Source organism: Lytechinus variegatus, chromosome 16, assembly GCF_018143015.1.
Source record: "Lytechinus variegatus isolate NC3 chromosome 16, Lvar_3.0, whole genome shotgun sequence".
NCBI classification, from domain to species: Eukaryota; Metazoa; Echinodermata; class Echinoidea; order Temnopleuroida; family Toxopneustidae; genus Lytechinus; species Lytechinus variegatus.
In genome coordinates, this window is record NC_054755.1 from 20,005,634 (window position 1) to 20,064,476 (window position 58,843).

A 58,843-nucleotide genomic window follows, 5' to 3' on the forward strand; every position below is an offset into this window, starting at 1 on the left:
AATCTATATTTGAGAAGTTACAACCAAATTTGCATAAATTTGATGACGTCATTTTGGAAAAAATGAAATTTTTAGTTTAGGCGCCATTTTGATGACGTCATGATATAATTGAGGGACATTGATGACATGAAATCAAATCTACAACTCATACTCTATCGATATATGAAAAAAAATTGGGGGTTAATGGACTATTTAAAGAGCTACAGTGAATTTGCAATAGGCATGTTTTTGCCCATATATGGCCTATAGTGAGAGCTCGCGCGCACACGTGCTGCAAAGTTTAACGGGTGTTAATTTCGTTATTAATGGTTGTAGAAGGTTGATCAAGGTATCAAATTGTTCAGAATTTTATTATTAATGCAATGATGTAAAAAAAACGGTGTTTCTGTGTTGCGTTAGGGCGTTACGCGCGGAAGCGCGCGCGCGTACGTGCGCGCGCGCAAATTTTTGAAATGCTTAAAATGACCTGAAACGTACCCAAAAAAATTTATAGGCCATTTAGAGAATTTTTTTACCTTTGACGCGCGCGTCATGACCTTTACATGACCTTTGATGACATTGACATTTGACCTTTAACCTGAAGTTAATGTCATGTAAATATTGTTGATTTTTGATAATTGATAATGAAGATATGATGAAATGAAGAATTTTACAAAATGGCGCGTAGATGACGTCATCATGACCATATGACCTTTAAAAGATTCGTATGCCGTCTCTATGATAGACTCTATAAATGACGAAAAAATCAGCAAAATTGATTCAGCCAATTCCGAGAAAAGTTGGCGACAAACATAGGGGCTAAGAATAAATAATAAATAATAAAGAAAATTCTGACGAAATCAATAGGTGATCTGTCATAGACAGACCACCTAATAACAATACCAAGACAGTTGGTCTACCAGAAGATTTTTTTTACCATGATATATATATATACTTCAACTGATTTTGCAAAAATAACCTGGGCTCCGTAACACAAACTTTGCGACGAATCGCAAATATGAAAGAACTTCACTGATTGGCTCCTGATCAGTATTTTAAATGGAGTGTGCATGCATGCAACGATGATCTTGATTGGTCATTGGTATTTAGCGATTGATCGCAAACCTTTGTGTTACGGAGCCCTAGTTGATATACGGATTACACATTACATATATCGAGGGGAATGGTTGCAAAGGGAAGTGGACGCATTAGAGCTGTGAAAAGGAACATTTTATAGCAGATGAGGTTGGCTCTAAAGGAAACGGGTTAGTTACCAGTGATATGTCTTTTTTTCACTATTATAGGCATTTTTTGGGGGGGGTGCTTGCCAGAAAATACGTTATCCATACATAGGGACCATTTTTCTTAAAGTAGTTAGAACGCAATGAGAGGTAAAGTCGCAAGAGGATTGTTTGTGTTTTAAGGACCAACATCTGAAGTAGATAGGACATATTTAAAGGATAACGAAATAACTGACAAATATATGGTTTTAATTGCTGTTGTTTTTTCAATTTTGTTTTAGGGATCATTTTTAAAAGTATAGATATAGGGCTCCCACCTTGAGAAATAAATAAATGAGACATTGTGCGATGAGTTATGAGGGATGGATCGATGGATGACAGCCTAGCTTGTACGTTTTCCACCAATCCCCATTTATGTCAGGGGGGCGGGGCAGCTAAGGGGAGCAACACCACGTCTAATCTGACCCAGTTGACAAACCGCGATAGCCACATCCACTTATACATATCAACTCCAACAGACGGTGTTTGACCGCGCTCTCAACTCTCTGTGTGTCGGCTGCTACGTATAAAGACGCTCCCTAAAGACTGGCAGTTAATGATGGCATAACGGTATCAAGTAGTTCTTAAGATACTGTCACCTCTATGTACCAACCATGTCTAGGCATCCAGAGAGGTATGAGTTGGATCACCTTCGGCGTGATGTGAAGACACGTTACCCACTTATGTTTGTGTTAATGTTGTGTTTAGGCGTACCTGTTTTTGGCAGCCATCAGCTCCTGCGCCAGGGAGGTAGCCGAATCACACCGGATGGGGAGCGGATGCCAGCCGGCGGGGTGCGGGGCGCAGATGACACGCAGATGGTCGGGACCGAGTTTGCTGCATCAGCACCTGTGCTTGCAGTGGCTCCGGGGATCGAGACATTCGAAACGGCGATGAAAGGCGGAATGGCCGCTAGGTCAGAGGACGAACTCTCGAAAGACGAGACAGAGGATCTCCGTCGTCTAGCTGAGGATGGCGACACTGTTTCGGGGCACACGAAATATAAGATGTCCTGCTTTGATGATGATGGTAAGTGCTCAAAGATATTTTAAGTGCTCCCAGAAATTTTGAGGTCCTTATAGCGTAACAAGATGTGTGGAATGTTACACGCACTGATCCAGTTTTGATTGTAATGCGTTTATGTTAAAAGAATAGATTTTTGTATTAATTGCATTGCCAACATCGATTTAATTATTATTTTGTTAGTATTTTCACTATCTTTTGTAGAAATATAATAACCATTATCATCGCCATCATGGCCGTCATCATCATCATCTATATCACCATCATTATAATCATCACCATCATCATCGATTATCATCATCGCCTTCATCATCATCATCATCATCGTCATCATCACCATTATCACCATCATCATCACCACCACCGCCATCATCTTCATTACCTCCTCCTCCTTATCTTCTTCCTCCTTCTTCTTCGTCTTCTTCTTCATCTTCTTCTTCATCTTCTTCTTCTTCATCATCTTCTTCTTCATCTTCTTTTTCTTATTTGCATCGTTTATCATGCATTCATGCGTCATCGATCCCAGACAACGCACGAATTCCCATGATCTTAACTATATACCCCGCCCGCCCCCAGTTTGTTTGAATTCCTCAACCCGCCCTGAGAATTATGATCACAGTGTTATTTGGGAACACATGAAATACAAACCTATAAGGGTTATGGTTTATATTCTACATATAAGTTTTAATCATACGCTGCATAGTTTGATGGAAAAACTCTTCGGGGGAAAGGGGGTCAAAAGTACACAAGAGAGGGCATCTGTTGATGCGATCAATGCGAAAGTCGGCTCGACAAAAGTCAAAATAAACCAAGTGCAAATGCAATATCCACTTTATCAATAAACTCATCTGTCAAGTTAAATCGCTCTTACGAACTGAGGCGTATCCAAACTTTTATCGAACGGAGGTTGTGAAAGGAACCACCTCATTATTCTCGCATTGTTAAAAGAAGATGTTACAAGTTGTATCATTTCACACAAATGGTTAGCATGTTTAATACAAGGCTCAAACTTGCTTCATATTTATGTTTCATTTGTCGTCTTCTTGACCCCCCCCCCCCGCACCCTTCTTCCCTTCCCTCTTCGGAATCAGAGCTATATAGTGCTCTCAACTTCATCGGCGGATGCCAGCCATGATTTTTCAAGTATTGAACCGTATAAGAGGGTGGGGGAGATTTAGGGGGCATGTCCTTTTTTTAAATAGTACCCCTGCAATTCAACTGAGGAAAATTGTGTTGTCAAACTTCCGTCAACTTACCTCGCCCCCTCTGTAAAAAAGATCCTGATGACGCCTCTGCTTAACCTGTCATCCTCTAAGTATAGACACTAATAACTTCATTATTGAGAAGGTTTGAGCTTTCACAGAAACCTTTATTTTCGATCTTTATTATTCATTCTTTTACTCCCTATTCTTTCTTTCGTTGCCCGAAGTTTGATTTTTATCTCCCAATTCCTTTGTAAAAAAATTCAAAAAGTTGTTCACACTCATCTCATACCAATGTGTGTTGGAAGTAAATTTAATTTATATCTGATTAACGACGACGTAGTTCCAGGGTACTAACCTAATCTAAAAGGTCACGTTTAAAGCGAAAGGTCATGATCATTCTAAAAAGAACTTATGAGCAGCTAGCTAGGTCGGAGCTGCTGCAGATCATCGGATTTGGGGTACATTGTCAAATCCTGGTTTGAACAAGAGTGATGATTAAAAAAATGAATTAAAGACTTCGAGACAGTGGCAGGACCAAGGGGGAGGCTTAAGGGCATGTAATCCCATCCTCCCTCGCCCCTTCCCCTTCGAAACTGTTTCCCGGTGTTTGGGCCCACTGCTCTGAGATGACTTTGCGCTATTTACCCAGGAGCTCATCGCATAAGATCGATTTTCAATCCACCTCTGTTATTTCATCTCCAACTAATGTATTTATTTATTCATTTATTTATCTATTTATTTATCTATTTATTTATTCATTTATTTACAATCAAACATAATGGTCGCACTTAGTTAAGTTCAAATTAAATGTTAGGGGGTTACGTTATAGATGTAGGTTCGTGCAACTAGCGCGAGCCCCTGGTAATTAAATATGGCAGCAGGAGTGAAAGTGAAAGACTTCATTGAACGATTCTGGAAAAGTCAAGTCGGAACAAATGAATAACATTAGCGAATCTCGAACTTATCTAGATCGACCAAGGCCAGCACGTGTAAAGCAACACCTGATAGACATGAACTTTAATAAAACCATTATGGGAGTACAAAGCCTATATATCCTCACGCCGGGCTGGAAAATTCTGATACTAAGTTTTATACATTAAAGGTCAAGTCCACCTCTGAAAAATGTTGATTTGAATCAATAGAGAAAAATCAGACAAGCTCCATGCTGAAAATTTCATCAAAATTGGATGTAAAATAAGAAAGTTATGACATTTCAAAGTTTCGCTTATTTTTAACAAAATAGTTATATGAACGAGCCAGTTACATCCAAATGAGAGAGTCGATGATGTCACTCACTCACTATTTCTTTTGTTTTTTATTGTTTGAATTATACAATATTTCAATTTTTACGAATTTGACGATTAGGACCTCCTTGCCTGAAGCACAAAATGTTAAAATAATGGAATTCCATGTGTTCAGTGAGGAATGAAACTTCATTTCACTTGACAATGACGAGAAAATCAAAATATTTCATATAATGAATTACAAAAGAAATAGTGAGTGAGTGATGTCATCAACTCTCTCATATAACGCTCGTTCATATAACTATTTTGTGAAAATAAGCGAAACTTTAAAATGCCATAACTTTCTTATTTTACATCCGATTTTGATGAAAGTTTCAGTGTTATGCTTGTTTAATTTTTCTCTTTTTATTCAAATCATTTTTTTTGTTGGGGTGGACTTGTCCTTTAAGTGCATGAGCCGGGAACGATATAGAAAATGGGGGGGGGGGGGAGGGGAGGGGGGGGGGGGGCTGAGCCAAATGTGTGAAGCTCGAGCTATTCGATAGTCTTCACCATGTATAGATATGGGTCTTGTCTTACAAAGAGTTACGATTGATCCGATCAACCTCATCTAGGCCTATATGTAAATCCATCCACATCATGTTTTTTTCTGTAGGAAATGTACACAATGTCCTTTGTAAACAAATAGAAGCACACCGAATTGTCAGGATATCAATGGCTGTATCAGTGTACATCATATCTAGAAAACATCATGAGCAAACATGCATTTAATATGTTGACTTTGCTGGCTTTCCATAGTTGCGATTGCTCGGATCATCGCAACGCTTTGTAAGACGGGCCCCGGCCTGGTGTCCCTTTCTCTGCGTCAATTCATTCTTTCACAGACAGAATCTACAAAAGAGACAACTTCATTCTTTTCCACAATCACCCTGAGCGAAAACGATTTTTAGCGTGGCCCGTTATGCAGATAATGCAACTATTGCAGATTTGCAGTCATTACAAAGATAAGTGAAAAGCGATTATTATTGTTTCTGACATCTCACATAAGATTCACATACCCTTTATTGAAAATCATCACGCAAACCCGGTTTATAATGATAATAATAAACTCTTGTTTTATTTACCCAGGGTAGCCACTTCAGCGATAAGCAGTTCTTCCAAAAATATTAAAAATAAGGATAGAATTTTAAAAAAGTGACTTTTCTTTAATATTTGTGTATGTGTTTCACATAATCTGAAACCCTGAAGACTGTGCAGTTTATTTTTTGGTAATTTGATATTTTCGTAAGCACGCTATTAAGTGCAGACTGAGGGGTATAAAGGTTAAAGATTTTAAAACGTGTACTCGTGAGAAATATTGAAATTTGGGGCAGGTGCATAACCCTCTCCCCACAAATAATTGATTAGAAATACAATGTGTATACAAACGAATAAATAAATAAGCAAATAAATAAATAGATGTTAAAGAAAATAATAATAAGTGATATGTTTAAATAAATAAACAAATAAAAATGTGAAAGAAACAAGAATACGCAATTTAATTTAGATGAATGCAAGGCGAAAGAGAGTGTGTAAGAGAGAGAAAGAGATAGAGAGGGGGAGATGTTGATAGGAAAAGCCCCCGGGGCGATGATAACACATGTGGACATGGTGGAGAAAGAGCGCAAATGATGATATGGGTCAGCAAGAAGCAAGGTAATTAATCATGAAAATTATTCCTATCAGTTTTGATAAGGTCCAGTAGGACGTCTGCTTAGTCTTTTCTTGTTTAAATCATTCAACATTATGAAATGTCAAAGCTACTGCGCTTCGCGTTAGAGAAAAATAGCCCCTTTCTCGCCCCCTCGATTTCCATGCTATATGTGATACACATTGCGCCCAATTAACACTTATTCCAATCATACCAAATGGTATATGAACCAAATGGCTATTGGACCAATTTGTTAGTAGTCGAAATGGTGAGTGGACGAAATGGCAATTAGACCATGTGGGTAGTGGACGAACTGATGGGAGACCAAATGATAGTAGACGAGTTGGTTATTGGATGAATTGGCATTGGACCAATTGATAATGAACCTCTCCATCACCTTAATTCGCTGTGCATTTACCCCCAGAAAGACGAATGCTCAGCATCAGGTATATACCTATATACCTCCTTTCTCCGATCTAAGTCTCTGGATTCTTAATCTGATCCTCCCGTATTGGCATGACTGGTATATGAGGTTAACGAGAGGACACCCATTACTCCAGGCACGTTCAAGGGTTAACTATGTAAAAATAGTTCGATGTTTGAAAGTCCTCAGTCACACCGATGGCTCTGGGTCCCGTCTCACTGAGATTTACGATTGATCCGATCAAACAAGTTTTCATCAAGAAAATTGGCACAACCTGCCTTCAAGTTCGTAAACAAAGAAGAACACACTGGATTGTCTAGAAAATGATGCACCCATATGCATATCATATTTATTTTAGGCCTATATATTTGAAGCATCGTGGTCTAGCGGTTCGGACTCCCGCCTTGTAATCAGAGGGTCGTGTGTTCGAATCCCACCGCGCCCTGGCATCCTTTGGCAAGGCGTCAATCAACGCTTTGCCACTCTCCACCCAGGGATAATAAATGGGTACCCAGTAGTATGCCTAGCAAATGCGTCTTGGAACTCTTGTCGGAATGCTCCCCAGGGAGTGGAGAAAGTGCATACATTGTTTGCGGGTATTATACCAGGATCCGATGACCGGGGTGGTAATAAATGGAATGTAAAGCGCTTAGAAACCAGCAAAGTGTAATAAGCGCTATATATATGTGACAATTATCATTTTTGGACAGGCACAAGTTATATTCCTAGTCCTCCTCTTCGTTCGTCTTCTTACCCTTTGTCTAAATTTGCCTGACTATCCCATATACCATTTTGTCGAGTGTCCAGTTGGGTATACCCATTTCGTCTAATATCCACTCTAGCACCATTTATTCCAATTTGATTAAATGGATCGTGAGCCAGCGTTGTGGTCTTGTGGTTATGATTCTTGCCTTTCAATCTGAAGGACGTGGGTTCGATTCCAAGCCATGTCGTGTTTTCCGTCAGCAAGAAATATTTATCCACACTGTGCTGCACTCAGCCCAGGTGAGGTGAATGGGTATTCCTTGAAGCACAGTGCGCATATCGCATATCGCAAGCCAGCGTATGCTGCCTTTATTAAGAGCGCTTGGAGACTTCTGATAAAGTGTTATCTAGGCTGCTTGAACCAAATTCTCGTTTGACAATGTTCAAAGTAATTAAAGACAATCTGACCATTATTACACCAAGCATATAGTGTTGATCAAATGTTGATGTCTTGGTTGGGTAGCGATCGATCTCGCATTGGTGTACCTATAAGGTGTGACCGATCCTCCGTAGGTGATTTCACGAATGTGTAGATAGTTAAACCTTGAAACTGGCGCTCTAAGATCGCTAGATAAATAGAAGGTGTTGTTAGATCTTCAAGTGTATCTCGACAGCGGCACGATATTTCTCTGGAAGAACGAAGGTTGCAGACCGGGTTTTAGATTCAAATACACTGAGTATTTGGTTAAGCGCATTTTCCTTTCGGTTACAAATCGCTGTACAATTTCCTCCATCATGTTTGATTGGCGTCATGGTTTAGTGGTAACGACCGACTCTCGTTTTTCAATCTGAGGGACGTGGGTTCGATTCCCAACCATTGCGTGTTTCTTTTAGCAAGTAATTCCTCCACAAAGGTGAGGTAAATGGGTAACCGAGATAAAAAGAGTTTTACAGTTGACGCGCTAAATGGTTCATGATTATTATTAATAATATGTCCATTTATATAGCGCAGTTACTATGTGCATATACTCAACTGCGCTTTGATACTTGGTATCATATTATTACCCCGGCTGTAGCTGAGCCGCCATATTACCCATTCACCTCACCTGGGTCGAGTGCAGCACAATGTGGATGAATTTCTTGCCAAAGGAAATTACGCCATGGTTGGAATTCGAACCCACGACCCTCTGTTTCAAAGTTCGGAGACTAATCCACTGGGCCACAACGCTCCATATTATTATTAGTATTATTATATGCTGGCCACCTAACAGTTCTAGGAGACCAGTTGAATGATAAAACAGTAAAAGATCATCAAGAAAAATGTTGATTCGAATCAATGGAGAAAAATCTAACAAGTATCACGCTGAAAATGTCATCAAGAGTTACAGACTTTTCTTGTTGAATTCATTTGCCTGCATGACTGTATGCACGTGTGAATAAATACGATGTGCGATGGAGGTGATCACATGTGTCATAACAATATCATAGATAGATTCATCAGTCATCATTGTCAATATCATTCGAGCAGACATCTGTCATTCCCCTGTACCCAGATGATGAGATGGATCGCGATGCCAAAGAATTGCTTTTATCTTTTTTGCATCATCAAATCATACATCTAAGCCAACGTTGTTATGCTGCGGTATATAGCTGATCTATAGAAGCATGTTCCAGTGTAAGGTTATCATACCCCCTTGCAGGGCGAATCGATTTTTCTAGGGGGGGGGGACATAATCCATTGTCAAGTTTGACAAACCCCCAAAATAGTCTTCGCTTTCGAAGGGGGGGGGGTGGAGGCACACTTCTGTTTTAACGGCATTTTTCCATTACAAATTTTAGTTGTGCCTCTAAAAGGGGGGGGGGGGATTGGCACAGCCGGCGCGTTGGCCCCCATCCCCTTTGAGAGGCACAACTCCGCCTTGAGCACCTTAACAAGGTGGATATGTGCCCAATATAAATACCCTATATTATTATTTTTCGCCGTTCCAGAGACCCTCAAAGTTTTGGTTTCTCGTTCCAGTGTGTGCCCATCATGAACTACTCAGCCGGTCGATCGGGACGGCGAACTCGATCGACGAGGAGTCAAATGAGTTCCAAGAGACCCCCATTTTTTTATATGATCCGTTCCAGAGCAATGCATTTTTAGCAATTATTGATTCAAGTGCCGCTCCGGAGACCCCCATTTGAAAAACCAATTTTTGGTTCCAGGGCCCTCGATACTTTCGACTTTTGTGCGGCACGTTTAGGTATAATGTTATAATTCGAGTAGCCCCCCGGGTTATTACCCAACGATTAATCCTATAACTGATTATAAACTGTCTTGAAAAATATCAACTGTTTTCCTCTAGTCACCTCCGCCCCCCCCCCCTCTCCTTCCACCACTGCATGCTATAAGGGGCTGAGGAAAAGAGACTGTAAAAAGACTAAGGAGGGTCTAAATAGCGAGAGAGAAGAGGCTGGTGGTTATTCTGCAGACACAGATTGTAACTTTGATCAACAAGTGTGCCTCCACGCAAAGACTAGCACATACAAAACTTGCTGTGTCAAGGACTTCAGTACACAAGGCACGAGTAGGCTGCACATTCAGACCCTTAACTCGAGTGAAGGGTTTGCCCAGCAGACTAGCTGGTGGTATAATGAGAGACATTGATCTGAAAGTGATGAGATTCGTGAGTGGGGTGAGATGGAAGAGTCGTGACAGGGGGCGCGGGAAACGTTTTTTGACACTGCATGGGAATGGCTGAGCCTAAGTGGGGCTCAATATACAGTGCGTCCCAGAAAAAACGAAACCGAGATTTAGCGATCATTTATCATTACTTAATCATAAATAAAATAGACAAATGACCTACCAATTTAAAGCTTAGAATCTCATCTTTCATCTGATATTACTTAGATTATTTCTCATTCACGCATGAGTGAGCAAAAACAATTTGAAAAAAAGGATACCAAAAACTCATTTGGCGGGGGGTATCTGGGTTTCAAAAAGAAAACCACATTTCTGAAAAGTTCAATATCTCCTCTTTAATTTGATACCTAAATTACAGAAAATGGTCAAGAAATAAAAAAGTTCTGGTCATTTGAAATAAGGCTTGAATTTCAATAATTTCATAAAATGAAGAGGTTCTCCAGGCTGGCTTTCAAACTCTCTCGACACTCTGTTTTGTTGACGATCAGCCATGCATTAAATCTTTTGTTCACCATACGAAAGCTTCTGTGGGAAACCGGTGAAAACACGTTTATCTCATGAAATTATGGAAATACAAGCCTTATTTCAGATGACCAGAACTTTTTTATTTCTTGACCATTTTCTGTAATTTAGGCACCAAATTAAAGAGCAGATATTGAACTTTTCAGAAATGTGGTTTTCTTTTTGAAACCCAGATACCCCCCGCCAAATGAGTTTTTGGTATCCTTTCTTCAAATTGTTTTTGCTCACTCATGCGTGAATAAGAAATAACCTAAGTAATATCAAATGAAAGAGGAGATTCTCAGCTTTAAATTGGTAGGTCATTTGTCTATTTTATTTATGATTAAGTTATGAAAAATGATCGCTAAATCTCGGTTTCGTTTATTCTGGGACGCACTGTACATAAATAAAAAGGATATTATAAGGATATACATAAATATAAAGGAGTATATACACATTGTATATACTCCTGAAGAAGACGGAGGGCCGTCGAAAATTCGAGTAAACGATAAAAACTTTATTGGCAATGAAAGCATTATCTTTAGCATATTTTGTTAGATAAAAAAAAATATATATATGGTAATTTTTTACTATATATAGGCATAGTCGGATAAAATGAGACAAAATATTGGCAGTCCCTGGCTGCATTGAACTTGACTGCTCGCTCGTCCCAGACACCCTCCTGTCTTTCGTATAACTAAGTTTTTTTTATTTGTTTGAAATCAAGATGTTTATCAATAGGCATCTTTCCACCACCACCACCTATCAGCGTTTGCATTTTTTTCTACTTCATCTTTTCCTTTTAGTATACATAATATATTAAGTTGCATTATATTTTCGTCATCATTTCAAGTTTGATGTTTTTAATCTGTATACTCTCTCTCTCTATATATATAGGCCTATATATACCTGTAAATGATTTTAATAACACCTTTTCAATTTCAATTTCAATATATTGAAACAAAGAACACTAAAGACAGGGGCGGAAATCTCTCCCAAAAGGTAGGGGGGACAAGGGTATGGAAAATTTGACAAGCCAAAAAAAAGGCTATTACCTAAAATTTAAGGTCATTTCGACGAAAATATATTTGACAAGCAAAAAGTCATCTCGTCCCAAAACGCACGTTTTATTCCCATTTTGAGTTATATATTTCTTAGCATCACCAAAGACCCAAAATAGTAGGGGGACATTTGATATTGTGTCCCCCCTACTATTTTGAGTAGGGGGGACACGTCCCCCCTGTCCCCCTGAGATTTCCGCCCATGACTAAAGAGGATACTGCTAGATGAAGATCGAGGAGGGGGCGACAGAGACCCCCATATAACACGGATGATGTTGATCTGACGAAAGTTGAAGATTGTCTGATTGACGGAGACGTGGGGTCAGAGGTCAATCTCATCGGCACTCGAAACTGAGTGGGGGAGCTGGAATGATGGGGGTATAAAACGATATGGTTACATGAGACGAGAAAATATGAACTTCAAATATATCGTATCGTTACTACGATGAAAAAAAAACATGAAGAATGAGAACGTGACCTGCAGACAACCCCGTCTTGTTACATTCAAGAATTAATGTTCTCAATATTTTTTCTTATATTAATTTCCTTTTTTTTATTATTGCCTCTAACGCACTGAGAAGTCAAGTCCCTAATCATTACATTAAAAAGGAAGTTATGATTAAACGTTGGAAACATTGTATGTGACAATGAAAAAATTATGTAAAGGTCAAGTCCACCCCAGGAAAAGGCTGACTTGAATAAATAGAGAAAAATCAAACTAGCATAGTGCTTAAAATTTCATCAAAATCGGATGTAAAATAAGAAAGTTATGACATTTTAAACTTTCGATTATTTTTCACAAAACAGCGAAATGCACAACTAGGTGACTCAGTCGATGATGTCCATCACTCACTATTTCTTTTGTTTTTTATTGTTTGAAATATACAATATTTCATTTTATATATTTGACAATGAGGACCAACTTGACTGAACCACATAGTATTAAAAATCAATTGACAATGAGGAGAAAATTAGAATATTTCATATAATAAAATACAAAAGAAATAGTGAGTGGATGGCGTCATAGTCTCCTCATTTGCATACCAGCCATGATGTGCATTGTGAAATTAAGCGAAACTTTAAACTGTCATAACTTTCTTATTTTACATCCGATTTTGATGAAATCTTCAGTGTTATGCTTGTTGAATTTTTCTCTTTTTATTCAAATCAACTTTTTGTTGGCGTGGACTTGTCCTTTCAAAAACAAGTGTACCCATAGAATTTACCAACAATGCATATAACATTTATTTGAATGTAGGATAAAAGAGAACTGTCGATTAAATGTCTTGCCCACGTGTATATATATAGGTGCCAGGGGACGGATCCAGAATTTTACAGGGGGGCACATTTTTCCAAGCAAAAAAAAAATCTTCACTTTCGAGGGGGGGGGGTTTCACACTTCTGTTTCAATGGTATTTTTACATTACATATTTTAATTTTGCCACTCAAGGGGGGGGGGGCACTGGCCGGCCTCCCCCCCCCCTCCCCTGGATCCGCCAGTGATAGGCGCCCTGGCGGGTGATCGAACCCCGGACTTTCATTAGTTGAGGTTGTTCCATTCAATTATTGATATAGAAATCCGTTGTTGTTTAATTGTGTGGTTGACACTTTGGCATATTCTCTTCATTATGCCTCCTTTATGCGTCCTTTGGTATTTTTATCGTATTTTGAGGAAAATATGGAGGCGCGTGTTGAAGAGAGAAATTAAAACAAACCAAACAGAAAGTGTCTAAAGGAAGTCGAAATAAATTACTCTACCAAACCGATGAAAAATTTGATAAGCAAAAAAAAAGAAAAAGGTCATCAATTTCGAAAGGGAGGGGCACGCTTTTGTTTTAAATGCATTTTTATACTACAAATTTTAATTGTGCCTCTCACAGGGCGGGGGCGCACGGGCCGGCTGTGCCCCAACCCCCCCCCCCCCTGGATCCGCCAGTGCTACCAAATATGAAATCGGACTGTCGACAATACCAAAAAGTAAAATCATGATAGAATTAGCAGATAAAATTGATATCTCAGGTGATTCATAATCTGGGTTTTGTGTCCGTAGTCTAGGGGAGCAGTTAAAAGTAGTCCCAATATGACCAAAATAACGCAACGCCTTGCCCCGAGTCCAGATAAAAAAATATCAAATTACACAAAGGGAGTTTTAAAAATATAGAATTTATGTTTTATGATAAATCCTGGCGTCGGTATGTCTAGCAGCTGAGTAGCAACTTGCTATCCAGTCACTCCTTCAGGCAAACTGCAACAATCTCATCTGTCATTGTGGTTCACTTCTTATACGCTGCCAGCAATTATGGTTTCACAAAATAATCTCAATTCGGACACATTTTTTACCATTTTACCTTAAAGTCCGGTATCAATTCGTATATTGTATTTTCTGAAATGTTTCAATTTGCTCATTTCAACTTTGACAAGCAAAACATTGAAGGTGATTTGGGTTAAACTCCTACGCTCCTCTCTCATATAGCTGTGCAAAATTAGAAATTTGATGGGGAATAGTGCATTGTTTTTAAGAAAAAAATAAAGAATTTCAGTTGGTAGTAAGCATCGAGGGTGGTCTCGATACTCACTACAAATTGAAATTATTTATTTTTATTCTTGAAAACAATGCACAGCATCAATATAGATATTTCTCCATCAGAGGTCGAAATCAGCTTTGGTTAAAGTTTAAGCAAAACACCTAGCCAAAAAAGACAATGCAATATTAAACAAAGATGGTATGGTATGGTAAACAAATCTTCAAATTCTGTCTCAAGTATCAAAATGAATGTCGGCCCTGCATGGACTTACTAACGATTTAATTTATCGGCAATGTGTGAAGGGTGTTGGGCAGAGGGGCAGAGGTTCCGACCCAATATTGCTTTGAGCATTGCCCCTGAAAATTACTTCAAAAACCAAAAGTTTTATTGGTTTTATTTATTACTTATGAAACCATGACCATGCATGTCGGAAGTAATAAAACACTTCATGAACTGGACGAGGTCACGTTAAAGGCCCATCCCATTGGTATGACCCGATGGCTTGTTACACCTTGGCCCCGTAACATACCGGTTTGTGATTAATTTGTAAATGTGAAAGGTGCACTCTAATTGGTTCCTGGTCAGTATTTTGAACTGATTACACATAAAACAATGATCTCGATTGGTCATTGGCATTTTAGCGATTGATTGCAAACCTTAAAGTTATATGCTGCTTTCAGTAACTCGCTGTTCCTGACCAGCTCCAGGTTAAGTCGTTAAATTTTGAGTTAATATTAACCCGAGTCATGGAAGTGTTATTTAGGTGCTGCTTTTATCAGAACCAGACCCCGGAGATGGGGGGGGGGGGTACTTAGCATAAATGTTTTATACGTATCTGCCACGGTCGAGACCCCATTTTCAGCCTAAATTTTCGTTCCAGAGCATCACAAATTTAGAAAGTCATAATTTTTTTTAATAAACCTAATTTCATATAATAAAATACAAAAGAACAAGTGGGGATCTGACATCATCAGCCCACCTAATGAATATTCATAAAGACATGACTAGAACTGTTTCAACGGAATAATGCTAATCTTTTAAACTTTGATCACATTTTCAGCATTTTGTTTTGCTTTGTGAATTTTATTCTATTCATTGAGATATAAATATCTCCAGCGTGGACCATCTCTTTAAACATATTCGGGTGTGACCATCCCTTTAAAGTCTTTCAGCAACTCTCAATGTCATGATTTATCGAAAATAACAAAGTTGAAATTGATATATAGCAGTTACTAATGCAAAAACGGATGTGTAGTTGCCGGTCAGCTGTTTGTGATTGATGGTGCATGCATGGGTATGTTGATGTCACGTCACGACCAGCTACTTTTCTCCAAATAGTAAACATATATAAAGATGTTTATAAATAGAAACTAACCCCTGAGTGACCATATTATATAAATATGCAGGGATGGAAATAGGTATAATATACAAATATGTAGGACTGCTGCTTGATCTGCGACAACTTGTCTTTCTCTCTCTTAAAGGCATGGTCACACCGCCCGAGCGTTGTTGGAGCGGTCGTGCAGCGGAGAGAAAAAAATCATCACCGCTCGCTCCCGTTCACCATTTTCGATTTCGATTTTTTTTTCGATTTGTTTTCTATTTTTGTTTTTTTTATTTTTTCCCCAATTTTGTGAGCGAAATTCGACCCCCCTCTCCCTACCGCTCCAACAACGCTCGGGCGGTGTGACCATGCCTTAGAGGCCTGGCCACACCGCCCGAGCGTTGTTGGAGCGGTCGTGCAGCGGAGAGAATAAAATCATCACCGCTCGCTACCGTTCACCATTTTCGATTTCGATTTTTTTTTGATTTTTCCCCCAATTTTGTGAGCGAAATTCGACTCTCTTTCCCTACCGCTCCAACAACGCTCGGGCGGTGTGACCAGGCCTTTAGATTATTATAAACAACGGAGCGTCGGCAGCTCCTTATATGAAATGACAAGGGGCCCCTTTCACAGGGAGTTACCGCTGTTGTAACTTTGCCATTATGGCAGTTACCATGGTAACATTGATTTTGATTGGCTGCTGAGACCTGTGGCCATGTTAGTTGCCATAATGGTAGAGTTACAACAGTTTTAACTCTTTATGAAACGGGCGCCAGACCTGCGTAACATTTTATCATAGATATGGAGGTGATCCAACTTCAGTGGAGTCTATCTTTTGTAATGTATCTTTTAGGCAGGTACAGAGGGCCGTAGTGGCCGCAGGCCCCATATTAGCAGCGCAAAACAAAGAGGAAAAACGGAAGGAAGGAAGAGATAAAGTAGAAAGGAAAGAAAATGACTGGAGGAGGAAGAAGAGGAAGAAATAAATAATGGGGAGAGGAAATTGGGAAATCGCAGGTCACCATATAAAAATAAAGTCCGCTCGCGCTTCGCGCTCACATTTCCTGATTTAAATCCTGTTCAAGATGATTAAATTGCGCTTAAACCGTTTTCGAGCCAGTATACAAGAAAATATCTGCTCGCGCTTCGAGCTTTCATTATATTTCCAGTGCTTGAAATTAATGTAGAATATACAAATGATGATTATTCCGACTGTGAAAAAAAAACACATGCACCGAAATTATTTTGTGTAAAATTGCTTGAAAAGCATTTTTGTTTTCATGATATTCTGAAAAACTTTGGGCTCACCTTTTTTTTATACCATCATGCGTTACTTCTAGACAGACATCATTCTGTATAAGACAGCCGCAGGGTTAAATATCATCTGTTAAAACATCGTTAAAGTTCCTGATTCCTCTTAGGAACGGGGTCGGTTTCTCCTTTCTGACAGATTGATGAAAGTTTCGATAATTCAAAGAGATAAAATAAACCCAAGTTAGGTTGACTGCCATAGTTGAAATTGTATTTTCAAGGATAATTTCACCCTGAATAAAAGTGTATTGTAAAATTTCCTTAAATAGAATAAAATATTGGTAAAGGTTCCGAGAGAAATCCATAAAAGATTAGGATAGTTATTATAATTTTCTTTTTTTTTCTTACGTCATGATACGGGCAGCTGCCCCCAGATTTTCGAAGTTTGCCCTCAAAAGTGTAAAAATGATGTACTTCAATCGGATATCAGACATTACTTCATCTGTTAAAAAAAACACTTAATTCAACACTTTGTTACTAGGTCCGAAGAGGGGGGGGGGGCGAATCATCAATTTTAATATAGTTGCAACTTATTTCGAAAGAAGAAAATGTGTCGTAACTATTGCATTCGTTTTGACTCTGTAAAAAATGAATAGCTAATTTGCACTTACCGCTTACAGTGCTTGTATAGTGACTGCACTACGAGGGCTGATTTTCTAGTTTAAATTTGAACTAGAAAATACCCACTCGTAGTGCAACAACTATACAAGCACTGTAAGTGCTAAATTTAGCACTTCATTTTTTTTACAGTGAACTTTTTTTTGGTTTATTGTTGTATATATTTTACTACAAAAGATCTTATACAATATCATGCTGATTCCATAACTCGATAATAGTTTGGACAAATATCTTTATAGAACAAAACCACAGAGGCTAGGGATCCCCGTCGCGTCTATACAATCTATTTTAGGTCAGTAGGAACATGTGCTATGAAAACCAAAAGTGTGTTCATACGATGGATCCCAGTGGTAGCTTCAAGGAGGTGCCGTGGCCGAGTGGTCTAAGGCGCCGGCTATACACAGAAAGTCCGGGGTTCGTTCCCTGGCCGCGGCACCTATGCCCGTGAGCAAGGCATTTAAATCTACAATGGTCTTTTATCTTTCTTTCAAATAAATGGAAATGCTATATGCATTCTTGGTAAGTAGGTGTGCACATGTTAAAAAATATATAATACATATTTACAATCCATTCTTGGTTACTATAATTATATAAGAATATTTCATGCCGTGGAGTTACACCGTGCCAATAAAATCCACCGTAAGTCACTTAAACAATGAGTGTGTTCATACAATAAAGAGTTATACACTATATTTTTTGGTAAATTGCAAATTTGTCTAATGCCGACTCGTCCACACACCACATGGTCTACTTTCATTTAGTCTAATGCCATTCCGTCCATCCACATTTCGTCTAACAACTATTTGTCCAAGAAGCATTTGGTCGAATCAAAATTTCGTCTTATCATTTCCTTGAGTAGAAGAAATAACCAGTTGTCTCACGATGTAGCAAACGTAGTACATCGTGAGACAACTGGTTATTTCTTCTACTCAATCCTTCACCACGATGAACCTCTTCCACATCATCTTATCATTTCCTCTTTGGCCATTTCGTCTCATAACCATTCGTCAATACCGTCCCAATATTTCACTACCAATTGAAAAAAGGGAGAGACAAAAGAAAAGAGAGAAGGTTAATTATGATATCATTTACTGGATATTATGTCAAAATATGTCACAAAATTTGATTTTTGGAACAAAAATGTCGAAATTTTTGCTCGCTCGCAATTTTTAAAATGAATTTTACCCGATACGGCCATATTTGGCCCTCTCGATTTTTTTTTTGCTCATTGCGCCACTGGTCTGGATCCGGGGTTTCGCCCTGTGACTGTCGCATGAAAAGTTGGCCTGGGAAGAGAGAGAGAGAGAAAAAGAGTGAAGGGGGGGATAATGGTAACAGAAGGGAACCATCCAAACATAAATAAATCATTCAAATTATGTTTACTTTGTTGTCTGGCTTACGATTTTGTCTGCCACAACAAATTCATTTTTACATTTTCCATGTTTTGCCAACTGTCGATATTGGTGTTTATAGAAGAAGGGGGATCGATAAGAGGGGGGGGGGGGGGGGGGGGGTAGGGACAGGGAGAGGGGGGACGAGAGGGGTGGAGTGCGTATGTTTATGTGGGTGTATGAGTGTTGGGGCATGTGTGTGTGAAAGGTATATATAGAGAATGATGAAAGAGAGAGGCAGAGGGGGAGAGTGCGCGCATTTTATGGGATGATATCCATTTTTATTCGCCCGTTTTTCAACCACTGGAAAATCTGGTATGGACGTGGTGCTCGCGTTACATCTGTCTGTGTAATACCCCCAGCATGATATCACTGCTGGCTCCGGCCACGTGTTTGTTTGGTGCTTTTTTTGTGCCACGGTGCCCGAGCTGTCACTGTATACATCCGTATTACCATGATAACCATTAAAGTGATTGGTAACATTGGTTTGGCATTTAAAAAAATCTGAGCTAGAAGGTCACACTGTCTTGTCCCCTGTGTCTGTAATATGTTACAAAAATGAAGCCCAGAAAAAATTGCGTTCGAAAGTAATTATTAAGTGCTTCAAAAATTGAAATATAAAGTGACCGGAAACACCGTTTTAATTTCATTCCATACACTTATGTGTACTATTTAGGCGTCTATAAGACGCCTATTTACAAAATCGGGGTTTGCCTTGTAGTTTTAGCTTTTCATTCTCAATAATGGGATTGAAATGAATGCAATGACCGGGGTAATAATATGCTGTAACGCGCTTTGGGCCATTCTGGGAAAAGCGCTTTATAAAAATTGGGTATTATTATTAATATTATTAATGGTTGTTTTCAGGGTTGATTAGTTCTAATACATACACTTGTACACATGATTCATCTTGGTTTGATAATTTTTTTTAATTGGCTGCTCATATAGTTAAACAATACCTTTAACCCTGACTAAAAGCTTTGGAGGGCGAGGGGGAGGGGGGGGGGGGGCTCGGTGGCGCCACCTCCAAAAAAATTAACGTGACCAATGAAATGTGCCGTGTTTATCCATGTACCAGTATGGGAATAACAAAGGAATTATACCTGATTATTTGGAATAGACTTCTTATTCATTTGATGTGAAATAATCTAATCTTTATAATTAGGGATTTCTATTAGGTAGCAATTGTTACTAGGGGCGACCCGAGTAGATTTAAATGGGGGTGATTTTTGTTCTCGTTTAAATCAGAGGGGTAAATAATCAAGTGTTACAAAGGGAAATTACATTTGTTGGAATTTATGTCACACGATGTATGAAAGGGCTGCTCGTTTGTGACGTCACAGCATCAAAAATCGCATAACTCCGTTATTCTTTTACGTATTTTCATCCAACATGCATTGCATTATACTTAACTCTATTATGCCTGTTCTGCTTTTATCAATAACAACTTATTGTCAGTGCGATCTCCCTGCTGGGTGGACAACGTACGTCCGCCAGTGGTGGATCAGGGTTGGGGCACATCCGCACCCCCCCCCCCCTGGATCCGCAAATGATTATTTTCCTGGATCCACCCCTAAGAGATCGAAACCTTCATCTTGTCGCCCCGATGGTCACCCGTCTCTTCTTATTTACAGGTCTGTACCAGCTGGACATCTTAGGGGGTGCTCGAACAGGTGGTAGTGATGGTCAACTATCTGGTCAGCGGTGGTCAAGCCAAGGTCACTTAGATCATGGTCATCGAGCTCCAAGACACGCTGGAGAAGTCAAGTTCAGGTTGGTGTTCACACGACACTATGTCAAGCATTAAAGGAGAATGAAACCATTGGAACAAGATAGCTTGTGTGAAAACAGAAAAATCAAAGAAACAGATCAACAATAGTTTGAGAAAAATCGGACATATAATGAGGAAGTTATGAGCATCTGAATATTGCAATCACTAATGCTATGGAGATAGCAAATTGGCAATGCGACAAAGATGTGTGATGTCACCTGTGAACAACTCTCCCCATTACTTTAGTATATATTTCACTTGAATACCTCTTTTATCACATCTATCCATAGATCATGTGTTTTTTCTACATGAGGGCATGTAATACATATTTTTTAAGAATACATCATGGATAAAGAGTTAAGATGTTAATTATTTGAAAAACTATAGACCAATTTCGCTTTTAACTGTTGACTACAAAATTTTTACCAAGACTCTTGCGAACCGCTTGAAAAAATGTTTAAACCCCTTAATTCACCAAGATCAGTCTGGTTTTCTAAAAGGAAGAAATATTGGTTTTAATATTAGGTTGATTTTAGATTTAATTGAATATACCGAGGCAAATGATATCCCTGGATCTATTTTACTCCTTGATATACAGAAAGCATTTGACAGTGTAAACCACGATTTTTTAATAGAAGTTTTGAATCGCTTTAATATGGGAACAAAATTTATTAAGTGGGTAAAAACCATTTATTGCGAGAGGAAAAGTTATGTTATGAATAATGGATTTTTAACTAAGGTAATTAGTATGGAAAGAGGCATATTCCAAGGGTGCCCAATTTCCCCTATCTTTTTTTACTTGTAATTGAAACAATGGCTTTAGCTGTGAGACAAAATGACACTATCAAAGGTATTCCAATCCAAAATGAAGAAGTGAAAATTTCATTAATGGCGGATGATTCAACTTGTTTTTTGGACGGTTCCTTAGAATCTTTTAATATTTTATTTCAAGTGCTTGATAAATTTGCTAGTAGTTCAGGGTGTAGGCTTAACTTATCTAAGTCAGAAGCTATCTGGATAGGAAGGAAAAAAGGTTGTCAAGATTTCCCATTTGCTGAAAGAGGTCTAACATGGAGAGGTAATTCTTTCAAAACATTGGGTATTCAATTCTCGTTGAATTTTAATTCACTGTATAGTCTTAACTATGTTCCTAAACTGAGGCAGATAGAGAATACATTGAATTGTTGGCGCTCAAGAAATTTGTCTTTTGTTGGAAAAATCTGTGTTATTAAAACTTTATTAATGCCTCAGTTGCTGTATTTATTATCTGTTTTGTGTATTAAAGTTCCAAGCAAATTTTTTAAAGATCTAAATACTTTATTTTACAGATTTATTTGGAATGGAGGTAAGGACAGAGTAAAGAGGAAATATTTTTGTAATGACTTTTCTGCCTGTGGGCTCAAAATGGTTGATCCCTATACATTTTCATTGGCTCAGAAAATGATTTGGGTAAAATTTTTGTTAAATGATAATTACAATAGTGGATGGAAATTAATTGAAGTTTCCTTTTTAGACAAATTTAATGCAATGAGGGACATTTTGTGGAAGGCCCATGCACCTGAACAAATTTTGAATAATTTAAATTGTTCCCTACTTGCAGACTCAATCCGGACTTGGTACTTGTTTAGAGATAAAGCTTCCAGAAAAGAGTTCGGTTATGATTATTTGTACTTGGGTTATTCACATTGTATTTGGTTTAATAGAAACGTCAGATCCAAATCTAAACAATTTTTCTTTTATGAAAATTGGTTTAATAAGGGCATAGTTTTTATAAGTGATCTCTTTAATCCACCCCATCCAGGCTACAAGTTATTTGAGGAATTAGTTCTCGACTTTGAAATTTCAGCAAAAGATAGAAGAAAATATATTTTTTTATTACAAAATATTCCTGGTCCATGGCTAGATTGGCATAATAATCCAGATTTAGATATTCATTCCGAAGTTGTAGATAAATTATTAGAGAAAAGGAAAGTTAGCAGTTATGCATACTCGATATTTTTCGATCGATGTCTCCCAGATAATTGTATTTCCTTTTGGAAAGAGTCATGCCCTCCTAACGACAAAGTAGACTGGGAGAAAATACATTTGCTGAATTTTAAGAGTACTATTGATAGCCGCCTCAGATCATTTTATTTCAAGGTGTTTCATAAGACAATCGCCCTAAATGCATTTTTATTTAAAATCAAGAGAAAAGATTCCCCAAACTGTTCATTCTGTAAAAGAGACCCTGAAACAATTGTACATATATTTTGTGATTGTCCGGTGGTTAACATTGTATGGGACGATCTTTTATCGATAATAAACCAAAAACAACATTCGAATATTATTCTTTCCCCCTTTGTAAAGATTTTTGGTATTCAAGGTGATAATTTTTTAACATTCATTTTCCTTGCTTTCAAATACTATGTTCACTTTTGTAAATTTAATAACAAAACCCCAAATATTGTGGAATTCAAAGCTCGTATCAAAGGTATTAAGGATATTGAATATGTTTTGGCGAAGAAGAATGGTAAATTACCTGTACATTTTAAAAAGTGGAGATTTGATATCTAATTTGATTTATGTATCTGTCTTGACAAGTATATACCTACATGTATGTAAGTGCTGCTCTTTTTAATCATGTAAATAGCTTGTTAATTTGTTTGATTTGTACTATGATTTAGTTTTTTGATCAATAAAGATTGAAAGAAAAAAAAAGACTTTCTATCATCATAAGAAAAAGCAAAAAGAAACATTTTGAGGGTATTTTATAGTCCACCAAAGGGAAAGTTGTTCATCAGTGACATCACACATCCTTGTCGCATTGCCAATAGGAGGATCTCCATAGCATTAGTGATTGCAATATTCAAATGCTCATAACTTTCTCCTTATTTGTCCGATTTTTCTCAAACTTTCTTTATTCTGATTCTTTGATTTTTCTGTTTCTACACAAGCCTATTTGTTCCAAAGGTTTCATTCCCCTTTAAGGTCAGGTTATTTCATTTCAGTTGTGAGTAGTGACCAGCAGCCGAATTTCGGATTTATCTTTAATTTTAATGATTATTTTTTTTCAAATCTTGAAAGATGTAAATTCAAATACTTTAACTTTATTAAAATTTGTAGTGTAAGTCCGGAAAAGTAAGGTTTGTTGCGGTATACGCCTGTATACAGGACTACAACGAAAGGAAGAATGTCAATAAAAGGGGTTGGGACTCGATAGCCTACACTAACACGTATCAAGAGTAACCTTATCTCAAAAAGTCACTGATTTTTTTTTTACGTTTCTCAAAACACTGAACGTGGTTTAAGTCTTTAATGTCCCTATGGGAGTGATTTGACTCACCCGATCCCAACGTGCGCACACACACACACACACGTGTGGCACACACCCACGGTCACACGCAAACAAAAATTCCTTCAGTACCCCCCCCCCCTCCCATAAAACAATGATTAAGTTTTAAGGTTATCATACAACTCCCAAGAATGATCTGTTATCTGATTGGTCCAAATTGGATCACATGATATTCAGCGAATTGCACTATGGCATCCAAAATGCACTATCCTGCACCACTGAACTGGAATTACGTATTTCCAGTTCAGTGTCCTGCACTCTGACGTCATACCAAATGTACTATCCTGCACTCTGACGTCATAACAAATGCACTATCCTGCACTCTGACGTCAGAGTGCAGGATAGTGCGAGGGCTGGAATTATCTAGAATTTAGATCCAATATAGCATTCGGAGCAACTCAGTAACACGGGGGGGGGGGGGGGGGTCTGGTCAAACAATAAAGCACACATTCAAGTTTTTACAAGTTTTTATTGGGTTTTCATAATTTTGTATAACAAATCACATACAATTAATACAAGTGATTTAAAATATAACAATAAATAAATAAGAAAAAAGCAGCATACACACTAGTTTACATTAGAAGTACAGCTTATCAACATATAATAATTTATGATAATTGATAAACATGTAGTAAAAGCAGTCACTATGTCTCTTTTAAGTATTCCTCATCCCCTATAGTATAATAAAAGCAAGAATGTAATAACAGAAGGATAAAAATCAGGTGATTCACCTATAAAGATTAAACAAATTCAATCAGAAAGCACACATTCTTGTGCATAGATGACCTAAATAATGAACTCTGTGCCCAATTCGCCAAATGGATATACTGCACTCGGTCCTGCGGACCTCGGTGCCTCATATCCTTAGGCTCTTCTCGCAATTCGTTCATTATTTGTATGATATAGCGCAGAAAACGTTTACTGAGGCATTTTTTTATTCTGGGTGAAAGAAGTCGAACTACTTTGCCCCAGACTTTGCGAAAAATATATTTCCGGATCATCTTGTCACCTTGTCGACTTGAATTTTATTTGTTTTTCTTATCAAATTGTAGATCAAAAAAGGTCCAATGGCTGATAACTGATCGTGATGATCGTCGTGATCATCATCGTACTCGTCGTGCTGTTACCAATGATGACTACCGAATTTGGCCTAATGGAACCATCCCATATACTATTGATGTCGATTTCGACAGTAAGTCTTTAATCGATAGGGCAAGATGGGATATAGTTGGCAAGATGGGGAATTGTAGGAACTGATGAACATGCATGATATGTGTTTAACTTAACGAATAGGTCAAGTCCACCTCAGAAAAATGTTGATTTGAATCAATAGAGAAAAATCAGACAAGCACAATGCTGAAAATTTCATCAAAATCGGATGTAAAATATAAAGAAAGTTATGACATTTCAAAGTTTCGCTTATTTTCAACAAAATAGTTATACGAACGAGCCAGTTACATCCAAATGAGAGAGTCCATGATGTCACTCACTCACTATTTCTTTTGTTTTTTATTGTTTGAATTATACAATATTTCAATTTTTATGAATTTGACGATTAGGACCTCCTTGCCTGAAGCACAAAATGTTAAAATAATGGAATTCCACGTGTTCAGGGAGGAATGAAACTTCATTTCACATGACAATGGCGAGAAAATCAAAATATTTCATATTTCATATAATAAAATACAAAAGAAATAGTGAGTGAGTGATGTCATCAACTCTCTCATTTGGATGTAACTGGCTCGTTCATATAACTGTTTTGCTGAAAATAAGCGAAACTTTAAAATGCTATAACTTTCTTATTTTACATCCGATTTTGATGAAATTTTCAGTGTTATGCTTGTTGAATTTTTCTCTTTTTATTCAAATCAAGTTTTTGTTGGGGTGGACTTGTCCTTTAACGAATAGTACGAGCATCAAACACGAGCTGGCATTTTTATATTTATTTCTTTTATTATTATTATATTCAGACTTGAAAATGGGACCTCTAAGCACGTTTTGATGTCTTCAACAAAATTCGTATTAAACAAATAATGCAAGCGCTAGGCGCGTGCTGAATTCGTGAACAGGATATGTATGTCATTAAACATATTAAGGTCTATAATGAGAGCGAGAGCTTAGATTTCTTTATTTTTAGAGTTCCAGACCTGAAAACGGGCAAATCCTAAGCACTTGATTGTAATCATGAATATAATGCTTATCTCCCTAACAAAATAACTATAGGGCAAGCGAGCTGAATTATATCGTATGTATATATGATCAGCTAGAAAATGGGATATCTAATAATAAAATCAATAAGGATTGGTGTTAGCGTCCATTGACGCCCATGACGCTAGCCCGGCAGCCACTAGCGTACCTACGGGGGGGGGCAGACTGCCCCCCTGACGAGTCACAACCCATGCAAGGGACCTATCCCTGCCCCCCCCCCCTGACGAGAATTTGAAGACCTTTTTTTCAGCTTGTCATTTTTTCTCTGCTGTGAAATGTCCTTTATATCCTGTTGAAGACCTTTTGGGGCGGACGAATTTGCCCCCCCCCTGTGGAAAATCCTAGGTACGCCACTGCCGGCAGCAGTTCTCTTTTTCTCTATTTGCGGAGGAATATGGGGGAGTATTTCTGTTATATGACTTTTTAATAATGTCCCCCTTGCTTGATTACACTCCTTACAGATGAGACCAAAGATCTACTTTTAAAGAGTATGAGACATTGGATGGATCACACCTGTCTACAGTTTATACCAAGGACCAATCAAACTCACTATGTTCGCTTTCTATTTGGCGTTGGGTAGGTACCTTGATACCGTCACGGACCAAGGAGGTCTTTCATGTCATTACTGTTATTTTACACTTTTTGTCAACGTTTGTCAACACTTGAAAGTGCTTTCATTCATAATCCGTGGGAAATTATTTTTAGCGGACTATAGCCCAGATAGCGTTGTCAAATCAATTCATGACAGCTCCACAATGCATGAAAACAGAATATTTCAAGCGTCGTCGAAATAATGCATAAACAAATTGCGCGCATCTCCCCAATTTACGGATAATTCATTTAATTCTTTTCAAATCGACGAGCAGCCAATATGATTTTATTTGAGTTATCACATGATTGTAAACCTTCCAGTTTCTCTTTGATAAAAAAAAATTACGTTGCTGAGACCGTCAACACGTGAAGCTGAATCAATTCATGCATGCATGTTACCATGGTTACTATTGAAGATCATAAGACAAGTAATTGATTTGGGTTTGTTTGTAGGTGTTGCTCCAGCGTTGGACGCCAAGGTGGGGCACAGAACGTCTCCTTGGGACATGGCTGTATGACCTTTGGCACCATGATACACGAGATAGGACATGTGATCGGCTTCTGGCACGAGCAGAGTCGAACTGATCGAGACGATTACGTCACAGTAGTCAAAGATAACATCGTCGAGATGGATAAACATAACTTCAACAAGTACGGTCAGAAAACAGTAGGTAGATTGACGCTAGGGACTTTCCGATCTGCACGTAATTCGCTAAGGCCCCCATTTCACAGAGGGGAGACCTTTAAAGGACCTTTGAAAGACCAAAGTTGGCTAGGTCTTACAGCAGATTTCAAGATCACTGAAATTTGTCATCTCCGTGGAATGGCTCCGAAAAACCCCTCAAAGAACTCTGAAAGACTAATCGATATTTTCGTGTCTTACTGGTCTTAAACTAGTCCTATAGAGATCTTTGAAAATTCGTTGAAAGACCCTTGAAAGATCAAGTAAGTTTCATGGTCTTACAGCAGTCTTTCATAGGTTTTGCTTTCTGTGGAATGGGGGTTTAAGGGACTACGACATTAAGTGCGACATAATTGCTTTGAGTTGACTGCATATACCACGTCGACGGCGTCAGGCGTCGCGATAGACAGAGCATGCTCAGTCATACAATGTTCACAGACGTTCTTTGGGGAATCGTTATCACGAATAGTTTCTATTCAGACAATGTTGGGATCGTAGGTGCCTTTTAATGCATGGACTTGTAGAATGTCTTGACCAACTAGAATTTCGCAAAGTCTGTTTAATGACAGCTACCTTAATTATAATAACAGTGCTTCGCAATTAATCAATCAGAATAATTTTTATACACACCAGAGATATGTATAAAAAAAAGCATCGGTTTTATTCCAAACTGGTGTTGTTTCAATACTTCTCTGGTGTGGACAAATATACAGTGCGTATAAAAAAAGTTTACACTTTGAAAAAGCCCTGGGAAATAAAAAAATATACATCATGTGGTAATTTTTTCACATTCTTGGGTTTGGGTCTCATCTATCCAATAAAAGTAAAAATTTTGACAGAATGTTATACTTGAGTGAGCACTGTCCATTTTTGTAAAGCTTGCAGAAATCTGTTTGCGCAGAATTGCTCATTTTCACGCTGTGTTAAGGTGAAAAGGCGAAATCAAACTTCCCCTACGAAACATTTCTCATACATTTCCCTTGCACTTTGAGTCTATTGAAATAAAACGGATACATGCATGCATGCATTTTGTAACCATTTTGCCACCCAAATTCTAACACTTAGTAAGCACAATTTTTACCCTTTTTGTGCCAGCTGGATCTGAGGACATAAGACAAAAGCTTGTATCAGACATTTCCAACATTTTTCACTAAGTTTTTATCATGTAAAGTGGTTTTACATTTCATTTTTCATTTAATACCTGTTTCTCCACTCTTTTCCGAAGCTTGACAATGATCAACAAAATGAAAATCAAGTGTAAGCCATTTCATGTAAATCACAGCTCAGTGTAAAGCAAATATCGTCACGATGGCCTCAGTGTGTGAGGGAGTGGAGTGGGGTGCAATGGCACTCTTCAAAGTGTTTTGGGCAAGGAAACAAGTTAAAGAAGGTAAAAGATATCTTCAAATCAATTTTGCCAGCTAAAATCCATGTGTTCTTCATTATTAAGGTTTACTTTTATTCGCATAACTATTTCAAAGTTCTGCGCAAATCATTTTTCACTAACTTTTCAAAAGTAAGTGGTGCTCACTCAAGTGGAAATATTTTTCGACAGTTATATCGTAATGTGCTTGAATGGATCTGTACCAATGTTAAAATGTAGAAAAATCTTCAGGATATTACAAAATTAATTTTACACGACTTTTTCCAAGTGTAAACTTTTTTTTGATACGCACTGTAGATTCCCGGCTGGAGTTAAATCAGCACCGGAGTTTTTGCAGTGTAGGAAAGCTGTCCGATCTGACAACTTGTCAAACGACAAATGCTGTTGAAACACTCTTCGTTATAACGCACAGTAGCCAGTTTTTGCAACACTACATAGACGCTTTCTGGAACGTAGATAATCAATGAAAAATGCTCGTCCAATCTCAATAACAGTTTAGAGGTCATTGTAGAAAATTTGTGAATCGGAACAGCAGATCGTCCTAAGATTCGGAGCTGACGAATAACTGCAGATATGTCGTTCGTCCAGAGCCCTGGGAGCGTTTCATCAACATTTTTGTCCGACAAGTTGTCAGATCTGACATCTTTCCTTGCCTCTGATTGGCTGAGAGGTACTGTTACTATGGTAATTTTCGGATAAAACAGAACTTGTCATTTCATGAAACGCTCCCCTGACACTGCTGTTTTGATTCACCGATTTTCGCGGACAAAAACTGTTTTGTCATTAACATAATTAAGGGCTTTTGACAATATATTCTCAACGTTCCAAAAAGCGTCCGCGTAGTTCCAAAAAGCTTCCGCGTAGTGGTTGCGATAGCTGCTTCATTCCACCGATTAATGTGACGCACTTGCGTGGTAGTCCAGTATGGCGAACAGACAGATCGAAAAGTCGCTACTATTTGCTCTTGTCTATAAAATGGCATAATCACCAATTTATAGAAGATTAGAAGTGTCACCCAGATGATCAGATGACTTCTACACTTTTAGAAAATTACCCTTAAAATAAAAGAAGTCCCTGCAGCAGAGTCCCGAGAACACCTGTAATCTTACCAGATTGCGTAATCTTACTTTATATCATGTAAAATGACAGGAAATTGGTATTTGGTATATGGAACCTTACAATTTTACTTGAATAAAACACCATTTCCCTTTTTAAACAGACCTGTTCTGTTAAATTGCAGAAAAAAATCCTGTTTTATGAATTAAAAATCTTCCTTTTTTCATGTAAAATCAGGTTTTTTTTTAACATTGTAGATCTAAGATAAGGTCGTGTCTACATCCTTTAGAATTAATGTCCAGGGGATCGTTTCATCATCATTTTCGTCTGACAAGTTGTCAGATCTGACAACTTTCCTTGGATTTATTGGCTGAGATACAGTGTTACCATGGTACCTGTCGCATAAAATTGGAATTGTTGGATAAAACGTCTGACAAGTCCTTTTCATGAAACGCCCCCCCCCCCCGATAACAAGATCTGGGATCTCGTTATGTCTAGAAATGATCTGGTTCCCGTAACACAAAGATTAGCGATTGATCGTACGCTTGATTTTAACGATTGATTGTGCATTGTAGTCAATGGAATCAATCATTAGAAAATGTTCTACGATCAATCGCTATTCTTTGTGTGACGGGACCCAGATGTCAGGATTACGGATCAAGTCAAGTCATCATCATTAAAAAAGCGAGACGATCAGATGACTAGATCTTAGGGCGTGTCATGTCTACATCCTAACGATCTATTCTGATACTGCCGTTTTGTTTGAAAGTTTGTTCTGATGTACTACGACTAAATCAAAGAATTTTCATGTAAATTAGATAACCTCTTCTGTATTCTGACACGATAGATCTAACACCTCTACAATGCGTGGTCCCAACAGAAGGGGATTTTTTGCAAACAGTACACAGACGATTTCTGGAACGTAGAGAGTCTATTGTCAAAAGCCCTTCATGACAGAGCAGTCTTTGTCGAAAATCGGTGGATCAAAACTGTAGTATCGTCCGTGACTGAACTAATGACATTTTTGCAATTTTCAGTCGGCTCCGAATCTTAGGACGATCATCTGTACCGGTTCACTTATCTTTGCACAAGCTTACCTCTCAGGTTTTCATTTTGCTGTGTCCTAGGATTGCATTTCGCGTAGTTGAGCGAATTATAGTCAAGAATCTACAAAAACAACACCTTAAAGGACAAGTTCACCCCAACAAAAACTTGATTTGAATGAAAAGAGAAAAATCAAACAAACATAACACTAAAAATTTCATCAAAATTGGATGTAAACTAAGAAAGTTATGGCATTTTAAAGTTTCGCATCATTTCACAAAACAGTTATATGCACATTTCGGTTGGTATGCAAATGAGGAATTGATGACATCACTCACTCACTATTTCTTTTGTATTTTATTATATGAAATATGAAATATTTTTATTTTCTCGTCATTGTCATGTGAAATGAAGTTACATTCCTCCCTGAACACATGGAATTCCATTATTTTAACATTTTGTGCTTCAGGCAAGGAGGTCCTAATTGTCAAATTCGTAAAAATTGAAATATTGTATAATTCAAACAATAAAAAACAAAAGAAATAGTGAGTGAGTGACATCATCAACTCTCTCAATTGGATGTAACTGGCTCGTTCATATAACTATTTTGTTAAAAATAAGCGAAACTTTGAAATGTCATAACTTTCTTATTTTACATCCGATTTTGATGAAATCTTTAGCATTGTGCTTGTCTGACTTTTCTCTATTGATTCAAATCAACATTTTTCTGAGGTGGACTTGACCTTTAAACAATCTTTTCTGTCGTCCTGTTTGAAAGTTTAATTGTTCTGATGTACGACGACAAAGTTTCTATAGTCAACCTCTCTTGTTTTATCCCCACCTAGATACACTCTTTGGGCCAGCCCTATGACTATGACTCCATCATGCACTATGGCCGACAGTCATTCACTACTAGTCTAGGCAAAGATACCCTTATACCCAAACAGGACCGGAAGATCGGCCAAAGGGAAGGTCTTAGCGACGGTGATATACTACAGGCTAGAATACTTTACAGATGTCACAGTAAGCAAGGTATGTATTTCATTGGTTTCCAAACACTTAAGTTTTGAATTCTGCCAATAGAACTGTTCTATTTTACGTTTAATTTGATCCAAAGATCGGAAGAACTGAAATTAATTCAATAGGAAGTATTGTTTGTTTAATTATCAATAATGTTGAAATATATGGTCATATGATGCTATTTGATCTATTCACTGCACAGGATTTAATCTATGTAGGATATAATATATGATTTGTTATTAGCAGGTGTTCGCACCACACTGCAGAACAAATTCTAGAACACGGTAAATTTATTGAAACCGCCAGTCCAATGACAATGAACAGTTAGGATGTCTTTGTCGAAAATTGGTGAACCGGTGTCGAAAATTGGTAAACTGGAACAGCAGTTCGTCCTCAGTTTCGGAGCCGACGAAAAATTGCAAATGCGACGCTGGTCCAGAGTCTAGGACGTAATTCACCAACTTTCGACAAAGATTTCTTGGTTGATCATTGTTATGAAGGGCATTCGACAATACATTGCCTATGTTCTTGAAAGCGTTCTTCGTTAAGGGGCAAAAAAACACCCAACTCTTATACCATAACGTATAACCTTCAATCACACAGAGTGCGGAGGGACGTTATACGATGGGAGGGGCTTTATATCCCCATCCAGCTATCCTCATCCGGTGTCACCTAACATCACGTGTGATTGGTCAATCGCTGCCCCTCGAGGCTCCGCCCTAAAGATACAGTTTCTTGATATGGACCTCCCATGTAAGTATGACGCGCACTCCGACAATGCGAGGGAGCTTTTCATGGAGTGATTTTCACCGACAGCTGTTATAAGCTATTGAAATTATTGAATATCATTGGACGAGGGTAATTTTTTTGACGGGATGCCTTCATGGAAACACCCCTTTGAGTTAAGATTTAAGACTATTGGCAGAAAGTCTCAAGTATGATGTATGTATAGAAGTAAACGTATATTTAAAGAATTCATCACTGAGAGGTTTTTATGCCCGTACAACACGGCATAGGTCTTTACTATTATGCTGGAAGTTTCACGCTATCATTTTGTTTTAAGAAAGGGAAAAGTTTGGGAAATGAGACAGAGAAGGAAAAGGGTATATTAATATATTAAGGAAAATAAAGAAAAAAAAGTTTCATGTACTTCCGGTTAGAATGCACATTAACTCATCCTTTGCTCATCTTGTCCCCTATTTAAACATTTTTTGTTTCTTTAATAGAAAGATTTTATTCAAAATGATACACGAAAGCAAATCAATTTTACAGAAAAATCATGAAGCGAACATGTTTACAGAAACTGTACATGTGTCCTGCAAGCGCCTCTGTGAGTACTAAATCCTACGAATTGTACAGTATGGCAGTTAGTTTGTGATAAATAATAATAGGTTATATAGGTGGATAACACCATTGAAAAATGCAATAGGCCAATATCAAGGTCGAAGTTTAGTTCCCCGACGTCGATTTCTTATCTCACATTTTATGTTATCCAGCGGATGATGACGGAAAATGCGACGATTCGTATGTTGAGGTACGTGAAGGACAAGGCGAGCAATCGCCGCTGATTGGTCGATTCTGTGGTGACGTCAAACCCAATGTCATTCTCAACGATGGGGGCCTCCTTTGGTTGCGCTTTAAATCTGGTCGTAAAAGGCATCGTACATTTTCAGGATTCGCTGCACGATACCAATCGGTGGGTAAGTAATGTTGGAGCAGTCTGTAGATTTTTGTAATTTTATGAAAAAGCTCATTTCAAATGAAATGTTTTGAATGTTAGGAAACGTTAAGTTCCATCTATTTGATGAGATATCTTGTCATGTCGAATTATTCAGTGGCGTAGGGGCGTTTGCCCCCTCCCCCCAAAAAAAAATCACGACAGAGAAAAGAAAAGGAGAGACGGGTGAAATATGATATCTGAATATTATGTCAAGATTTATCACAAAATTTGATTTTTTGTAAGAACAATGTCGAATTTTTTTTGTCAGAAACGCCACATCTAGCCGCCTCAAAATTATATCTTCTTCCAAAATAATGGACCAGCAGAGCTCACATTTGATTCAGTTATGGCGATGATATTAAAATAAACTGAAACCATGAAGCCTTCTCGAATATAATGATTATCATTGATAAAATAACGAAGTACTTTAGTGTAAGCACTGTTTTACCGATTCTATGTGTGACGTCACAGATTGGACGTAATTTGCCCAAGCAGACGGTGTTCGTTTTCCCTTTAGTATATTTCGTGACACATCTCCGCATTCACCACGTACTAACCCCGTATCCGCGCCTTACATATAGTTTGATGTAAAATTCCGCTTTGAAAATATTCCAGTGGTGTAGGTTTCAAGAAAATACGACGCCGTTGCGATCGTAACTGAACCGCAACTATAGAATCAATGCAATATAAATCCTCTGCATTTCACAGGGAATGAATCCGGCCGCGTGTATCATTCGGCAGGCTGTTTTAATTCAAATTGTAGCTTCTTAAACCGACTTAATCCCTTACCCTGTATGGTCTTATGAAGGTTTTAGTTTGATTTGAATTTGAAACAGCCATGCCTATTTCATTCATTTCTCTCTAATGGTCATAAAACCATTGATTGTTTTCATTTTAAATGTGCTTTCCGATTGGCCTTAAACGCAACTCGTGTTAAATTACGATGAATAAAAAACGCGGTTGTATTTGGATAGCATTTCTCTTAAGTTGAGACAGTCCGGTTGTTAAATCACAGACAGAAAACTATTCTGCCCTTTACATTACTTTTCTGCCCTCACAAAATGACACTAAAACCATTTTTTTTCCTGGAGGATTCTCACTATGTGGAGATAATAATTATGATGTTATTGATTAGTGTTCTGCAATAAACGTGTTTTTGCTGATATTTTAAAAGATCTTATTGATTTGTTTTAATGTCTGACAGAATTTAAAAGACACTTGACGTCGACCCGAGGCATTGCGATCCTAGTCAAAGCCTCACAAAAGATGATGTTTATTGTTGCAGATTCTTCTCACCAGACGAATTAGGATGTGATTGATTAGCCATAAACGTGTTTTGCCGATTTCAATGAAATATATTTTTGTCATTTTTGACAGAATTTAAGAGACATCTAACGGCGACGCGAGGCATCATCAAGAGCATGAACTACCCCCTCTCTTTTCCCCCCGACACGGACAGCATGTGGCAGATCAAAGTCAGGGAGGGGTTCATCGTTCAACTCCGTCTCAACGAACTCTTGATACCTCACATCAAAACCACCGGTTGCCATGGCGATTATTTGAAGCTAATCGACGGGGCAGACAGCGGATCGAAACTCATCACGAAGCTCTGTCGGTCTCAGAAGAAAGTGGGCGTGGTGTCATCCGGCCCCTCCCTACGGATTGAGCTGCACTCGGCCGGAATGGGGAAGAAGTTCCACGGTGACGTAACCAGGTTTTTGGCCAAGTACCTTGCCAGAGGTAAGATGCTGCTACATCTTTAAAAACATTTACATACTGCCTCATTTCGTTATTTATTAGTTATGCAGACCCCCCTAAATTTAAAGGCCAATCTCCCGAAACTACACCTTTTTAATGTATGAAACTAATTTTTGATTTCACAAATACGTTATATGCACATCCAAATCAGTATCCAAATACAGGAGCCGATGACGTCACAAACTACTCTTTTTTATTTTGCGTTATGAAATATCAATTTAATTTATACGTTTTTGTTTATAGACTTTGATGATACAGAGGTTCATAATATTTTATGATACATAATATTGATGATTTAAAATTTTCTGTAAGGAATCAAATACAGTTTCACATTTTACACGTCTTCAAATTTTGAAGTTCGCTAAATTTCAGAAAACAGTTATATACACATCCTGGTGGGTATGAATATGAGAAAAATGATGACGTCATCCACTCACTATTTCTCTTATATTTTATTGTATGAAATATCCAAATTTTCTCCACATTGTCAAGTGAAACAACGATTAATTCCTCCCTGAATGTGTGGAATTAGTATTGTTTAATACTACATGGTTCAGCCAAGTTAGTCCTAATCTATTTTTTAAAAATGAATATTATATAATTCAGACAATGAAAAAATAAGAGAAATAGAGAGTTAGGGACATCATCGACTGACTATTTTGCATTTAACGGAGTTGTGCATATTCCTGTTTTGTGAAAAATAACCGAAATTTTGAAATGCCATATAACTCTCTTATTTTACACCCGATTTCGATGAAATTTTCAGCGTTATGCTAGTTTGATTTTTCTCTGTTGATTCAAATCACCATTTTCTGGGGTAGACCTGACCTTTAATAAGAAATCATAGGGGTTGTCGCCCCTGCCCCCTCGTGTAGCATCTGACTGTACAATCATTGGAACTGTTCGAAAAAAAACATTTGAATCATCCACATTGAATTTCACTTACCGAACTCTTGATTGACCGAAACAATTCTATTAAAGTGATTGGTTAACATTGGTTTGACTTTTAAAAAATCTGAGCTCGAAGGTCACACTTGTCACCTGTGTCTGTGATATGTTACAGAAATGAAGCCCAGAAAATATTGAGTTCGAAAATAATTATTTACTGCTTCAAAAATGGAAATATAAAGTGACCGGAAACACCATCTTAATTTCATCCCATACACTTATGGGTACTATTTAGGCGTCTATCAGACACCTATTTACATAATCGGGGTTTGCCTTGTAGTTTTAGCTTTTCATTCTCAATAATGGTTGTATTCAGGGTTTATTAGTTCTAATAAATGCACTTGTACACATGTTTCATCTTGGTTTGAGAATTTTTTAAATCGGCTGCTCATAAAGTTAAACAATACCTTTAATATATATATTATTGATTATTATTCTAATACGTTTTATTTCTATCACGAATTCAGATTTGAACGAATGCCGTAAGAACAACGGAGGTTGTGAGCAAGCCTGTATGAATCTGGTTGGTCACTACGTATGTGGATGTAGGCATGGTTATAGCATGGCCGACGATTATCATCATTGTACAGGTAACCGCCCCCCCCCCCCCTCCTCCCTTCCAAACCATTTTCACAAACGTGTGATTAAATGCAGTAGATTAAATTGGCCCGAACCGTATCCGAAGTCGGGTGTAACTTAGACCATTTTTCGGCTCGCCATAATTGTATCCCCCGAACAGAGTTCGGAGGATACTATGGATTTGGCCTCGTCCCGCGCGCCGCCGCCGTAGAGATTTCCTTGTGAGCGCTTTAACCAGCTGCATTTCTTCTCTAATCATCTTCAAATGTGGAATGAAGGTCCATTATGTTAAAGCAAAGCCGCTTATTGATTTTGGTGTGGGCGGAGACATCGTTGCCATGGTAACAAGAGTTTTGTGGAATAGCAGAGATGTCCTTGTGAGCGCTCTACCAGCTGCATTTCTTCTCCGATCATCTTCAAAATTTGACGATGATCGGATAAAAAAATGCAGCTTGTAGAGCGCTCACAAGGACATCTCTGCTATTCCACAAAAACTATGGGTCCATTATGATAAAGCAATGCCACCTATTGATTTTGGTGTGGGCGGAGACATCGTTGCCATGCTAACAAGAGTTTTTTGTGGAAATACCAGAGATTTCATTGTGAGTGTTATATAATGACTGCGTTTCTTCTCTGATCATCTTCAAATTTGTCATGAAGGCCCAATATGGTAAAGCAAAGCCGCCTTATGGTTTTGGAGTGGGTAGAGACATGGTTGCCATGGTAACCATATTTTTGTGGAAATTTGGTAAAACCTATAACTTCTGCTTTTTTCCAGTTTGTCATAACAGTTGGCGCACAGAAGCAATATTAGAAGGTAAAGCGAAGATGCCTATCATTTTTGGGGGGGGGGGGGGTCTTTATTGCCATGGTAACAATCCAAAAAGTGTTACCAATACCTATGCCAATCCAATGTATCATGCTTAATTACATCATTCCAAGGTTCATGTATCATACCATGGTGTTCCCATATAGAAAGTTTGTCATAGCATTTGGCACGCAGAAGCAATATTAGAAGGAAAATCGAAGATGCCTATCATTTTTGGTGTGTTGTGGGGGGGGGGGGGGTCTTAGGGTTAGGTTTACAAGATATATCCATATTACTCGATAATTGTATTCCTCAACAGGTGCTACTGGAGAACTATTTTAGGTTCTGCAGAGCCACGCTGCTGCGTCATATTATTGTTAAAATTTGGTATACCCACTGTCAAATTGTGGGCAAGCTTTGTTGCCATGATAATTGTATTTATTTGTCAAATTTCTGTGTAAGCTCTATATATCGCAATGATGGATGATGCGGTGGGTTCGGGGGATACATGTGCTCGGCCGCGCGACCCGCCGAGCATCTCTAGTTTTAGTAACGAGTTAGACCGTGGTCTAAAGTTAAACCAGACTTTAAAACACGGGCATTTGTGTTATCATCAGCCCACCATATGAACATTCATGACGATGTGCATATAACTGTTTTTGAAAAATATTTATAAATGTTAAGATTCAATAGCTTCGTCATTCATTATCCGATTTTGATGAATTTTTTAGCATTTTGCTCTGTGAATTATACCCTATTTATTTAGAAATAAATATTTTCAACCCGGACCATCCCTTTAAGGCTTCATGTTAAAAGTCTCAGCCGCGTTCTTTGCCGTCGATCTTTACCGCACCGGATGTTCTTCGCCCCGGCTTTCCTGCCTACCGTTCCTTTGCCTTCAAATGGACGGTAGACATCAAAGACCCGTTGGCACCGCCGTTCTTTTGTCCGTCTTTATTCTACAGATATTGACGAATGTGCTTCTGAAAACGGGCGATGCTCTCATAAGTGTGTGAACTTAATAGGCAGCTACCGATGTGAATGTCCGACTGGTTTACAGATCTCATCCTATAATAACACACATTGTGAAGGTTTGTACATTAATATTTATTTTATCACTTTTTCTCAATATTCTTGAAGGATCAGATGACAAATAAGATAATTGAATAGTAATTTGCAAACACAATATAAAGGCCTGGTCACACCGCCCGAGCGTTGTTGGAGCGGTCGTGGAGCGGGGAGAAAAAAAAATCACCGCTCGCTATCGTTCACCATTTTCGATTTCGATTGTTTTTTTGTTTTTTTCGTTTTTTTCCAAAATTTTGTGAGCGAAATTCGACCCTCTCTCCCTACCGCTCCAAGAACGCCCGGGCGGTGTGACCAGCCTTTAAGGCCGAATTTCGCTCACAAAATTGGGGAAAAAATCGAAAAAACAAAAACAATCGAAATCGAAAATGGTGAACGGGAGCGAGCGGTGATGATTTTTTTCTCTCCGCTCCAACAACGCTCGAGCGGTGTGACCATGCCTTTACAGAGGAAGTAAAAGTAGCCCAGGTCCTGGCTTATTACCGCCGACGCAGGATATACAGTATAGAACATAATACAAGACTGAATAGAGAACAGAATAATTTATTATGGCAAAGATCTTGGTTGCGATTAATCTCGCAATGAATTCTTATATTATATAGTCAAAATAAATAAATCATATAAACAGGTAAACATAAAATGATTCATGTAAAAATTATGGATTTAAAACACACTCATTTGCATGCTTTCATTATGAGACAATGCAAGAAATTGCCAAAGTTATAAAATGGTTATAAAACGGACTTCAGATTTCGTTTTATATAATTATTGAAATTAACTTTTTAACCATCATTAGAATTTGCATCTACCATGAAAACCTACATTGTGATTGTCTGCTGGGCCATGTTACCATGGTAGCTACCATAATGGCAAGGTTACAATAATTATAACGCTTTATGACACAGGCTCCCTGATCTGTAAAATTATCACCAAACACATGATGACGTATGATGGATGATGAAGATGATGGTGCTATGATGATGATGATTATGATGATGATATTGTGATGATAATGAGGAAAATGATGATAATAATAATGAAAAATATAATTATAATGAGAATAATAATAATAATAATGATAATAACTAGTAATCGCAATAATATATACAACTAATAATCAGAGCAGTTAGTATATTCATTGTAATTGTAATAATGGTGACAATAAAATATCATTAGAAAAACAAATAACGGCGCTGATTCATTTGTATTTAAAAAATGTTCAGGGAGTTCTATTTGAATAACCAATAAACAACATGGGAATACATACAAGTATTTGAATTCTATTAAGAAATAGATATGAAAGACTCTTCGAGGCTACAAAAGAAAATAATTTTGAAAGTTTTCATGCCGAATATGAACCTGACCCAGAAATGTCCTGCAGTGAGCTGATTGATGAATCTCTAGGGAATGCACGCTAATGAAATGGATGAATATCGACTGACGAATCTCTATCAGTATCCTCACTCTCCTTCGATGGATGAAGTGTAGCATGGACTGTTGCAATTGCAACGCGTAAAGCTTCTCTCAAACTGCCACTAAGATCCACGTCTTCAAGCTTCACTACTCGTCGGAAGTCTTCCTGACCAACATATTGTATCCAAGACAGAAGATTCTTGACGTCGGCGTATGTCACGGAGGATGTGTCGAAGTAGTCAGCCAGGCCGTGGCCTAATGTCGCGCTGAATTCTTGCAGATCAGCTAACATAGCTTCGCTCATGGACAACCTGCGAAGAATTGCACGGCGTGAGCGCCGTTTCATGTCGAGTAACGAACCGTGTGCCGTCACCTTGTCCCAGTCAGAGTCGCTTGGTCCACTCTCCTTTGTCGATTCTGTCGAAGAACAGCTGTCAGGAATATGCCTTGATCGCTGCTTTCTGCTCGTTCGACGATCCACAAGTCTATCGAACACCTGAAAGAATTGCCATGTATAAGTGGACAATGATTCCTTAGTCGCAAGCGATGATGACACTCTAGCTCCTTCTGGTTCAGCTCTCCTGCTCAGGTCTGCTGAAGACTCTTCACTTTCAAGGGAAATGTCTGCATGGCTAGAAGAGTTATTTGGCGTAGAAGTACAGCTCTGTAAAGCAGCGCTTTCGTGTAGGACCTTACTCACAAATCCTGAATCACTGTCTTTGCGATGATATGAAGTTGTCCTCTCCGCCGAACACAAAGAATCCGTCATACGGTCATCGTCATTATCATTACAATATTCTAGGCTACGGATTACCTCACCATGCATTACCTCTTCGTGGTGAACAGATTCATTTGCATGTATTTCACTATTCGTAGCTTCTGAATGAACACATTCTTCCACAGGATTTCCATCAAAAGCGATGTCTTCAAACCGTCTTGAAGGTCTCTCGTCTGATATGAGGTGTTCCCCATGATCTAGGTGAGAATCAAAATTATCCTCTTCGATGACCGTCATGCCCCGATGGCGACCTTCCGTCTTACTATAATAGTCTTCCGTTTCAGGGTTGTCTACCCATGGTGCATTGGTTAACAGATTGGTTTCATCCGAGACAGTAGCAGATGCTTCCTGTAAATCATCATTGTAGCTCCTGCTTTGAATGTTTACGATACTGTCATCTGTATAACTGCGCGAGGAATGCGAATCGATGTTTTGATGATCAGAATTTGTCACTGAATAGGTCTTTTTCCTCGTCACTGTTTCGTGTCGACGAAATAAATGACTGGAGGATATGGAATGATCGCCGTCCTCCACTGCTGACGTCGGGTTATTGTCGACATACTGGCGTTTCAAATCCGACACTGTATCACTCAGGGAAGCAAACTCACCGTGAAGGGAAGTCAATCGTCGTTCGACCCGGCAGCACTGGTCTACATGGTCTTGAAGATTGGACGTGAGTTCTGTTGTTCGTAGCCTGACCTGTGATAGGTCAGACTGCATGGTGTCCAAACGATGCTCCAAATTTCTGTAGTTGTGATGTAGTTCTTGCCAGTCTTTCATGAGCACCATCCTCTCATAACGGGGTAGGTATTCGTACTCCATCTCATCCGAGATCCTGGATGAAGTTTTCAGATAGCTGGACATCTCCTTGATTGTCACAAATCGAAATGTATTATCTGACCAAAAACAAACACAAAATCATACGAGGGCCCGAAATGATAATTTGTCAACAAGTATCTCCTTCTATAGACTAATAGTCATCGCAAAGGCTAAATCAGTCGTTATTGATCTTCTGAGTGGAGATTCCTCGAATGTTATTCTTGTCATATTGGTTTTCCCTAGTTCGATGTCATGGGAAATCATGTAACAAATAGTGCCCTTAACGGTATGTGATTCATTCCGTGTATTGTACTTCAGATTTCGTATCCGATAAAAAAGTTTACAATATCAACAGCGGTTTATGCATTTCTGGTTTAAAATGAATAATTACTGGTACGCCTAATTGAGGAAGGCATGTCTTCTGCATTGGAAAACTGATTCACGTTCTCGATGGTGTTTTTGTATGATTTGGTTGAGGTATTGAGTCAATCTCCTTTCCTCTCTATTCACTGAAAACACCTGCCGCACCGCCGAGGCGATGCCCCATGCCTCGTTTCGTGTACTCGTTGTTATGACAACGGTACTGATTTCTGAAGAGGAGATGGTATTTATCAATAGTCCTTTTCAAGTATATTAAAGATATAAAACCATATACGTTTGATACGGTAAGAATTAAACTTCACAGCTATTTTGTATAAGTTCTCAATGAAGGAAAATCTGCAGGCACAAAAATGCGTATAGATCACTTTCAAATATTTTAGGGATTGACCAGGAATACTATAAATGTTATTTTTTTTATTATCATTACTTTTATTATTATTATTATTATCATTATAATCATTTTCATCATCTTGATCATTATCATTGTTATTGTCACCATTATGAAACAACCGAAACGAGATTTATAATCGAATAATTCATTCTTAAACTCGCACAAACACTTTGCGAGACGCTTTTTTATTTACAACCCCATTTACGTAATTAACCCTGTTTCTTCTATTATTTGTTTACTTGTTGTTCACTTGCTTGTTTATTTGTTTACCTGTCCGTTTATTTATTTAGATGTGAATGAATGTGATTCCCCTCACCTTGACATCTGTGAGCATCACTGCCATAACACCTATGGGGACTTCGCTTGCTCCTGTCAACCTGGATTCATCCTGAGCATGGATGGGATGAGCTGTGAATGTAAGAATAGGCCTCTCATCTTTTCCAACATCACATGTCCTTTTGTAAGACATTTGTCCTCACTGTACCTGGGGGCCGTTTCATAAAGCTGTTCGTAAGTTAAGATCGACTTTAAGAACGACTGGTGATCCTTTCTTACGCGCTAAACCATCGCCAATGAATATACCGTTTACCACAAGAAAGGTTCACCAGTCGTCCTTAAAGTCGATGTTAACTTACGAACAGCTTTATGAAACACCCGCCAGGTTCCTCGGAGATGACCTTTAATATTCGGTCCTCTTGTTGCTTGCCTATGAGTATTTATGCTTTCTTCATTCTGAGCAATCGGGTAAAACTGTTTTAAACTTTTAATATATGACAGCCTCAGGGCAACATTCTCATCACCCTGTTTCTGGAGCCCTAAAAAATGTATAAAAATATCAATATGGAAGTTTATTGTACAAAATTCAATATGAAGTTCAAGTAATATAATACGCATTTATATAGCGCCATCTTTTTAGGAATAATCTATTTCGGCCATTCCGTATTGTCAGTACCCCGGCTTATCTTGTGGTATACGATCAACGTAGCGTTTTCTTAGCGCGATCGTACGATTTTCGAACAGATTCAGGAAAATCTTAGGGTCTGCTCTTTTGTTTAAGCCCCTTGCACAATCGGTGGTACGACTGCTTCCAACCGTTGCGATTGTATGTAACATATATTGTAACCAAATGATCGCAAACGATCGCACGACCAATTGTGAAAGTCCCTTCAGTACGGAGTTTGATTTTTTTTAATCGTATGATTGTAGCTTTGAACTATATCGTGAAGTTAACCTACGATCAGCATAGGGAATTGTGCGATCTCCATGCAGAAATCGCACGCACGGCCGTATGTCCTCTGTATAGCTTTTTTCTTTGCCCTCTACCACCCAATACAAGAAATCGTACGATTAATTATGTAAACATCAAAGTACCGGAGCCCATATACACAACTATGTCGTTTGAAAATCGTAGACAATTCTATGATGACCATAGCATGTGAGCTAGACATTAGTATCCCTGATTTTTTTTCACACTATCGGAATGTTCAGTATATCCGGGAGAGATTTGAAGATTCATTCTACCATTTCCATGTTTTATGAATAATAAAAATGTAAGTTTTTCAATGAATAATCATATGGAATCACATTTTTGTCTTCAAATTTTACTCTTCTTGTAGTGATACCGGGTTGCGGAGGATTCATGCATGGCGTAGAGGGCGTCATAACACAACCTTACATTCCTACCAACAACACCAACTCTATTGCCTGCTTCTGGTTCATTGATGTATTGGATCACCTCAGACTCTCCCTCAGGTACGTCAGCGTTCTCACTTCGATCAGCCCAGTTAAGTTCACTTCCATTCTGTTCAGTTCAGTTTATTTCAGTTCAATACAGTTCATTTCAGTCCCATTCAGTTCAGTTCAATAAAATTCATTTCAGTCCCGTTTAGTGCAGTTTAGTTCATTTTATTTCAGTTTAATTCAGTTCATTCAGTTGATGGCAGTTCAGTTCTGTTCCGTTGAGTTCAGCTCAATTCAATTCATTCCGGTTCGTTTAGTCAATTCTGTTCAGTTCAGCTCAGTTCAATTATGTTTACTTCAGCTCAGATCAGCTCAGTTCAGTTTAGTTTAATTCATTTCATTTGATTTCACTTTAGTTCACATTATTTCAGTTTAGCTCTGTTCAGCTTAGTTTTAAGTTTGTTCAGTTCGATTCCAATTCCACTCAGTTCATAGTATGTGAGTTCACTTAAAGGGGAGCGTTTAATCATTTTTTTTTGTCTCACAAGTTGTCGGATCTGACAGCTTTTTTTGATTTTGATTGGTCGGTCTTCTGGTTGTTTCAGCTTCTTCACATTTTAACCCACAAATCAGTTACAATCACCATTTCAGTTTATTGTGTAAATTAAGACCATTAACTGTCATTGTCGTTAGTTCAGGTCGGTAGAGTCGGGAGTGTTTCAATCAATATTTGGCCTCTGAATTGTTCAGGGTTTTGATTGGCAGAACAAAAAAGTTCTGTGACCTTTAAGTAAACTATAGTTAAGTTCTTTCCTTTCGATTCAATTTTATTGATCAGCAGAATATCACTTATTGCAACTATGTTTATTTCCTTGGTAAATATTCCCCTTTTTGTCTCATGTATTTCATTTCTTGACTTTTCCATCTTCATTAAGACAAGTAGTCTATTTAGCCAGAACTATATTCAATCTACCAGGTTAAAATTATGTTTATCATATATATTTTATAGGTTATATGTTCATAAGTTGTTGTTTTGTTAGAGGAATGAATCTGATTTTTTTTTTCAGTCAGCTTGAGAAGTCAGCAAGCTATATTTCCTATTCTGTGTATTATTTCCTCCACTGTGCTCAATTAAATGTATCAAGCTCCGATTGTGTCTTTATTAATTATTTTATAATGCGATGAAGTTCAATTGAGCCCAGGTTTATTCATTCGTATTTCCTCACATTCCTCAATATCTTTCAGCCTAGACTCATTCAATGGGTCAAGCAACAGTTCGTGTGCAGACTATATCCTTATACGTGGTGAAGAGGGTCATTCTGAACAATATCCTCGAGTATGTAGTAATAACAGCTGGGGACGCACCTACAATATGACCTCCAGTAGAGCTTGGGTTCATTACCACTCCGAATGGCCACATGAGGGTACCTTTCTAATTGAATATACTACAATGACTATAAGTGATTCTGATGACTCCATACTCAAATGTGGCGGACCTTTAAATGGTACGTCTCTTTACCTAAATATTCCCCAGGGGAAAAGGCAAGGGACAATGCCTTATGATATTTTTGTTTCAAGTAGTGAACAAAGAAGGAATATGAGAGAAAGAAATGTATCTGTTAAAATCAGTAATGAAACTCTATGGAAAGGAAATGAAATTCACCTTTCTAGAAAGAAATGTATCTGTTAAAATCAGTAATGAAACTCTATGAAAAGGAAATGAAATTCACCTTTCTAGAAAGAAATGTATCTGTTAAAATCAGTAATGAAACTTTATGAAAAGGAAATGAAATTCAACTTTTTGGTTGTCGTTCTCCCTACCATAATACCTGGCGCTGCCCATGGTATTTCCTTCTTCCATAATTTCTTTTGTCATGTTTATAATTACAATTAATTTGGTATGGTAAAATACTGCCTGAAAACAAATAATTCTATTTAAAGATTTTGTGAATTATTAAGATATTTTCTCTAGTACATAGTGTAAATATGTTCACTGAAAATGATCGAAATTTTCTGCAACAGTAATAAGTAGAATTAGTACTGAATTTGATGCACAATATTGAGATTTAGTTAAATTTATTGTTTATACTATGATAATGACATTATTTGGGGCTAACCTCGATTAGCATCTTGCTATTATGTTAGCTCCAATTACCAAATGTTTTGTTTGTGATGTACTATTCCTTGTAATTCTACCTGACAGTGATATTTGGTAATAAATTCAATTCAATGTTTTCAATGTTCGTATAGGTCAGTGCCCTCATTTACTAGAGCTCCTGTGAACAGTAAGCTGACGGGGCTCATCCCTTAAATTGTAGGTGAATGGAGCACTGAGCAAGCAGAAGTGCACCAGGCCCACCTCAGGATGTAGGGCTACCGGCTACGTACTGTAGCTCGGGATTCCGAAATAATACAATATAATATTATCTCGTATTCTCAGGTATTGCTGTATTGCTATTTTTTTTTATTGACTTTGAATATTTTGAAACGCCCCCAAAATCACATGCGTCAATGCGTGCACATCGTTCTGATACCATTGCAGTCCTAGTTATCAATTATTTCATTCATCTACAGAAACTGGAGTCATTGAGACCCCTGGCTTCCCCGATAGTTACCCGAGCAAGGTAGAATGCACATGGACCATCTCCAACGTCAGTACTGTTGCCTTTCATTACGAGAAGTTTGATGTCGAATACGAATCGAGCTGCCTGTTCGACTACCTTGAGATCCGTGATGGTCCTGAAAGCGATGTCAACTCGACGCATATAGGAAGGTACGTGAATTTCAAATGACAAACTTAGTTATGAGAGCGCTGTTGGCCCAGTCGGTAACGCGTCTGTTGTCGAACCAAAGATTGTGGGTTCTAGTCCTCCCGGGCGGATGGCTGAAGTCAGTGCGTTGTGTGTAAACGTCTCTCCCATGTTTCATAGATGCAGGCTATGTTACAATGGAAGACACTCCGTCCCTCGGATAGGACGTTAAATGGAGGCCCCATGTAGGGGAGAGTCATGTTAAGAACCCACTGCACTATTCGAATAAGAGTAGGGGGAAACCCCGGTGTAGTGGTCCACCTGCACTCCCCCCTTTGCAATCAGTAATAGGGTGGAGAGACCTGCGGGTCACAGTGATTCAATACGCTTTTCGCCTCCCCGTCACAGATGACACCAAAGAAATGATAATAATAAAGTATTGTTGAGTAAAGCCAAACTGTTAGAATTGTAATGTGAGATTTGAATATGTTTTCCTTCCCCGATTACATAGTGATATCACATTAAAAAGTCAAATATGTGTGCCAATCATTATAACTCATAAATATTGAAGAAAGAATAACTTAGCAAAATAAAAGTGCCTTCGTCAAAGGTAAGTTAAAGAAATAAGTTAAAGAAATAAAACGGGAGAAATGAATACTAAAAAGCGATTGTATGTATCTGCACTCCTCTAATAACAACATGATACCAGTCATTATGTGTTTTTGGTTGTTCATGTCATTCTGTGTATTAATATGCCTACTGTTGGTAGCGGTTGCATTGGTGGAAATTCTCGCATACATTCGTAATTCCGAAGCTTCGTAATTCCGAAGGTTCGGTTATTCCGAAGGTTCGTATTTCCGAAGGTTCGTAATTACGAAGGTTCGTAATTCCGAAGGTTCGTCAATCCGAAAACGCAATAAGGTTCGTCAATCCGAAAACGAAATAAGGTTCGTAATTCCGAAGGTTCGTTAATCCGAAAACGAAATAGGGTTCGTAATTCCGAAGGTTCGTTAATCCGAAAACAAAATGAGGTTCGTAATTCCGAAGGTTCGTCAATCCGAAAACGAAATAAGGTTCGTTAATCCGAAAACGAAATAAGGTTCGTTAATCCGAAAACGAAATAAGGTTCGTTAATCCGAAAGCGAAATAAGGTTCGTTAATCCGAAAATTAAATAAGGTTTGTTTTTCCGAAAATGAAAAATTGTTCATTTTGGTAACAAAACGGTGTTGTCATTACAAGATTACACGATATTATGCAATGACGATCGATGATACATGCATGTGTTGTGGCCAAAAGCATGTATTTCATTAAGAATAGGCGCCCTGATCAAGCATAGGCTAATTTCGATTTTATCTGATCAATTGCTGCCTAAGCAAATGGTTTAAAGATGCAGGGGATCAAGTGTGTTGGTCGCGTGCGAGTAACCTCTAGATAATAGGATTTGTATTGGAGGGATGTCATTTTTAATAACAGCTTCTGCTGGTAATAAAAATAAAAATAATACTATAATAATAATCCTTGTGAGATGTTGAAAGCGCGAATCGCAAGCTCAAACTAGTAGACATTTCATGTAACAAGACGTGAACTTAAACTTTCTGAGCAGTATTTTTAATCGTGAGAAAGATGTGTATCTTTCTAAAGAATTACCTCGAGGGCGAGCTGTAATTTGTTTATATAGTGACCTAAGTAATCTTTTAAGGACTGCATTTAGTAACTCATGAATAGAATATATATCTCACGAACTAAATAATGAGAGCGCGAACCGCAAGCTTGAAATTTGTGACATTCCACCTGAAAACTGGACATTTTATATTTTTTTGTAACCAGAAATAGAATGAGTTCCTCAATAAACAATACTTGATGCGAGCGAGAAACGTGAGCCAAAATTTTCCGATTTTCAACCTGAAAACTGGACATTCTAAGCATTCTTGTTAACAGTAATTGACCAAAAAGGCGAATTTTACATCTTCAGATTTGATTTCTCCCCCCCCAAACCGCTTGCTCGCTACGCTCGCAGAAATGAAACGTAAATATATAATTTATCAATCAGTGATCACTTAAATTTTTTTGCTCAATTCAATTACTACAAAACACACAACCTCTTTACACAGATGATATAATCTCATGGTGAAAATATACGTTTGCACCAAATTGCCCCTATTGGTCCCTTTTTTGGCTTTGCCCCCCCCCCCCCAAGGAATTATATTCCGCTGCCACTGGTTGAAACACGCATCGTCTTCATGGCTAACTGCAAAAAATTCTTCAAATGTCCCCTTTAGATCAGGTCAGAGCTTATATATTTAAAATTTCTGTTTGCGACCTTGCTCGCAGTTATTATCTAAAGTTAGTTACATAGGCATTTCGTTTTGAAGATCACAAACATATTGCCTATCATATTAAACAAAAATATATAGCTCGCGCTCGCATTATTTAAAAAGGGTTTATCATGTTATTACATATTTACTTTATTTTATAAGTATAAAGCTAATTATTGACTGTTAGGACTACCCTTTCAAAGAAACAAACAAAAATCAACTTTAAGCTGCCGATCGAGGAAAATGTGGCTGAAAAAAATATTGCCCCCCCCCCCTATTTGACGAAAGTTGGATCCGCCGGGAGGGAGGCAGGGGGCACTTGCACCCCCAAAATGAAATAAAAAACAGGGAAATGAATATTTTCCAAAATGAGAAAGTTCCTTTTTCAAAAATAAATATGCGGTTTTTCGTGTTTTCTCGAAATTAAATACTCTTTTTAAAGTATACAAGTTAAGTTTTCAGGCTGGAATATTGCAAATTTTCAGCTTGCGCTTCGCACTCTCATTCGATTGGTGAAATATGCATCCTAAAGAGTTCACTAAATGCGTTCACTAACAGGTTCCTTTTCTGGTCAGTATGTTTAAGCTGCGTTTTGCGCTCGTGTTAATTTTTTAGTTAGATGCACATCTTTTTAATGACAGCAGAAATCTGCTCGGATTTTTAAAAACTTATTTTCATTTTTTATTGAAATACCCTAAAGTTTTAGCTTGTGATTCACGCTCGCAACACCTCGCAATTATGCCATTTTAAGAATAATTGACCCCCCAAAACGTTTTACAACTTCACCTTTGAATTTATTTTACCAAGCCGCTCGCTCATTACACCTTCTCCCGAAAAATAAAGCCTAAATATACGTTTTGCCATAACAAGAAATCACTTAAAAAAGGTTTTTCTCTACTTAATCACTATCAAACACAATGACTTCAAGCAGATGATAATCTTTAGGGGAAAATATCACCAAAGTGTCCATTTTGACGTATGAGTTTCATTTTTTGGCTTTACCCCCCAAACGAAAATTCGTTCGGCCGCCCTTGCCTTCCCATCCTCATAACAATTGAACGGCAACAGTGTCCCCCGCCCCCTTGCCTCTGCTTTCCCGGTTTTCATTTTTCGGATTAACGAACCTTATTTTGTTTTCGGATTAACGAACCTTATTTCGTTTTCGGATTAACGAACCTTATTTCGTTTTCGGATTAACGAACCTTCGGAAAAACGAACCTTATTTTGTTTTCGGATTAACGAACCTTCGGAACAACGAACCTTATTTCGTTTTCGGATTAACGAACCTTCGGAACAACGAACCTTATTTCGTTTTCGGATTAACGAACCTTCGGAACAACGAACCTTATTTCGTTTTCGGATTAACGAACCTTCGGAACAACGAACCTTATTTCGTTTTCGGATTAACGAACCTTCGGAACAACGAACCTTATTTCGTTTTCGGATTATCGAACCTTCGGAATAACGAACCGTCGGAATAACGCCACAAATGTTCGGATTAACGAACCCTTTTTCTTTTTCGGATTAACGAACATCGAGGTATAGGCAATTTACGTGTTTCGGAAATACGAACCTTCGGAATAAAGAACCTTCGGAATTACGAAGCTTCGGAATTACGAAGTGTAACCGAAATTCTGTCTGTTTTTTGTGAAATTCACTACCATCGTCACTTTATTATTTAGTATATTTGATAACTATCATTTATCATCATCATCCTCACCATTGTTATCATCGTCACCACCATCATCATTTGTTTTTTATTGGCACTAATTTATATTTTAGGTTCTGCGGCGCTGATCCACCACCGAACGAGCTGAAGCTCAACACGGGGGAACTCGGGCTGGTATTCAGGTCTGACGCTACTGTGCAAGGAAGGGGCTTCCGTGCTGTCTATGAAGTTCAATTCAATTGAATTCGCAAATCATGGGGTGTATCACAAATATCTAAGTGTGCATGTATAAAAATCTTATTTAGAGGGATGGTCCGGGGTAAAAATATTTATGTATTTAAATAAATGGAGTAGAATTCACAAAGCAAAATGCTGAAAATTTCATCAAAATCGGATAACAAATTACGAAGTTATTGAATTTTAAAATTTATCAATATTTTGTGAAAACAGTTTTAAGCACATCGTCATGAATATTCATTAGTTAGGCTGATGATGTCACATCCCCTCTTTCCTTTTTCTTAGGTCATTGCATGAAATAATAAATGTTTCGTTTTTTTTCAAACATGTGTAAATGATGTGTATCCATTATGATGAAATAGGCCTAAGTTGCGGCAATAAATAACTAATGCATTTAATCAGTTGTCAATCATATGTTTTTAGTTCTTGGTAGATTTTTTTTAATAAACCTAATTTCATGTAATAAATACAAAGGAACAACTGGGGATATGACATCAGCCCACTTAATGAAAATTCATGAAGACATGCCTAGAAATGTTTCACCAGAATAATGCAAATCTTTAAAATTCACTAACTTTGTTATTATCCGAATTTGATCATTTTGCTTTGTGAAATTTACTTTATTTATTGAGCCTCGAACACCCATTTCAATCATATAGTTGCGCGGTATACATCGCAGCTTGACCAAGGCTCCCTAAAACAAAGGTTTGCGATGGATTGCAAATATAAAAGAACCGCACTGATTGGTCCCTGGTCGGTATTTTATACCAAATGCGCGTGTAACAGTGATATTGGTTGGTCAGTTTATTTAGCGATTGATCGCTAATCTTTGTGTTACGATGCCCAAATCATGGTTAGAGGACAAGCGCCGCTGATGACAATATGATTGTCATTTCCTTAGGTCACCCGAATGGGTATTCATAGTTGGAGAAAACCGTCAGTTTACATTGACAATCAGAACAATAATCTGAAAATTACAATTTCATACACAGATTTTGCTCTAATTCAGTAATGTTCGTATAGGTCAGTGCCCTCATTTACTAGAGCTCCTGTGAACAGTAAGCTGACGGGGCTCATCCCTTAAATTGTAGGTGAATGGAGCACTGAGCAAGCAGTATAAATCAAGGTACTGTTAGACAATTCGTCTTTCTGATTTCGAAACGGAGAAAGCTAAAACTAAATATTTAATGAAATTTGATTCTATTTTCGAGATTTTAAACAGAAAACGGTAATTTTTCAATGATGCATTAAGCATGATTCACACTTACATATTTGTGAGACATCCCCTGATAATTAGTACTATTTTTTCATTTTCTTAATTTATCGCAAAGGAAAATGCATGCAATTCCATTTGTAGCCAATCAATACCTCAATAAACATCCAGTATAAACTCAGAGTCGACTTTGAAAGGTGAAAATGATATTAAAATCAACCCTTGGAAAACATTTTCATACAAAATTGTTCTAATCAGTCCATTGGTTTTTACAACCTGCCTCTCGATTTTTTTTAATTATTTGATTGTGCTAATTGGAGCGCTTTTCAAGAATCTGTAATTCTACATGTGGGTATGTAATATTTAAGGATGCTTTTCCAACAACAAAAACCTTAACTAGAAAAAAATGTATTTAGTCATTGATCTTTATACGCGGTACTTTTTAAGAAACAGCTTTTTTTATTAGGATTTGTGAAGACGAAAGATGCTTTAATTACATTTTATTTTTATAATATGCACCAGAGCCGATATGCTTTGGGCGCTATACATACATGATCCATCGCAGGGAACAAATATCAATGTCTCGTGTGATGAAGTCAATTTCTTCTGATGTAATTATTATATTTATAAATGCAGGCACGGTTAATAATCAAATAAATCTGACCTGTAAAAGTAAAGTGGTGTGAAACACTTATTATTAACATTCAGGTGTAAACGCAGAGATATGTGAGTTGAGCAGGAGATGGCAGAAGCGATAGACGGAAAGAGAGAGGGAGAAGGGGGGGGGGTAGAGGGTGGGGGAAGCAGATGGGAAGACATCGGCCCGTATTCTGAAGTCGGGTTTAACTTCAACTCAGGTTTAAAGTTGTGGTTTAAGTATGGATAGCCAATTGTTACATAAATCACTAACAGTAGATATAACATATTTCAGCTCATTTGGCTCTTAAATCATTCATAATTGTCTAGGAAGTATAAATAGGTGATTGTCTTCACCATCCATGAATCAGGAAAGAGCACAGTTAACATAAGAAACATACAACTTAATAAAATTTTTGACACTTTTGGCTTCCCATAGTTTTAGCAATGAGTTAGACCGTGGTCTTAGTTAAACCCGACTTCAGAATACGGGCCATATGATGATGATATAGTATTATATGATGATAAGATGATGAATAGGACTCCAATGCAAAAGATGTTCTTTCATCATTGGGTTTGCTTTACTGCTCATCTCTTTGCCTCATCTACACTAGTCTGCTGGCACAGACCCTGATTGTAACTTTGATCAACAAGCGTGTCTCCACGCAAAGACTAGCACATACAAAACTTGCTGTTTCGAGAGGGCCTTCAGTACACAAGTCATGAGTAGGCTGTAATGCAGACCCTTTGCTCGAGTGAAGGGTTTGCGCAGCAGACCACATCTACACCGCCAATCTACAAAAGCGGTCATACATGGATAAGTAATGTTTTGATAGCATTAATGTCATCGATGCCGGCATCGATGTGTCATTATTCTGCCCAATTGAGCTTGTCAGTTCTTTCTTCAAACATTTCTTTGGAAACAGCTCAACCCAAAGAATATATAGCCCTAGCTGGAACCTCTCCGATGCATTGGGGCGGGCGGAGTCTAACTATAATTCAGTATTATCGCTAGAGGGTATTCATTTGTCTCGCAATCTACTATGGTCAACAAGGAAATTCGTGATCACTCTCGCAAAAAGTGTTCACTGGCTTTCTAGGAAATTCGTGATCACTCTCGCAAAAAGTGTTCACTAGCTTACAAGTTCACGAGCTTTCGAGTGCCGCTGCAACTCTTTATCAAGTGACAAATGAATACCCTCTAGCGATTAATTCAGTATTCTTAATACTCTTGATAAAGGTGAAATATATTGATTATGAATGGGGTATATCATATGAAAGGCTAACCCCATACGTATAGTAGTGTATTATTATGAATGGTGTTTTTGTGTGAATAATTATGTAATTTTCAAAGTCAGGACCGCTGCTATATTGAATCGCGTAATGCAGGGACACTGCCAGAGGCGCTCCACTTATTGAACTTTCCAGTAAGGTCATATTCAGTTCTTGCAATATCCCCTCGATCTAACACAAATCAAGTTATGATAAAATTAAAAATATTTAACCAATTTCTCTCTTGAAATTTTGAGGGGAAAAAACTCGACCAATGGATTGGTCAAATGATAAATAAGCCGAATTTATAGTAGATCGGGTGGGTGTTTCATAAAGCTCTTCATATATAAGTTACGAGCGACTTAACGAAGTAAACGAAAAACAACATCAACATTTGATAGATATGAGAATTAGACTATATCTTATTAGTACAACAAAATCAATGGATACAAACATTTGTTATAAAAGATGAATATATTTTATTTACAATGCGCATTTCAACTTCAAATTTGACGTGTATTGCACCATATCTACAATATGTCAAATCATGTTTCGAAATCGATAGACTTGTTTTTCGAATCTGGGTAGGTGTGTAAAACCAAATATTGTCATCATAACGTATTCTTTTTACATTCATAATTAATCTCTAGTCGTTTAGACTTCTAAAAGTCCGTTTTTTGTTGTTTAAATACTTTAGGACCTCTTTTGTAACTAGATGCACTTCGGTTTAATTACCTATCCATGTAAAGCAAATACTATAAATAAATATTGATATTCTAGAATATGATCTTGTTTCCAGATAGTGAAGACTGCTTAGAGTGCCTGGAAAGTTGAAGGGTTGACATTTGCCACCTGAAAGATCTGACAAGCACACCTCCCCCTTCCCAAAATGGGGTCAACAAGTACAAACAAGAGAAATATCTTTGTTTTTACTTTCTCAAGGGGATGGGTCTCCGCGAACACTGCTAGTACGGGCAATTTTAGGACCTTTTCACACGTGAATCTTGCATCATCATTGTATTGATGATTGCAATTCGTCTTTAGAATCATCGGACCTTTCACACGCTCACTCGAAAACTGTGATTTGAATTCGAATTCCCGAGCCAAGGTGGTATGTGTCATTGGTGACTTGTCAATCAAAGCACTGCATCGATACATGACAATTGTATCATCTACATAAGTGCTTGAAAGGACACGTAAGCTCCGCCCCCAAAAGATCTTTTGGAGGTCAAGCCTTTCACACGTAAAATTCGTGTAATTTGAGTGAAACTTACTTATAACTGGAATTCACCTCCAGAGTATAATTTGAATTCGTGATTGTGATTAGCGTTCGTGATTCTAGTTTGGTTTCACACGTGCTAAAATTCGTCATTAGCCTTATTTTTCACTGGAATCATCATTCAAATTACGATTTATTTTTACCTTGTGAAAGGGCGGTTAGTCACTTAGTACTTAGTAGCACATTCCAATGACGAATATGCATTGAAAATTACATATACTTTAGTTTTATATTATCCCATTAAAAATCGCTTACTTAAAATCAGAAAACTTGAACGACAGTATTTTATGTCACTATTAAACTGGTTAAAAGTATCTTACATAAGTAGACTGTGTAAAAGGGAATAACAGATGAATCTATATTTCTAAAATTTAGGTGATTTCTATTATACGCAATAATACATACACGCCCTGCTTTATCATTTACACACTGAGTTATATTTGATACAGGTGATATTCTTGATAATCATATAGCTTGTTAGAGACAATGTGTTGCTTTATTTCTATGTCTGGCATGTCTGACATTCTGTCCAGCATGAGTCAACTGCCCAACATTGAAAGTCGCTTACTTGCTTCAACTTATCACCGGCCGAGAAACATCTATTATACTTTGAGAATTAGGGAGAATAATAACAAGATTTAAGGAAATAAAACCATCATGTCTAGACCCTTCTGAGCACCCCCTCACCCCTTTCACTACACAATCCATCGACTCATGTGATGTTATCGTGATCAATTTCACTTGATATATCACTTGATCGCAATACCGTTTACTATATACAAACAGACCTGGTGGCATGATGCAGCCCTGCAGTACATCTCTCTTCATGGAACCAGGCCTACTCACGATTTTCTTCAGTATTTTGAGAGCTGCCTGATCTTAATTTATTCTTCTTGACATTTCGGATACCAAGTGCGTATCAGTCACTAGTTCATGTGTGAATTATTTTTTTTAAATGTCATCGACAAATACATCATGTTTCCTTGTCAGAACAGAAAAAAAAGCATGTAAAAGTATAACCTATACAATACTAGAGTTTAATTGAGACACCTTCAAAGATATTGTCTTTTCAATCAGTTTCCATGTTTCATCGAGAAAGAGCAATAATAGTCGCATTATTGATCAGTTCGATAACGGAATTTCACGCTATAAGTTCGGAACAATCCGTCGTAATATATTAATAATAATAATACCAACATGCTTATATAGCGCATATCACTGCCAAATGCGTCCCTATGCGCTCCATTGGATATTATGACGAACTTTCCCGGTCCTGTAACTGCGCACGTAGGGCCGTTGCAACTATGCCCGGAGTCTTTAAAGACGACCATTCTTTCATTGATGACGCCGTCAATATTACAAAGCGAGCACGAGTAAACCTTACTTTGATCATCCCAATATATGACGTAGAGGGCATCGTGTAAAGGGTCAACTGCCACACTCCAGATGTACTTATCATGAAAAAGGACGACCATGGGAACACTACAGTTCCTGAGTAGTCGATCAAGGATAGATCAGTGCCGGTATCCTTAGAGATGCGAGCAATGATTCTTCCATTTAAAGAGCGGAGATCCCTGATACGTAGGCCATCACATTTGATAGACCTAATCGCTTCGTCAGTGTCATCGCTGAAGATGTGGACAACGGTGTCATCAACGATAGACGCGAGTATTTTGCCATCCTTACCCACGTCAACGCATACATGGGAAGATTGAGTCTTTGATGAACTACCACAAGGTCTCTTAAGGTTGGTTTCCTTCAGGAACTCCCAATGCTGATCACAATACAAGAGACGTGCACCATCGCTTGATCCGCAAACGATCCTTCCATCTTGAAACGATGCACAGGAATGGATATTTTTACCTTGTTTGCAAACCTTGTGGGTTTGTTTCAATTTAAGGCTCGCAGCATAGATATTTGATTCTGTATCGGTAAGAATCACTTCGTCTTTGAAGACAGACCCAAGGATATAAGAATCCGTCTTGATATCAGAGCTGAATGTCTCACCTTCCTTCACCTCAACAAAAATCTTCATGTTTTCCTTTTTTGTAAGGGTAGTCATATTTCATCATCTTCAAACAAACAAGTTATAGGAGTTACTCAATGTGTTTGAAAAGCATAAATAGCCAGTTTGCTGATGACGCCTTTTATCAAAATGTTGAATTCTACGTTTTATACATTTATATTAATATCAACTCAAAAGCATTTGATCCAACAATTTACTGCTTACGTTTCGCCTGAGGACTACTTGTATTCAACTGGAGATCAGTAAAACAATAGAAATATTCCATTTAGGCTTATATGATATGAGCTTTGTGTAAAAAAAAATGGTTTCAAAGATATTTGACAAGTCTATGCGTGTTTTAAATGTGCTTATTGAAATAATATGTTGGATTTGACAGGTCTTTGCTTGTTCAAATGTGTTTTTGATTATTGATTAAAGTTTGTCTGTCAAAGGTTTATCATTTAATATCTTTTGTTTTATAAGAATGTGGTACCTCGATACGTTTGTATTTACATGAAAGCAATCACTGTATGCGTGTAATTAGTCTGCTACTCGGCACAGATTCGTTAGTCCGATACTACTATTTAAAGATCAATAGCTTGAACTTTGGAGTGTTTGCATATGCATGCTTACAATTTATGAAATAAGAATGCCCTATAAACTTGTACTTGATTTGTATTGCTTTATATTACTTTGTATTATGTTTTGAATGGAAATGAAGTAAAAGAATTGAATTGAATTGAATTGGTATAATGGTATTTTAAGACACACAGTATCCACTATAGAAGCAAGTACACCCTCATGAAAAACACTTGTTTTTCAGAGCTCTTCTTCACCCGAAATTCAAACAATAATTAAATGATAGAGAAGGCATTACATGTTACCTCATTTACAATTATTAATGGGCGCAATGTGGTCTAGTGGTTAAGACTCTCGTCTTTCAATCTGAGGGACGAAGGTTCAATGCCCAGCCAAGGTGTGTTTTCCTTCAGCGATATAATTATCCACGTTGTGCTGCACTCAACCTAGGTGAGGTAAATGGGCACCGGCA

The 58,843-nt window shown here is 37.9% G+C and overlaps 1 protein-coding gene across 1 annotated transcript; it reads left to right on the top strand.

Annotated features, from left to right (window-relative positions):
• The first annotated feature begins 1,666 nt into the window (after positions 1-1,666).
• On the top strand, positions 1,667-51,463 carry LOC121430084 (dorsal-ventral patterning tolloid-like protein 1). Its single transcript, XM_041627359.1, has 16 exons — positions 1,667-2,288; positions 20,602-20,740; positions 25,122-25,261; positions 26,739-26,853; positions 27,322-27,535; positions 31,880-32,066; positions 32,658-32,807; positions 33,551-33,754; positions 35,152-35,514; positions 36,948-37,070; positions 38,833-38,958; positions 43,026-43,151; positions 44,352-44,487; positions 45,661-45,920; positions 46,990-47,188; positions 51,264-51,463. The coding sequence occupies exons 1-16, from the start codon at positions 1,874-1,876 to the stop codon at positions 51,391-51,393; spliced, it is 3,027 nt and encodes a 1,008-aa protein (XP_041483293.1). The 5' UTR covers positions 1,667-1,873; the 3' UTR covers positions 51,394-51,463.
• Positions 51,464-58,843: the final 7,380 nt, after the last annotated feature.

Bases quoted from the DNA above. Each gene is read 5' to 3' on its own strand.
- LOC121430084 (XM_041627359.1), top strand. From the start codon at position 1,874: ATGTCTAGGCATCCAGAGAGGTATGAGTTGGATCACCTTCGGCGTGAT. The intron at 27,536-31,879 runs GTAGGTAGATTG...ATCCCCACCTAG, and splicing joins ACAAGTACGGTCAGAAAACA to ATACACTCTTTGGGCCAGCC. The intron at 45,921-46,989 runs GTACGTCTCTTT...ATTCATCTACAG, and splicing joins ATGTGGCGGACCTTTAAATG to AAACTGGAGTCATTGAGACC.